Below are 52,672 nucleotides of genomic sequence, written 5' to 3' on the forward strand. Positions count from 1 at the left end.
TTTTCGTTCTTTGTTAAAAAACGATTCAATGTGGGCTATTTAAGCATTGAATTTGCCTCATTTTTCAGGTCATGTCTTAAAATGTTTAAATAAAATAATTAGATTGTAGACGGTGCAAATATATCATATAAAATACGGTAGGATCCACATAATGAAGTCAAGAATTTGAAATATATACCTGCCATTGGTAGCTCTTTTTATGGGAGCACCATTTTCATCGTATATTGGGTTAGCAAAACTTGAAAATGACGTATATGGCAAGTGTATTTTTGACTAAAAGAAAAATATATTGAAAATGGGGTCTTACTACTAGGGTTGGCAATCACAAAGAGAAAATAAGATATCAGAAAATGGATCTTTTACTGATAGGTTGTACAATCACAAAGACGAAAGGAGAAATTAGAAAATTAGAATTTTTCTATTAAGGTGGATAATTACATAGAAGAGAAAATAAATCAGAAAATTGTGATTTCACTGCTAGGGTGAAATGGTACGAGGGAACAATAACTCTCGAAATTACGTTTGTGACAGAACAGGGACATTTTGATCAGGTAAAAGTGACCCTGTACAACAGGGTTTTAGTTTGGTAAACTAGTTTGGAGACGACGGAGGTGGGTGGCTTAAAGGTGAGGCATACAGTTGTACAATTCTCAAGCTAAAATCACGTGAAAAACTGATACTCTGACAGAGTGTGATGGATGATACACTTGCATTTGGAAATTACTTACAAAATGCACACGTGGCATACATATGAGTCAAACTAAACTGTCCAAACTATGGGTCCCAATTTTAAATGTATCATGAACCTAAAAATTAAGCTTATTCTATCATCTGACTATTAGATTAATGGACATTTTTTAACCGCTAAAAATAAAAAATATCCAACGGTCCTATTTCAACAAGCAAGTGTCTATAAATCAGAGATTAGGATCATTAAAATCCTATGGTTTTGCTAAGATGCCTCAGCCACAGTGGATTCCACAATCCAGTCCGTTTAATTTTTAAAGTATGGCACGTGTACAATTACAGACTGCCGGTGTTTCAAGTCTCATGTTCTGTCAGAGTATAAACAACTCTTTATTAAATATTCACATCTACTCTGATTGAGTAGCTTACACCTAAATTAATCATTTTGCTGGGAAAATGACAAACGTCTCCTTCATGCCCTATCCTACCCCACGGGTGGGTAGTGCGTGGTGACCCTGCAACCACTGACGTCGGTGGTGACATCACGTGTCAGAATTTGATTTGGCCACATGATGCCAGGGTCGATTCCCAGGAGAGCGGATTGGTTGTTACTTACGCGAGTAACACCTTGATGAATGTGCTGTATATCCACGCCGTCCATCCCTTTCATTTGATCCCAGAGCTTAAGCAGATTCAATTCTCAGGTGGACCACACCGTTGGAAACTGTGGTGATTGACCATGAAAAACTTATTGTGAGTCATAAAGGTTTTTGATCAAGCTGATCTTTGTCTTTTTCCTTCATTTAGGTTTGTTTGACATTATCAACGGGTTTGATGGAAAATCAAAAGTACGGTGGGCCCAAGTTTTTTATTTTTATGATGAGCATTCAATCATCACTATTTCATGTGGTGTGGTCCACTTGAGATTTCGATCTGCTTTAAGTTTTGGAAAAATTACTCAAATGGTATGGAAAAACGGATGGACGGCATGGATATAGAAAATAGTCATCAAGGTGGGCCCATGGTCAGGGAACACCAACTAACGTGTTTCACATGTAACACCTTATCCGCTCCCGATTCCCAAGTTGCGTGGGTACTCGGCCTACCAACTGGATGCGACTGACACCCGAACCAGAGATGTGGGTGGGAACCTGACCATGGTCCCAGGTTGATGTATGCACTGTGTATCCACTTCAGTGGATCCGGGGACCCTGACTGTGGGACCTACCATGATGTATGTGACTACATTCACAGTGTCTATCCTTATTGAAAGATCATTAATAAAGCATGGTTTAAAAAATGAAGTAAATCCAAAGTCTCTCATATGGACCATAGTGAAGGAAACAGTGGTAATTGCCAATTAAAAAACTTATTGTGGACCACAAAAGCTTTTGATCAAGATATAGTTTTGTGGTCTCTTGACCTGGGTCTTTATCATGACCTTATTAACGGGTGGCAATTATAAACATTCTGGTAGAATCGGTAAAGTTTTTAATGGTGAGGATTTAATAACAACTACTTCCTATGGTGTGGTCCAGATAAGATTTGGGTCAGCTTCATTTTTTAAATAAGGCCTTGAAATGAGTTGTAAAACTGGTTGGACAGTGTAGGCACATACTTCGGTGGGAACCTTGACTGTGAGCCCCAAAGTCAGGGCTCCCACCACCCACCTTGGTGGATCCGGGGATCCACCCGAGCCGTGCTCTTATTTAAGGGCATCGTCAAGAACACCAAGAACACCAGGAAGAAACAACAATCACGTAGACCACCTAGAGGAAACAATGGTTATTGACCATTAGAAATTTTTTGTGTGCTACGAAAGTGTTGGATAGGCTGATATTTGTGTTTCCATCATCCCAGTTTAAATTGCGTGAATTGTTTATACCATGGCACACGAAGGCTTAATGGACCTTAGAATTATGTCTAAGTCCTAAAAGGGTGGTGAATAAAACCATTAAAAATATTTGTAAATTAAAAGCAATAAACACTTGGGCTTCAAGTCAAGTGGGTCTAAGTATATAGACTACAAATTATTCAACCAGTTGAACTACTAGTCTATAATAAGAGAGGTGAAATACCAATTGTGTGTGCTACAATTTAATTGTTTAGCATATATTTTAATCATGCATCCATATGAATTAATTACATTCAATCATAAGCAGGAATAGATATGCATCCACATAAGCAATCGCAATCATAATAATGTATAATGATTCGGCTACTTGCTTACTCCACTCCCGACAGATGCGCTCTCCTTGAATGTACCAGATTTCACTATTTCAAAGGTTTCCAATAGGCTTACCTCTAACCTTTACAATATTTTTAATAGGTTCACCACAAACATTCGGTCCTACATAAGAACCTACACATATGCACCTGTGTTGGTAGAACATGTACATAATGATATTAGTGGACCATGTTTCCACCCATGTCAATGCCTCCCACGGATACTTAGTTGGTTTTCTATCGGCTAACCAATAACCACTATGTCCTAATTCAATGACCTATGTATACTTCTATTGGAGGCTCCCACAAAGATTAACACATACGCACCCATGCTCGGTGGCAATATGGTCCTACACAAGGACTTACGCAAGTTTGGGTCACAAACTCTATACTCAATCATACACAACAAAAGATTATGTCAACTCTAAAAATGACAACCTTATTTGTCGGATTAAACATCGTTGATGCTCCTTGATATGTATCTTCACTTCTTCTATTTGCTTTTTTTGTGCTCCCCCGTTATTTGAAGTTGGTCTTCTTCCACTTCCTTAAATCTGCTACCTTGCATTTGATGATCTGATGAGACTACCAAGGTAATGGGAGAAAAGTTGAATCTCCTACAACTATAGGAATAGGATGGTTGATTTTCAAATGAAAATTCACCTAGATAAATACTCTAGAGGTTGATGGACATTAAGATTTACCTATGGGAATGATGTATACACTCTAGAGAAAGCTTCAAAACATGTTCTTTTTATAATAGAGTTTTGAAATATTTATTAGAGTGAAGAATTACTAAAAAGAAAGTATCAATCTCTTTAGTATAGAGCTTCGGAGGGTTTGAGATGCAATAGAGTATTTAAAACACCAAAATTCATTGTCTACACAAAGATCTAATTTCTAGTTTTATAGACAAAAGGCTCCAACGGATCTGTAACTTCTAGCTTCGATCGATTGAGCGAACCCTTCGATCAATTGAATTTAATTCGATTATCATGCAGAAAGCTCGCTGGATACCTTTGTGCACTTTTAATTGATCGAACTCGATATGTCAATTAATCAAGGTTTCTACAAAACAAGGTAGAAAGTTTGTTGGATGTTTTTGTGCTCCTTTGATCGATCGAGACCGATCAAAGGTTTACTTGATTGATCGAAAATCGATCGAACTTGTGCATTTGGTTTTCTTTCTTTTGCACATGATTTAGCCAGCATAAACTTGATGACTGAGGGTTTTCCTATATATAATAAGGAATCTAGGGTAGGTTTTTTTGGATCTAAAGGAGTCTAGGGCTAGGATTACCAAAGCACCTCAAGATTTATTTGTTGTCTTCGGTCTTGATTCTTCAAGTCTTCGAGTATTTGAGGCTTCGGTCTTCAATATCTTCCTATGGAAGCTCAACTAACTCAAAACACCCTAGCTCATGTTATTGACAAAACCAAGGCACTAGCATATATCGGGTTGGATGGCAAATAAATATAACAATGAACCTGACAAAGTTTTTAATGGTGGGCATTCAATGACCACCTTTTTCTGGTGGTGTTGTCCACCTAAGACTTGTATTGGCTTAATTTTTTTGGGGCTCATGCCATAAAATAAGCTGGGAAAGTAAATGGATAGCATGGATATACATTGCATACATGGAGGTGGACCCCAAGGTTAGGGTCCCACACACATATGCTCGTTGCGGGGTTGCTGCATCATAACAACTTTCAAAGATGCCTTGGATGGCCCATCTTTAATAGCACATAGCCCAATAAAATCCCACTATGTGAAGTCACCGTCACTGCAGTGCGTATCCCTGCCAATCCATGCTTTTTCTTTTGCTTCCCGAAAATGCCTCTACTTAAGAATTCAGTCTTAAACAACCATTATCATTAAAGATAAAATTCTCTCTTTTTTAACTTTACCCTTCCATCCATTTGCATCGGCTTATTTTTTAAAGTGTGTCACTTACACTGACTGAGCGCTGTATGGGAGAAACATGCATCTGATCCACTCTCTCCATTAGATGTACTGCCATATTTTCATAATAGATTCTAGAAATCAGTCCAATCCAATACTTAGGTGCACCATACCATAAAAAATGAAGGAACATGGTAAAATCACACCTGAAACCTTTAAATTCACCTTGTAAGGCCAACCTGAGTGTTGAAATGTCTAGAGTTTTTGGAGAATCCTTTCATTCTAATAAGCACATCAAATGAATAGATTGTTTGGATTGTATATACCATCAGCCTCCCCTCTACTTGTTCTTTGTAGTGGACTAGTGTAGTCCACCTGACTTTTGAATTTGCCTGATTTTTAGGCCTTGTCCAAACATAGGGGGACAGACCTGACGGACCAGGTGGATCTTATCACATGGTGCATCATATATTCATTCCTCTTTAGTTTTTTCTCAATAGGTTTGTTAGAATACATCCCAAGGTGTAAAAATAAAATACATTGCGACTCTAGCTGCTAGACATGGTCTCTTCAAGGGCCTAAACCATATATGTGATAAAGCTTCATTTCATATGGAAGATTTCTAAAAATTCTCAAATTGGAAATCTCAAACTTTTGCATGCAGGAGTTATGGTGATTGTTCATGACCAGCACAAAAGACTCAGGTTGTGAAAGAGCGAACTAATCAAGATTTTTTATTTATTGTTTATCTACCATTCAATGTGAAACACAACATATCAACGGTTCGGATTATTAGAAGATGACTTAAATTCAAAGGCTAAAGTGCTAATGTACAGGGCTGCAATATGATGTATTCTAGCATACCTCTTGCCAAGAACTACTGCACTTAAAACACCAAAGTTGTATGGGGTCCACCATGTTTTGTATGTAAAGTCTAGTATGCCCATCACGCGATCTCATCGATGCCGGGCCCTTGAGGCAAAATTCAGCCATCTCTAGGACTTAGGTGGGCTGCACCATAGGAAATAGTAAGGATGAGATGGTCCATCACAGGATCTCATCAATGCCGGGCCCTCGAGACAAAATTCAGCCATCTCTATAACTTATGTGTGCTGCACCATATATAGGAAATGGTAAGGATGAGATGCCAACAACAAGTTTGCTTGTTGGCCCAGCATGGTGTGTATCTTTCAATCAAACCTGATAATTATGTGTGACTCACTAAGGATGAGAAGAATATAGAAAAGTGAGGTCGATGAGAAACCCAAGGTCTTGTTGGATGAACTTAGGACTTGTTTGGATGCTTGTAATTGAAATACTAGGATCCAAATCACATGGTATATGGAATCAATGTTGGAATCCTCAACTGTGTTTGGATGTATATATGCAATTTGAATATAATTTTCTTTAGATGCTTGTAATTGAAATGCGTAAAGTAACTTAGTTTTAATACCCAAATTAGTATATATAATATATGACATAAGAATTATAATAAATCCATTAAAATATATACTTTGGCTTTTAAAAAAAAATTGAGCCTTGAGTGGACCACAAAAGTGGTCCAACTTTTGGAGGTCTACATATTTCTCCCATTCCCAAACTTTTGAGGATATTCATATTCACGTGATTTTGCTGCATTTCATTTCACATTGATTCCAATTACTATTGTTTACCGTCAACCAAATCATCCCATTTGCCCATGTGCATTCATTTACCATCCATCACAATGGTCTACCATAAACCAGATGACCCCTTAGCATTTTAGTAGGAATTTTACATTGTTCCAATTAGTGTGACCCAGATGAGTCTTTCATCAAGCGAATATTTTGTACATACGGTTCACATAAGGGTTTCCATAGAGAGCATGGATTTTGGATATATATCATGGCGGGTCCCATACAGATTAGGTGTTCTAGTCCATAGAGATTAGGTGTTGTGTTGTAGACAATTCGGTCTATTTAAAGGGAAGATTTCTGTGTTGTTGCAATTAAGTAATGTAGTAGTGTTCCATTCTCCTAACGGTGGATCCCTGGATCCACCAAGGTGGGCAGACCCTAACTATGGGGCCCACACTGTGATGTATATGACTATATCTAGGCCATCCATCCATATTGAAAGCTCATTTTAGGGCATGATCCAAGAAAATGAAGGAAATCCAAATCTACAGTTGTACACGAGCCAAGCTAGCTTGAAAAGCTCACTCGGCTTGGCTTGATCTAGCTTAGCTTAAACGACGACTCAAGATGAGCCAAACTTCATATGACCCAACTCATTTTGAAAACTAGTCGAGGTCGAGTATAATTGAACTATACCCAGATCGATTCGAACTCGGCTCAAAATGAAGCTCGAGCTTTGCTTGACTCGAATATATATTATATTATATTATAGTACATTATATTTAAAAATAATAAAACTTAAAACTTAAAATTCTATCATACTCATCCGTCCCCTTTTTACTCTTTTTCCCTTATCCAACCCACTGTGCCTAAGCTCCTCTCTCTCTCGTGCGCTCGAGCTCCACAGTCAATCTCTCTCTCTCTCTCTCTCTCTCTCTCTCTCTCTCTCTCTCTCTCTCTCTACCCGAGCTTGACTCAACAAGCTCTCTCCCTCTCAGCAACCACAACAAGGTAACTCTATCTAATATTATATTTATATATATATATATATATATATATATATATATATATATATATATAGGGAAAAGGTACTATGCGCTCAACCTCACGAGTCCGTCCCATGAGGTCGAGCTGTGTGGGCCCCACCGTGATGCGTTTCAAACATCTACCCCATCAATCAGATGCACCATTCCATCGTGGGCCTAGGTCTCAAAAATCAAGTCAATCCGTCACTTGTGTGGGCCACACCACATACAGAAGTGGAGAGGGGTCGTGCACCATTAAAACATTCATAACCATTCTTTGGGCCCACCGAGATGTGGTTTGCAAATCCAGCCCATCCATTATGTGTGTCCCACTTGGATGAGGGTTCAGACCAAGTTCAGACGCATGCAAATTTCAGGTGGGCCCCACCAAGTACTTTTATATGTTTTAACGGTGTCTTCACATGATTTTAGATGGTATGGCCCACCTGATTTCCGTATACGGCTGATTTTTGGGATATCCCATAATTTAAAGGGGACCCATCAAATTCACGGTGTTGATGGTCGACATGCATCACAATGGGGCCCACACAGCTCGACCTCACGGGAGCTTATCGTGAGGTCGAGCGCATAGTACCTTTTCCCATATATATGATTTGGGGGTTAGGTCGGGTGTGGGTGTTGGGTTAGGTTAAGTTGGGTGCGAGGTTGGGTCGGGTGAGGTTTGAGTGGGTGTTGGCCGCTGAGTTGGGTCGGGTTCAGTGTTGGGTCGAGCTAGGGTGGGTCCAATCGGGTGTTGGGTTGGGTTGGGTTGGGTTGGGTCGGGTGTGGGTGTTGCATCCAGTTGGGTGACTGGCAGATAGGTTGGGTCGGGTTGGGTGTTGGTTGAGGTAGGGGCAGGCTCGGCTCAACTCAAATCGAAGTAAGCTCGCCTCAAATTGATCCACTAGCTCACCTCGAAAGGTTTGGGAAACAAGCCAAACTCAAATGGTATGCTCACCTGGTTGATCTCAAGAAGAGCACACATGAGTCAAGCCAAAGCTTCTTCTTTTTTTTTTTCTTAACACGAGCACACACACCTCACACACTCATGCTAGTGGAATTTCACCACCTATGGGTACTCGAACCCTTGACCGAACTCCAAAGAGTCTACCACCCGAGCAAGAGTAAGGACCCACCTTGACTTGACTGGGCTCCATGCACAACCCTGTCCAAATCTCAGATGGACTATAGTATAGTAAATCATGGTAATTGACCATTAGAAACTTCTTGTGGGCCATGAAAGCTTTGGATCAAGATGATAATTGTGTGGTCTCTTCATCTAGGTCTTTATGACCTTATCATCAGGTTGGATGGCAAATAGAAGTGGAATTCATGAAGTTTTTAATGGTCGGGATTCAATCATGATTGTTTCCTATGGTGTGGTCCACCTAATTTGGGTCAGCTTCATTTTCTGGATGAAGCGACTTTAAAATTAGTTGTCAAAATGGTTGGACGGTGTGAATTTATGGCACATACATCACAGTGAACCCCACGGTCAAGGGTCCCACCCACCTTGGTAGATCCCAGATCCACCGAAGCCGCGTCCATCTCCTTACATCAGTGACTAATGCATGCTATCTAATCCGCTCATAGGTTGTGATGTAGCTTTTTTTTTTTCTTTTAAAAATACGGTAATCAGGCAATCCTAACTAATTATTTGATGGCCATCAATTTTATGAGTAAAGGTAAAATCATGATCGGTCCAAATTCTAAGGGTAAAATCAGATGATTACAGTCATATTCTCATTTTTTTATAATTTTTATTTATTTATTTATTTTTTTGCTTATCATCCATCTAAAATTTGGGTCCACCATTTGGTCCGTCTAATTGACATGCAACAATGCAATTTATAATGGTGAAATGTCAATTCTCATTTTCTAAAATTGTGATGAAAGTTGAGCAATAAAGTTAAAAAAATTTTAGAAATCAATCAGTGCTTACTTTAACGCAAAGGGTGTGTGGAGGAGGTATTTTAAAAGTAGTGCTTGAACAAGAATTAAAAATAAAAATAAAAAAATTGAGTTGATTGTTCTTGAAAATAGGATTTTTTATTTTTTATTTTTTGGTCCTTACCATATTTCCATTCGGAAAAATGCATACTAGGGCCTTTTGATGCTCATGCACAGCCAGATGAATGACATGCAGGCATTGAGTTTATACATATCAAAAACCAAAATTTATACTTATTTGGCTGTATAATTGTATGAATTTTTGGACAGTTATTGGATTGTTGAAATAAAAATTATCCAATAATATTATTCCTGCAAGTGTTCGGATCCTCTGCTTGTTACCAGCAAGGATTTCATGCTTCCTGCTATGTGATTGAGCCACATCATTATTAATGGCATAAAATGTAGCTATGCGACAATATCAGTGATGATGTGGACCAATCACATTACAACAAGCAAAAAAACCCCATGGCAAGCAGAGAATCCCGAACCTTCCAACAAACATATGTATATATGATAGGGCTAGTCTCCCCACATTTCTCTTGAGCATGTGACTTCCAAATTTTGGGTGGCCGGGTTTGATTTAATAGTGCCTGCTATATCAGGCATTATATCATACAGCTACTAGAGGATCCCATAACTCCCAAATGAAGAAATGGATGTATGCAAGACCAAGAGCGTGTTGTTAATTGCCCAAAAAAAAAAAAACACGAAAATGAAAAAAAACATGGACAATCCAATTGATCAATCTAACTGTTCATTAGGTCTACTGTACAGTTCTTCAGTTACCATATAATTCTATCTACTAAATCAGTAGTCTATAAAATGGACTGAAGATTATTTTATAAAGTCATCTTCAAAAAAATCTTTCATATGTGTTTTTGTTGTGGCCCACTATAGCTTGCTTATGGTTGTAAAAGATCACTTTTATTAGCAAATCCTGACCAACCCAACCATGGCTTGGGAACAGATGATTATAAAAAATAAAACAAACTTACAAATGAAATGAACCCAATGGTCCAATTTTCTAATAATAGTAGACTAAATACGTGATGAATCTAACAAGAAGTCCAGCTAGACTTCTTGGACTGTCCTAGTAGAAAATGGCTCAAGTACTAAAGTTTGCCATATTCTCCAAGGGAATGTTCGGATTACAAATTATATTAGCATTACAATATAAAATGTCATCACTAACTTTTTATAAAGTTTATATAAGCATATAATTTGACCCTAAATATAAATATAATAGAAAACAGGTAAAGAAATTTGTTATCATTACAATTTTATCAGTGCAGTGAAAATCTTCAATCCAAACACTTTATGTAAAACATTTTAGTAACAAAAAAGTGTTATTATTATGATTTTATTATGCTCATCTAAATATTAGAATTGTTTGTTAAATCATTATTTTTTAAAGACATATTATAATTTATAATTATTACATTTGTATAATAAAATTCATACGACGTAATTTACAATCCAAACACACCCATCTTAAAGCATGAATAAGTGGTAATTTAGGGTGATTGGTTGATTAGAAAAGATATCGAAAAATATTCTTTTAAAATCACGTGATCCTATTTCACATAACTCCTTAAATGTTACTGTTAGTTGAGAAAGTCATCTTCCTGTGCTGCATTTTGATTATAGGCCATCAAATGCAACAACTAATAATTTCAATTTACATGGATTTTATGATAATGGAATGCATATCAAATGTGATATCCCGGTAAACGGATCAGCTACTGTATGCATCTATTTTTCTGAATAATTTTATGGTATGAACTCAAAATCAAATTAGATCAAAAATCTCAAGTGGACTGCACAGTGTTGATTGAACTCTCAACACTAAAAACCTTTTAAGGTTATAAAAGTTTTGGACAAAGCTTATATTTACTTTTTTAGCCTCCATCCAAGCTAGCATGACTTAATTTATAGGTTGGAAGTCAAATAAACATTACATTACATTGGGCCTAAGAGGTTTTTAATGGTAGACGTCAATCACCGATGTTTTCCTATGGTGTGGTCCACCTGAGATTTTGATCTGCCTCGTTCATTTAATGAGTTATTGAAATTATATGTAAAAATGGATGAACTGTGTGGATAAAACGCTGAGATTATGGTGGGAGCCACGTAGCACCGACCACGGGCTAGTGGCAGCGTCACTAGCCAAGCCGCGTCCAATCTATCGTAGATATTTTAAGGCGTTCTTTTGGTTTTTTATTTTTATTTTTTTTACCGACTCTCTCATGCTCATCTGATGTCGACAGCAATGGCTGCCTACTGCACCTGCCTTCCTAAAATAAAATTCCAGAGAGAGACACAGGACCTGGTTACGAGCGAGGAGAGAGAAAAAGAGAGTGGTAAGATGCTGGGTCTTTTACTGTTTTTAACGGTTCTATCGGTTTAAAGACGAACTACCTCTGACATATGGATCTGTTGCGGCCGATAATTTCAAGAGAAAAGTAGAGAACAGATAAGAGGGTATTTTTCTTTTTCCGTTTTTTTTTTTTTTTTTTTTTTTTTCTAAATTTGGAGGAGCGTCGGAGATTCCAAAGAAAAATTGGGTTCTGAGAAATCTCTGACAGTAGTGAAGTCGATGGTTTTGTGGGGAGCAAGAAAGATTCTCTCTCTTTTTATTATTATTTGCTTGTGCTGCATCAAAATCAAGGTTTTTGGGTATTGTTTTCTGGGCTTTTAGATGATGGGTTTCTTTAGCTCTCAATCTGATGGAATGTTATTTGATGTTTGGAGAGAGGAAAAGGGTCTCTTTTTTTTAGTTCTCTGCATCAAAATCAGAGTTTTGTGTATTGGGTACGCATTGGAGATTAGCTTTGAGTGTTGAACTTGTGTGTTTTTGGATTTTGAAGAGATTGGAGAGGAGTATTTTTGGGGTTTTCACCCTCTGCTTCGAAGTCACTTGTTTTGGTTGCAGTATATGGGCTTGAAGGTTCACTTAAACATAGATTTTGAGCTCTGAATCTGATTGGTTTGATTTTGGAATAAAAGGTATTCTTTAAGTTATTTCATCTTTTGTTTTTTTTCGTATTCTACTTCAAGATCTGATTTTTTATTTTTTATTTTATTTTTTGGAGGTGTTAGATTCAAGATCTCAAAATGGTTGATTTGGGGTTTTGGAAAGATGATTTAAAATAAAATAAAATAAAATAAAAATCTTTTTCTCCATTCTGCTTCATAAAAATGAGTTCTGGGCTGATATTTCTGGGTTTTGATCTTTGATTGTTTATATATTGGTGCAAGAAAGATTTTTATTTATTTATTTTAATTACCTGATCACATATATGACTTTTATGTTGCTGTTTAGTAGTTTTGGTATTAATATGATATGGTTTTTTAATTTATTTCCAATATGGTTCTTGTGTGGCAGTTTCTGGGTTCTGAGCTTCCCATGTAGAAAGCGGTATTAGCTTCAAAATAGAAGAATTGGGTATCGTTCTTGAATTCAGATCTTCTCAAAATCAAGGGTTTTCAGCATTGACTACAGTGTATTAAATTTCTTAGTGCAAGAGAGAAGGTTTTACTGTTCTGCATCGTATTTCAATGGGATCGATGGAGAATCAGCAGAGTTTTCAGGAGGGGATTGAAGTGGCAACGATGGAGAAACAACAAAGCTTTATTGAGAGGAATAGGCCAGCAGTGATGTTGAAGCAGCAGAGCTTTATTGAGAGGAATGGAATGACAGCTTTGGAGACGCAGCAGAGCTTGCATGAGAGGAAAAAAATGGTAGGAATGGTGAAGCACCAGAGCTTTATTGAGAGGAGTAGGATGGCTCCAATGGAGAAGCATCCAAGCTTTATTGAGAGGAGTAGAACAGGGGCGATGGAGAAGCAAGTGAGCTTTAAAGAGAGGAATAAGATGGTAATGATGGAGAAACAGGTGAGCTTTAGTGATAGGAGTAAATCGGTAGAGATGGAGAAACAGCAAAGCTTTCTCAATAGGAATAAAGCAGTGGTGATGGAGAAGCAGCAGAGCTTTCGCGAGAAGAAGAAGAGCAGAGAATCAGCGGCGAAGCGTGGTGACTCGGAGCTCCATCTGGCTGCTAGAGCAGGGAATTTGATTCAAGTTAAAGCAATTCTTCAGGGATCTGATGATAACCGTCTGAAGGAACTGACCTCAATGCAAAACCAGGATGGAGAGACAGTGATGTATGTCGCAGCTGAAAATGGGCATGTGCCGGTTGTGAGTGAGCTCTTGAAGGTTTTGGATGCACAATCCGCCGCTCTCAAAGCCAAGAACGGTTATGATGCATTCCATATTGCTGCCAAGCAAGGCCATCTGGGTGAGGATTTTATCTTCTTTTTTCTTTTCTTTTTTTCCATATGGTTTTCTACCTAATCTACTGATCAATTTAGCTGCATTAGCCCATGGTCATTTCAAGAGTGGAGAAAATTAATTTGTGATTTTTGGAAATTCTACTCTTGGAAGAATTCCCAAAAGTTGCGAAACAGGGTTGTGTTGTATTGGAAAGAAAGAGCTCTCTGGTATCCACATGAGTATCATCTTATGATTTTTGAAATTTCTATTTTGAGTAGAAATACCCAAGATTTGCAAATATATTTTTCTTGCCGCCCAACTCTAATGTGGCCTTAGTTCATGGGTTTTGGAATGTTGCTATTTTGATGATCTGTTACGGTGAGTGATGAATTTCTAGCTTACTGTGAAGCTTCTTGATATACAACAACGCAAAGATATTGCCATTTTTGTTGTTTGTATTTTTAGCAACCATAGTCTTTTTTCCTCCCTTGTACTGATTGATTTATTATGGATTTCCTTCATCCTGCAAATCAATCATCTGTTACTATGGTTTGGAAATTTCATAGTACCTTATAAGGTTTCTTGATGTAGAATGATGTGTAAAAGTTTGCCATTCAAATTCAATTTAGAGTCCATTTCAATCGTCAAATCCATTTCATTTGAATTGATGTCCCAAATTTCAGGAATCTCATGCTCGCTTGATTGAAATTTTCCATTAGAGCACCACCATCTATCATTAGATGCCAACTCTGATATGGTGCATTTGCAAGAATCCATTGCTTGGCCACCATGATGAGCCCATGTGGCTGGCTGACTGGATGATCTGAATTTTTCATGTCATGGCCCCTTCGGTGGGCAGCTGTAGAAATACTGGTTGGTTATTCCTATTTGTCAGATTAATGGCTTAAAACAGGCAGTTAAAGAAAATGGCATTGGATCACGTTCAATGGGAAAAGGTTAGGCAGCTAGGATTGTCCTATCAGTTTGATTTTTTATTTTTATTTTCCAACCATCAATCGGCATTTTGTCCCACGAGATGGACAGTTTGGGTTCCCTGACTATCCATTTACATGGAACCCACAACATTCAAGCATGATGATGACAAAACCTCTTAGCGTTGTAAGGATGGATGACAAAACCATGATTTCTCATTTGGCTTGAAAAAAAAAATGACCATCTTTTGTGCCCCATGATTCATGAACTGACTTTTATTTATTTACTTGTTTACTTTTGTTGTGGTTATGTAGAGGTGTTGAAAGAGCTATTGCAATCTTTCCCGGACTTGGCCATGACTACGGATTCATCCAATTCCACAGCCTTACACACTGCTGCCACTCAAGGCCATGCCAATGTTGTTGATCTTCTGCTAGAGACAGATGCAAGCCTTGCGAAGATAGCCAAAAACAATGGCAAAACTGCCCTCCACTCTGCCGCAAGGATGGGGCATCTGGAAGTCGTAAGATCCCTTCTAAGCAAGGATCCCAGAATGGGGTTTAGGCCCGACAAGAAGGGTCAGACCGCATTGCACATGGCTGTGAAAGGGCAAAGCGTTGAGGTAGTGTTTGCATTAATTAAACCGGAACTTGAAGTTATTAGCGTGGAAGATAACAAGGGGAACACGGCATTGCATATCACAACGAGGAAGGGTCGTACTCAGGTGGGTGGTTTTGATTATTGTTTCTCCTTATGTTATAATAAGTTCCTGATAAATTATTTGATCTGCATGGTATAACAGTGCTTCCCTTTCACTTGTATCTTGTCTTTATGTTGTTGTTGAAGAAGGTGGTATCTGTCCATGTGCCTTGGACATGGGCACATGGTATCTAACATGCAAACCGTGGCAGATCTGACACACTCGCATATGTGTAAGCGCATGTAGGAATACCAAAAGATATGTATTGTTGCAAACTCAATACTAGTGTACAAAAAGATATATAGGAAAATGAATTTAGTTAAATAGAAGAACTTTGCTAAGCCCACATGCATATACAAGTCAGTTAGTGCTCACACCACCACAAATGGCAACATGGCAGACAGGTGCAACATCCAAGCCATCCATTAGAAGGGTGCTGCTATGAAGATTCCCTATCCCAAGAATCAGACCAGTCAACTAGTCAGGTGGGCCAGTTGTGAAAAAATTGGCCGAAGTTTTCTAACCCTTCCATTTGTTTCTAATATCATGGCACACCTATTGTGTGGGCCACCTTTATCTTTCAGCAGTAGCATCCACATGGTGAAGTCCACTTGACGGCTGGCTTGGTTATTTCACCTTTGTGCCATGCTGGCATATCTTTTGACGTGTGCATTAGCTGACTTGTACACGTTTGTGGGCTTAGCATAGCTCTGAATAAAAATGCATTCAATATATAAAAGGAACACACAAAAACAAGAAAAAAGAGCATCAGTTTGCATGATAAGTTTATTTGTACAACAAAATTACTATTATTTGCATGAATGCTGTTCCCATAAATCCTGAGGTTGAAGCTGCAACTAAGGGTTGTGACAGTGCTCATGGTCCAATCAAGCCACATGCCCAACCCCAACCTGTATTTGCAATACAATTTTGTATGAATGGGTGTTTAAGGTTCCTATAATGCAGCAATTGATTCATCTGCAGCTCCACTCCACCTTATGCTTAAGTGTGATAATACCACATCTTTCGAGCTACACCAATAAAGCCTTCTAGAGCTTGGCCATCCATCCATGGGTCTTAAGAAATCGTTTGATCCGTCATTTACTGAGAGCCCATCTATGATAACTGTTATATTGAAAGATAGCTTGAGATAATGATGTTAAAGAGCTATAATTGTATTAAGCAGGTGAGATCATCATCTGGTTATTTGGGTTCGGACCATATGAAAATTAAAATAGCAAAAGTGGAAAAAATTACATAAATCAACATGTAAAGAAAACTACCCGACAATAAGGGGAAATGACAGTTATACGACAGTTATACGCTTGCAGCTAGTGATGAACTACATCTAACATGGTCTTTTCTGTCTTTTTATGCTCACGATTGTCAGATACTGCAAGCTTTGCTATCAGTTGAAGGGATTGATGTGAATGCAATAAATAAGGCAGGAGAGACTGCACTCGACATTGCTGAAAAATCTACAAATGAGGAGCTTGCTCCAATTCTAAGAGATGCCGGGGCAGTGACTGCAAAGGAGCATGAAAAGCCTCCAAATTCTGCAAGGCAACTGAAGCAGACAGTCAGTGACATAAAGCACGAAGTCCAATCCCAACTCCAGCAAACCCGCCAGACGCGGGTGCGGGTCCAGAAGATTGCAAAACGGCTGAAGAAGCTGCACATAGGGGGTCTCAACAACGCTATCAATTCAGCAACAGTCGTCGCCGTACTCATCGCCACTGTTGCTTTTGCAGCAATCTTCCAGGTACCTGGGCAGTACATTGAGGAGACTGGTGATCCGGGCATGCTTGGGCAGGCCCACATAGCCAAAAATGCAGCTTTCATCATCTTCTTAATATTCGACTCTGTGGCCCTCTTCATCTCCCTGGCTGTTGTCGTCGTGCAGACGTCTGTGGTTGTGATTGAGAAGAAGGCAAAGGAACAACTGATGTTCGTGATCAACAAGCTCATGTGGATGGCCTGCCTTTTCATATCAGTGGCTTTCATCTCACTCACGTATGTCGTTGTGGGCCAACAAGCTCAGTGGCTGGCAACAACTGCCACAGTGATTGGCGCTGTGATCATGCTGACCACCCTTGGCTCCATGTGCTACTTTGTCATCCTGCATAGGATTGAAGAGTCGAAGTTGAGGAATATAAAGAGGGCACCCGATAGCCGGTCGCGCTCTTGGTCTGTGTCCGTGGTCTCAGATCCAGAGCATGAATACAAGAGGATGTATGCGCTTTAGGGCCTCCGATCACATTCTCTTATCCCTGGAGCTCGTCATCAGTACACCTCTTTATAAGAATAGATTCTGGTGATGAGAATGCCTTATTTTAGTTTATTATGAAAACTGATATGCTCAACAGAGAACAATCCCTACATTCCAACATCTGATTGCACGGATAGTCTACTTGGGTTGCTGCTTCCGCTTCAAATTCGGGTGATATCTAGATGCTTGTGGTCTTAAAATAGTTTGTTTTCTACTTCTGGTTTGTGCTCTTCCTTTCGCTTCTCAGCACTGAGGTCTGACTTCTAACCCAACTGGCGGTGTTTAAGAAACAAAGAAGAGTAGATGAAACAGGTAATCGGGATTTGCATTTCAAGCCGGACGTACCGAATATTCTCCTACCATCCCACTACATGTTATGGCTCTGGAGGCTATCTTGTTTCTCTCCTCCTAGATGTCCTGTGATAATACATTGTAGAAAACCCACATCAGGATTCGCAATCAACGGATGATGGGCAAAAGGCTCTGAAATGAGTTCTGTATATTATAATTTCATGGGAGAGTGTATGTACAACCCAGTTGCATGTGCACGATTCAAAAAATAAGATATAATGCTGTATTAGCTTCCATGGGTCTGTGCCATTGCAGTTCTTTATTATTATTATTATTATTTTCTCACTCTTTTGCATTGATTGCAAATACCCATTATCTGAGTAGTTGAGATTTTGATTAACCAACGAAAAAAGAATGCCTTTTTCTTTTCTTTTCTTTTCTTTTCTGTATTTTTACGGCAATGACTTCTATAAACAGCTTGGTAGTAGAACCAAACTGCGAGTGGTTCCCTTGACATTGGGCCAGCTGATTGCCATATGCAAGCTTTATGTCTTGCAGTCCGATCCTCGTGCATGGAGATCTCACACTGCAATCTAATTTCATGGCGACCTTAGTTGCGGATGTCCCCTTGATGTTCTTGTAAGTCACGTCGCTGATTTTTATGCTGGAAGCCTGGAAGCCTGCAGGTATAAGGTATGTCATCAGATCACAAATAACTTGAATGTTTGAAACAGATAGTAGGAAATGAAACAAAGATTGAAGTGATTTGAGAAGGAAATGTAAGTGGGTAAATTTCATCAAAAGCTTGGAGTGTTTGATATGAATTTGCTACCCGATCATAGGTAGGAAAATTGCTTTTTTCAAATGCATGCAGCTCTCCAAACCTTCGAAACTGGTCCCCTACTATAATGGACGGAATGTGCAACGAAAAAATACAATGGTTGGACGATTCTAGCTGTCAAATCAGTGGTCATCAAATGGACAGTCGAGCAAAGAATGTTCACTGGTCCATGTTTGATCAGAAGACTTGAACATTTATAATCATCAGATCATTGTCATTTTCTGGCCATTGCTGTTTATTCCCGTGGGTGAACATGCCAATATGGCACACTTATCCATGATCCAAGTTAGATCTTGTGGCCTGTAATTACAACAGGAGCCAGCGCAACAAAAAAACCGTGGGGCCCATGTGATGCGTGTGTGGCTCCACTCTTTCCATCGATCGCACCATATCATTTTAAGATGTTATCCCAAAATAAGGCCCAGCCAGAATTCAAGTGGGCCACATCACGGGGAGTAGTGGGGATGGGGGTGCCTACCATCAAAACCTTCTTGAGGCCCACCAACATTTTGGATCAGGCAGATCTATGATTTTCCTGTTCTTCTTGGTGGTATTCACTTTATGAACAGATTGGATGGCATATAAACATCATGGTGGACCCCAGGAATGTTTCGATGGTGGGTGTCACCATCCTCACTGTTCCCTGTGGGTGTGGCTCACTTAAGTTTTGTATCTGCCTGATTTTTGGGCTCACGAATTAAAATCAGCATTAGCTGGCGTAAACGATGGATGGAGAGGATGCCATACAACCATCACCATGGGCTCCACACAGTTTTTTGATGCACAGGATCCCAGAAATTTGCATCCTATAATCCATGCCACTTCACTCCTAGGTCAGCTATAGCAAACGAAATAACAGACAGCCAGCAAAATCGATTTAACTGTACATTTGTTTCATGAGATGGCCGACCCAAGTGAAAGGAACCAATTTTTTTAGGTCAGAGGATCTGAACAACGTGCCCCACCTGTTGAATAGCTCTGATCTTGGCTGGGCTTTGTGCATATGGACTTAGCAAACTTCTACATTGCATTAGACTATTTTAATTTCCTTTTGCAGTTACTTATCTTACCTGATTCGGGCAATCATTGTTGCTGTTAGGGCAGTAATTTTGATCAATGATAATCGGGTTTTGGACATTGATCATCACAACATGCTGAAAAATGACCCCACGCACGAACCCTTTACTAGGCCTTGCTCAGGTTTTGATCGTCAGCCCATTTTGAGTCCTATTGATAACCACTGTCTTCACTGTCACATTCTGCACACCCCCCTCTTCGAACCCCTTAGCAAGACTCCCAATGCTGTTGGATGCATGCATGCACACACACCCACACACTGAGTTAGTTTGTATGTAATCTTGTACACATGCTACGATTACCCAATGTCAGGTACTAGCACATACACGAATGCATGCTGTTAATGCCAAGGGTGCACATACGCATGAAGATTGCTCACTAGAAAAATATCCTAAAACTGCTTAGCATTTGTTGGTGTCACTCACCTGATTCCATGTCCAGGCCCACACACAATGTTTTGAATCTATAGGTTCCGTGTGCCGGGACCAATTGAAATACAGTCATCTCCTGTCTTTATACCCGTCCTCAGTATGTTTACACCCGTCGATTGTTGCACATGTATGACATCTGTGTTGGGGCTCTCATCAGGGGCGATGATCCTCACACCCCGCACTGTTACATTCTCACACGTGTGGATCTCAATGTGGAAGAGCTTGCTATTGATTGATGTTAGACCGCCAATCACACTGTCTTTTGAATCGAAGAATGCTAGCGACTGCAAGTTCAACAGAGATTATGAGGACACCCTGATCAAGCATGTAGCGAGCCGATAGAATCGGTGCACATGCTGTCTGCCACCATCAAGAGGCAGTTGGTGGGAATCTAGAGAGCATTTGGAAATGCGAATTCTCAAGTGCCTATTTTGTAATTTGTTTTCAGATTCATGTATGACATTTTGTATGGATGGTGGGAGATAGCTGCGCACTGGACTCTCGGTGCGCCTGCTGTGTGCAGGTAATCTTTTCTCTAATCTTGATTTCTTAAACAATATATAAATTTAAGGGTGTTTGTATAAACTAGTACCTGATTCTTATAGAATTTACATTCCAGTACTTTTAAAAAAGCTTTTCAGTAAGCCACCTTAGTAATTTAGACACTGTTATCATTTGCACATCTTCCATAGATTTCTCTAACATCAGATCAGATTAGATTAATCATTTTAGAATCCAAGCCTTTACAAATTGGATGGATCTTGTTTGTCAGTTCACCTCACAACTTGGATCGAGCATCTGGGGGCAAGCGAGATCTAGGACGCTCATCAAGATGGCCCGGCAACTAATACGTTTCGGCCCCATTTCAAGCTTAGAGCAAACAAGAGCGAGATGCTTATGTGGCTCGCGCAAGAGTGGACCAGTCGTCACAAAGATCATCTTTTTTCAAAGGTAAGTTTTTAGACTATGATCCATCTTTGAGTGGGCCAATGATTTGGACAGTTTTGATTCCTACAAGATATGGCATATATGTGGATGGAAAATTCCACTCAATTTGGATGTGAACAACCAAGCATTGGATAGGTCAGTTTCGTTTACTGAGTGCCATGTGGGCGTAGCTTTCATGAGATCTACCCCATCCATCAGGTAAGGTGCCTCATTATCATCGTAATTTCAAAAACCATGATGATCCAAAACTCAGGTGGGCCACATAGCAGGAAACAATTGGAATTGGCATGGCCACTGTTAGTTTTTTGTAGGGTGTTTATATGCCATCCAATCCATTTATCTAATGTGCATCATTGGGATATACCAGTGATGAGTCAAAATTCACATTGTTCCAAAACTCAATTAGATCATACCTATGAATTTTGTAGTTTTATGTATAATTTTATATTGGTGGCCCACCTAAGTGTTGGAACAGCCTTAGTTTTGGGATCAAAGCCACAAAGGAATGTCTACCATCAGGTAGGGATGGATATCTTGTAAGTTGTATGGTTTCCCTCACATTAGAGAAAGTGGCCCTGTTAGTCGCCTAGACAAGATGGGCTTTAGGCAAGCGTTTTCCTTTCCACAAACTCCTCAAGAGTATAGAAGTATTTGATACTCTGGAGGAACATGATGGTTGATACAATTCCACTCAAGAATTGGACCCGCTGCATGCAACGATTTTAAATTGAACCATCTATGGGTCCCAGTTAACATATGCTATGACCCAAAATCATACTGACTTGGATAGCCAACCATCATATGGACATCTATTGGACGGCTAAAATTAAATAATAATAATAATAATAATAATAATAATAATAATAACAACAACACGTGCCTTGACCTAAAAAGAGCTTTTTCCTACTGTACACCTCACTTTCAAGTAGAGCTGGGCAAAATTGATCCGATCCGGTTGATCCGACCCGATCCAAACTGAACCGACGGCCTGGATCGGTGAGGATCGGGTTATTCATTTCAGATCCGAATGGTTTTCGGATCTGGCTCGGATCGTGGTCAACCCGAACAGATCCGATCCGAAACCCGATTCGAAAAGACCCCACCCGATCAGATCCGACCCAATCCGGAGCCTGGGGAGGATTTTAATAGAGGATATCCAATCATTATTGTTTTCCTATGGTGTGGTCCACCTGAGATTTTTATCCCTCTAATATTTTTTTCATCAAACCTTAAAATGATCCGTAAAAATGGATGAACGGCATGGATGAAAGACATACATCATGGTGGGGCTCACATATCACGAACACAAAGAGTAGCCCATCCATTTTCGTCAGCACCAGTACCACTAACATTATTTTATGGCACAGATGCGTATTCAATATGCTTTAATGTCATTGAGTAAACTCAGTAAGGCCTACCATGAATGTGTGTGGGTTATCCACGTTGTACATCCGTTTTTCCAGTTAATTTTAGTGGTTGAGCTGAAAATTGAAGAATGGACAAAGCTCAAGTGGACCACACCACAGGAAATAGTGGAAATAATGACTTCCACCGTTGAAACCTTGGTAGGCCCCACGGTGATGTTTATTTGTCATCCAACCTGTTCATAAGATCACAAAGGCATGGATGAAAGGATAACACAAATAAAAGATTGACCCAGAACTACCGTGGCCCCTAAGAAATTTTCAACGGTATAATTTCAATTCACACTGTTTCTAGTGGTGTGGCCCACTTGACATTTAGATATATTTTGTTTTTGGTCTACATTACTCAAATTATCTTTTAAAATGGATGGACGGAGTGGATAAAATAATTAAATCATGGTGGACCCCACAGAGGCTGGTGTCGGTAAGCAGTCCGCGTCCAGACTCCCAGTACAACCACTAGCCACCAGCTGTGCCGTAGGCCAGCTGGCTTTGGCATGCGAAGACGAGCGGACGCTCCTCGAGCTCCGAGTTGTACGAACGGTTCAAAGGAGATCAAGTTATATGGGCCTACAGTGATGTATTTATTACATCTATAGTGTTCATATATTTTTAGAGATCATATATTAGCATTAGTCAAAAACTAAATAATATCCAAAGATTATCTGGACCACACCATAAATAGCAGCAAAGAATGATTTTCACTGTTAAATCATTCTTGTGGTCCACATGATAGTTAGATCTGTCTTATTTTTCGTCACAGGCCTTAAGACAAGCTTGCCAAATGGATGAACGGTTTGGATATAACACCTACCCCATCATCAAATGTATAAACCTCGTTAAGGTGAATACACAATTCACCCGGTCGAATTCACCAAGGCGTGCTTGCGTGAAAAGCAAGCAAACAGTTTAACTTTAAAAGTTAAATAAAACCCTATGCACGGAGATTAGAAGTTCTTACCATGTAGGTCCCACCTTGATGTATATATTTCATCTAAGCCGTTTATCCATTTTGAAATATTATTTTAGCCATTGAGCACAAAAATGAGATATATTAAAGGTTAACTTAGACTACACTATATAAAATAATTTGACTTAATTTATATTATTCGAATCGTACCTAATCTGATCCGGTCGGTTTCCTGACCGAGGCGGACTCGGTTCGGGTAAAGTGAACCAGGCATCGGGTCTGTCCGAATCAGGTGACCAAAATCCGGTCTTGGAACGGGTCGAGTTCGGATCTGACCATTGAAAATTCGGATATGATCGGATTATACCTAATCCGATCCGATCAGGACCGATGCCCAGCTCTACTTTCAAGCCACCTACCTAGTGTTCGTCCAAACTTATCTTACCAAACTAATCCCCTACCGTACAGACTCACTTTTACCTTACCAAAATGCCCCCGCCATTCCTTTCGGAACCAGATTGGCTGGTGTGCGAAGACGAGCGCCGAGCTCCAGGTTGTACGAACGGTTCAAAAGAGATCAAAGTTACATGGGCCCCACAGTTATGTATTTATTATATCCACAATGTTCATCCATATTTCATGATCATTTTAGAGCATTATCCAAAAAAAATAAATTCATATCCAAAGATCAAGTGGACCACACCACAAATAGCAGCGGGATATTGATTTTCACCGTTAAAAATTTCGTAGGGCCCACCATAACGTGTATTTTCCATCCAATCTATTCATAAGGTCACAAAGACCTGGATGAAGAGGAAAAACAAATTTCATATTGATACAAAACTTTTGTGACCCCTAAAAGGGTTTAAATGGTAGACGCTCAATCCCCCACTGCTTTTTACAGTGTGGTCCACTTGATAGTTAGATCTGTCTTATTTTTCGTCTCAAGCCTTAATACGAGCTAGACAAATGGATGGACGGTTTGGATATAACACATACCTCATGATAAGACCTGTTAGATCTTGTTGACACCGATACACCAGCTATATGGCAGGTGTGCGGTACACCAGTCGCTAGCCAATCCGCTTCCATTAGTTTCACAGCCACGGCACTACCGCCGAACCGGCGGCACTGCTGCCCGTTCTGCGGTAGTGCCCTCGTGTTGATGATTTAAGATGAATATGGTACATCCATCTTGGATTTGCAACATCCACTGCACATCTCATGACGGCCATACATTTAAAAAATTTTAATGATGTAGTGGTTGGTGTTACACCATAATAAATGTGTTATATTCACATCTTATACGTATTTTATTGATGTAGTGGTTGGTGTTACACCATAATAAATGTGTTATATTCACATCTTATACATATTTTATGGGATCGCTTGTTCTATGCAAAGCATTTCTTCAAGGCCAGCGGCTACCAGAATCGTTACGGTATACTGATCAGATATCCTAGAGGAATTGAGGGAGAGATGTTGACTCTCTAGTCTACTGATCAGATGTTCTACATGAGAGTTTTTAAATGGTATTTAATAGGAAGTTGAAAGAAAAAAAAAGCTTTCTCACGGAGAGTTATTGGTCATTTGCATGTTGCCAATGTAATGTGTGAAGGAGAAATCCTTTCTCAGGTTTGGGGAGATTTGTAAAATCTCACGACAAGGAATGATTTTTTCATCCGTTGGGTCTTGATTTTAAGGGGATGTTGAATACCAAGGGCTCTCTAATAAGCTTTCTCACGGATAAGATCAGGGAATCACTTGTGTGATGCACCTCACCCTCACAAAGTAGTGGGATAAAACATTTTCAATGATTAAAACCAACGATCAATGGTTAAAAACATTAAAATCATTTTGAGTAATAGGCTTAGTTAATGCAATTGACCGCGAAGTGAAGGAAATTCACCGCGAAGTGAATGGAATTGACCGCGAAGTGAAAGAAATTTACCGCGAAGTGAAGGAAATTCACCGCAGAGTGAAGGACATTCACCGCGAAGTGAGCGAAATGAATGGAATTGATCGCGAACTAAAGGAAATTTACAGCGAAGTGAAGGAAATTTATCGTGAAGTGAATAGAATTGACTGCGAAGTGAAGGAAATTGACCGCGAAGTGAAAGAAATTCACCGCGAAGTGAATGGAGTGAATGGAATTGACCACGAATTGAAGAAAATTGACCATGAACTGAAAGAAATTCACCGCGAAGTGAGTGAAATGAGTGTAATGAATGGAATTGATCGCGAAGTAAAGGAAATTGACTGCGAAGTAAGTGAATGAATGGAATTGACCACGAAGTGAAGTGAATAAAATTCACCGCAAAGTGAGTGAAATGAATCGAATTGACCGCGAAGTGAAAGAAATGCATCGCGAAGTGAATGAAGTAAATGGAATTGACCGCAACGTGAAAGAAATTCACCACGAAGTGAATGAAATGAATGGAATTGACTGCGAAGTGAAGGAAATTCACCGCGAAGTGAATGGAATTGACCGCGAAGTAAAGGAAATTGACCGCGAAGTAAATGGAATTGACCTCGAAGTGAAAGAAATTCACCACGAAGTGAATGAAGTGAATGAAATTGACCGCGAAGTAAAAGAAATTCACCACGAAGTGAGTGAAGTGAATGGAATTGATCGCAGAGTGAAGGAAGTTGACCGCGAAGTGAAGGAAATTCACCGCGAAGTGAGTGAAATGAATGGAATTAACTGCGAAGTGAAGGAAATTTACCGCGAAGTGAAAGAATTTCACCGCGAAGTCAATGAAGTGAATGGAATTGACCGTGAAGTGAAGGAAATTGATCGCGAAGTGAATGGAATTTACCACGAAATGATGGAAATTCACCGCGAAGTGAAGGAAATTAACCGCAAAGTGATTGGAATTGACCGCGAAGTAAATGAAATTCACCACAAAACGAGAGAAATTGACCACAAAGTGAAGGAAATTGATCACAAAATGAATGGAATTGACCGTGAAGTGAATGAAATTCACCACAAAATGAGAGAAATTGATCGCAAAGTGAAGGAAATTGATCACGAAGTGAAGGAAATTCACCACGAAATACATGAAATTAACCAATACACAAACAAATCACCATGCATAATGAAATCACTATTAACAAGACATCATTTACTACAAATTTACAACAAAATATACAAGACATCATTTACAACAAATTACATCATTTCACCCTGAATGTTTTGCAAGACATCATTTACAACAAATTACAACCTTTCACAAAAGTTCAACATTCCTCTCATGCCTAAAACAAATATATCATCTTTTGTGGACACTCAGGCAATCATAGGTTATTGAATTCCTAAAGATGAGAGTAAATTTCTACAAGTCTGTCGCTGACAAAATTCGATCACTACACAAAATGTCAATATATTTCATGACAAATATGCCGCAATCATATCCGTTCGTCTGATTTGGTATAGAAGTATTTTCTCTGACGGTCCAAGCCTTCCCTTCCAACGCAGACATATCTCCTGTGGCATGGAATATTATAGGTAAACCGTTCTTCATCAGCTCAATATGTTCCCTATAACGACTAACTGCCCTCGAATATTAACTGTCGAGAATAACGATCTCTCGATCTTGAGGGTGGATGACCATAAGGTACCAATGACTGTTGGCGTGGTTCACTAGTACGTATGCATGTCCATGTTTGACAAGATAAGATATCATTAGAGAAATGATATAAATGAGTACACATCCATAAATGATAAGTTGCAACGACTTCATTACCTGTTCTCATTGCCACATGGCCTTGACTCCTTCTCGATATTTAGCAATGCCAGTCACACCGATTTTGTCGATTTGTAACGCTTCACGCTCCAAGTCACTGCCTATATCACGATACATTCTCAATGCTGACATATTCAACCCGAGACATGGCTATTATATACAAAATAAAATATTAGAACATATCTTATATAAACACAAAACAGAGTAACCATAATCTAATTTATACACTTACCAAAAAAAAACATGGGGCAGAACTTGCAATCCTGGGTATATAATGTTGGAAGTAAATCATGCCTTCTCTCCAAGAATCCAACATAAGTGTTAATAGCCTAATTAAGAAAATTTAATGATTTAGCTCACGGCTAATATAAGAGTTAAATACACATCCATGTATGTATGTGAATTACTTACCTCGCTATCAACCCATGCATCTTTCTCCCATATGATCTTGAACCAAATAAATGTCGTCGTATCTTTGTTTGCATTAACCCAACTCTCTAATTCATACAGTTCCTCCTCCGATATAACCCTGAATGAATCCATTTAATCTACTATCATTCTTTTCCAAACCACTCTTCACGTTATCAAACCACCATGTCAATGAATATCTGTATGGTTCGGGACCGTAGCATTAAATCCATTATGCGAGGGCTTGTCATTTACAAAGATGAATTGGAAATTATATCAACAATAACGTTCAATATTTAATTAAGCATACTGTGAAAGTTGACTTGTTGTGGTGAAAAATCATAAAGTATAGTGTCAATTTCTCGAGTCGGCGGTCATTTTTGGTGAATTCTAAGTGAAAGTGCCTGACTTATAAATGAATTTCTACAAGTTTGCTGCCTATTTCACTTATTTATCAGTCAATTTTATGAAGTTGTTGGTCAATTTCCGCAACTTCTCGGTTAAAAAGAAGTCAATTTCAAGCAGTTATCGGTCATTTTGACAAATTCAAAGTCAAGGTGGCCGACTCATAGGTGAAATTCAACAAGTTTACGGCCAATTTCACTCAGTTATCAATCAGTTTTCTAAGTTATATGTTGCATTTTAACTCGAGAACGTCGTGAAATTGACCACAAAGTGAGTGAAATTAACCGCGAACTAACTGAAATTGACCGCGAAATCAGTTCAATTGACCGTGAACTAACTGAAATTGACTACGAACTAAGTTAAATTGACCGTGAACTGATTGAAATTGACCTTGGACTGACTGAAATTCACCGCCCACTATGTAACCGCGAACTAATAGTGTTTGACCGCAGACTATGTGAAATTGACCGATACTACTTCAAATTAACATCTTAAACTGAGTTAAATTGACCGCAAACATCATGAAATTGACAGCGAACATCATGAAATTGACTGCAAACTTAGTGAAATGGATCACTTCCACTTACATTTCTGGCGTTGGATGTCGAGGGCAAATTTACTCTTGTACATGAAGGTGATGCCGTATATTCACTTCTGAGCTTGAAGTTAGTCGATGCGCTCACTTGACTTGTCATGAAGTTTGATGTCTGAGCCGGCTTGGGTACTGGAGTGTTACTTAGAGGAACCTATGAAGGTGATGCCAAATATTCATATTTCAAGCCATGTTCCTCACCCAAACTTTCAATAGCTGGGGCGACATGTTCAAAACCACTGTAAGCCACCGGATCTTCGAGTATTGGCTCATTAATGCGCTACATATCTCAATGAATAAAGGGATGTAGTGATCCGGATGCTCCGACTGTGCTGCCAAGAACATTTTAACATCTTCGTCATCTTCAATTACAGTCTGAGGGATTAATTCGTTTGAGCAATGGTACAATGCTTTCAAGCTAATATCATAATCCTTAGGCGTACTCTTCACAATCGTATACATTTTAGATAGAAACTCATTATATGTAGTCCCGACGCCCACGACAGTAGTTTTCAAGTTTCCACCCTTGTACGTGTATCTATTGTTTTCGCTTACTAACTCTCCACCACATCAGCATAGGATGATTATCGAAGCCATTTTCTGAAAACAAACACAATGATATAACCCGTTTAGTATTCACATGTATGAGGTGGATTTGAGCAAGTAGTAGGAAATCCACCATTGTACTAGGCCAAATATGACCGACTTATCGGTCAAATTTTCGAAGTTCCCAATTACAGGTATGTATTCCACTCAGTTCACGATGATTTTCACTCCGCGTTCATTTTCTCTCACTTCTAGGTCAGGTTCACTCACTTCACAATGAATTTCACTCACTTATTAGTCCTGAAGTGATTGAAATTGACCACGACGTGAGGGAAATTGAGCGCAAACCGATTGAAAATGACCGCGAAGTGAGTAAAATTGACCACAAAGTGAGTGAAATTGACCGCGAGGTGATTGAAAATGATTGTGAAGTGATTGAACTTGAGCGCAAACTGATTGAAAATGACCGCGAAGTGAGTGAACTTGAGCGCAAACTGATTGAAATTGACTGTGAAGTAAGTGAAATTGACCGCGAAGTGAGTGAAATTGACCACAAATTGAGTGAAATGACCGATGAGTCGGTTATATTTGAGTGAAAATGACGAATAAATGTGTGAAATTTACCGATAAGTGGATGAAATTGATCGATAAATTCATTACATTTACCGCGAAACGTCATCAAATTGACCGTTCACTTCTTAAAGTTGACAGCTTCTTAAAGTTCATTGGATAACCGCGTGAAATTGACTTAAAAGTGCATGAAATTGACCGCATGAAATTGATAGTGAACTTCTAGGTAAATTCTTCAGATTTTAAACATTTTTACCTCCCACAACTACCGTAGTAGTGAAATCCGTGTTCGAGAAAAAGAATAAGAGTGCGTTGATGTGAAACACGTTCTTCGAAGAAAAGCATTCAAGATTTCACGTTTATCAATACATCCACGTCCTCTCATAATGCAGGTAGCCTTGAGTACGATGGAACATGGATGATGTAATGTAATAGTAGGATGGAGATTCTATGGAGATTTAATGAAGAAAATCGGTGAAAAGAAGGAATAGGGATGATAGAGATGAGTTCGGACATGTATTTGGGTGTAAGGGAGAGAATGGAGTGAAATTGATAAAGCATTGGCATTTCCGACTTGTGAAAAGCCGTCCTGTAGCAGGGGAGTATTCTTGGAAGTTAAGTATAGGAGGGATTAAGAAGGTGGCATGCTCATAAGTGAGTCGTAAGGCAGGAAAGACCTCACCTAAAAACATTCTCACTTGGGTGGCCCAACTATCATACTTGTGGACATCTGTTGGACAGCTAAAAATAAAGAAATAAAAAATCCAATGGCCTTATCTCAAGTATGAAAATGATAATTATCTAAATTAATGAGGCAGCTTAACAAAAAGCTTTTGAAAAATAATAGAATGGAAATTACGTAATAATAATAATAATGCCGTATTTTATAAAAATCTCTAAATTTGAAAAGAGTTCTCGAGTCCAAGTTTCCACCCCAAGTTACACTTGACACCGTGAATAAATTCTAACCTATTAATTGCATGCACATCCAACCGTTGCAATTAGTTGGCCCCACCATGTGGATACATAATGCAAAAATCAGCCCCATCTACTCATCAAGTGGGCCACACGCTAAAAACCAATATCTAGCCGTTGATAAATAGAAAAATACAATTGATGTCCACTCAAATGAATGGATGTGGCTGAATTTTGCACAAGGTCATCCGCATGATGGTTCCAACCGGTGGGACCCTTAAACACTAATTTATTTAGATTAATGATCACTTACAACTGGTTAGTGGTTAACTTAACGTGCAATCGTTTCATGCAGCAGCATGTCATATGTGCAAGACATCTGAGCCGTACAAAAGGCAAGACCCACTGTTCGTTCCACCTGGTGCAGAAATCAGGTCAGTCGGCTCATCAGGCTCGGATGTATTGTTTTCCTTTCAGAGCAGCTTATCTGATGGGTGGACCGGCCTGATTTCAGCGCTCAATGATATTCTTGGTGGGACCCACCTTTTGAACAGCTCCTTATCGTGTGATCTAATGAAAGCTGAGCATTTGGCATGCTACTCCTTGATCTGGACGGTTCATCAGGTGGACCCCACTATAGATTGGCCTTGAGGGAAAATTTCACTGATTGGCTGATCTTTAATCCTCCTATAAATAAACAGTGGAAAAGAAAATTGGCAGTGATCTGTACTGACCAGCAAAGTTCCACCAATTGATGGATGGAAGTATCGTCCACATGGTTGCCAGATAACCGTCCATCCACAGTGGGACCCACCTGATAATTGCCCGGATATGGATTGTTGTGAGCCACTATCTTCGATTTGGGTACACCAATCGTAAAAAAATACATCAGGTCTGACCGAGTCGTAAAACCACGGACACTTTTTCCCAAAATTCAAGCCGACGGTCAGGATTCAAGATTAATGATAAGAGGACAGCCACATCTATACCGCTGCATCTTCACGCCCACATGCTCGATCCTTGACCGTCCATTTTCCCTCCAATGATCGATACCCCCCGTACATTGGAGAACAACACCCAGTTATTTGATGGGCCTGTCCTGGAAGTCTGTGGGGGCCACCAATATCCCATCCAAACGGAACGTTATATCACTATTTTTACATGGGCCCTGGAAGGCGACCGGGCCCAGTCGATATCTCTTACGTGGAACCACGATCGTTACTGGCACGGATGACCCACACGCTGCGGCCCATGCTTCATTGAACGAACGGCTCAGATCGGTCTTTCCATCTCCCTTGGCCCCGTAGTCAGCCACATTGAGATCACCGTTCACCGAGACGAAGGAAATGAAGAGGAGGGAAAAGAGAGAACATTGACCGTTAAAGGGTGTGGATGGTTGATGAGAGAGGATCACAGCCATTTGGTCCTTTATCATGGCATGCTGTTTGGGTGGCCAAAACACGAAGCAAGCCGCGCGGGAATTGAGTAGAGATTCAAAGTAGGGGCATTAACGTGAGAAAAGCAAGAGTTCCCAATCTTCAGTTGGAAGGATTACGCGCGCCTTTTCGAAAAGCTGGTCAAATTGAATACTTGGGCTTTTTAAATTCTGGCAAGTGGGGCCCACGGATCCGTTATCTAGACCATTGGTCTGTTGTGTCCCACTGTGGATGGAACGCATTCTAAATAATATTCAGGATTGTAAGCTCCTGGCCACATATCTTAGGCCATTTTCAATTGAACGTGGAACGTTATTGTACTTTTTTTTGTAGCCGTTCATTTGTAGACCACAATCAAACAGATCATGATCGTGAAATCAATGAGGGATCTGGACTAATGATCTAGATTACCAGACCGTGGGACCCAGTGGCAGTAACTCAAAGCTTGAGCATGTGGTGCAAAGCTTCGGGTGAGGATCCCATAATCGCTTGTGGGATTACATGGCTTTTGCGTCGTATGGACTCCACGTGCTACCCACGTTTTTTCATTTCACGCAAAATAAAGAAGAGGTCATTTGTACGGACGATTTCAAAAATATAGAATTACCCCTGCTTTGATTAACTTTTTACTCATTTTTTGCAAAAAAAAATAGAGGCAAGTTCGTTCTAAAGTCCAACTTCGTGACCTAAGGTTTTGAGACGTCGCCCAAATCACTCTGGGTAAAAGGCAGCGTCTAAAGCTACAATTATTTCTCTGTTTTTTTTTTTTTTTTTTCTGGAGTTGAAAACGAGGTAGAGAAATACTTTATACTCTGGCGGAGTGCGGTGGATGATACGCAGGCAATTGGAAATTACTGAGAAATTGCATACGTGGAATGCAATCAATTGAAACTAATTCGCTCAGGTCATGGTTACCCGTCTGCATGTGTAATGAACAAAAAAATTACTCTTATTTTATTATTTAAATATTAGCTTTCTGGACATTATTGGACGGTTAAAAATGAAAAATATCCCTTGGTCTTATTATAAAATTTAAAAAAAGGTGCAGTGCAGCTTCGCCCCAAATCGCGTCCCTCTCCAATCTCCACCGTAGGTTAGGGGCCGTTTCAAAATTACAGCTCCCTGTTTGTGATCTGGGCAAAAAGCAATAGCTACCAAACACACCCTTTAGCGTACACCTCAGGTGATCGCAATCACCTTGTGTGCCCCCACCACGATGGGCACCATGTGAAACTGCACGCATTGCACGATCTCCACCGTATAATTGCGAGTGGAGCTGAGGAACGGGAGCGGATTAGCTGTTACCCGGGTAAAAGCTTAGTGGGTGTTGCCCTTATCATGTGGGGCTCACCTTAATGTATTTGTTTCATATTATACTGTACATCTGTTTTTTAAGCTCATTTAAGGACGGTGTCCCAAAATTTAAGCAGATCCAAATCTCTGGTGGACCACACCACTGGAAAAAGTGGTAAATGACCGTTAAAAGCTTTCTTTAGGCCATAAAAGTTATGGTCCGGATCAAGCTAACTCTTTGTATTTTCTTTCACCCAGTTCTGGTTCACCTTATCAATAGGGTGGATGTCAAATAAACATTATATATCTACTTATGGTGGGCTTTGGAAAGTTTTTAGCGGTGAACATTCAATCATCCTTATTTCTTGAGGTAATTTTTTATTATAAACTTAGTATACCATCTACCTTTTTTATTCGATCAGAACAAAATTTACCTTATCAAAATAAATCTCTACCTGTATGGACCAACCATAAAGACAAAAATACCCTTACTTCTTTACCCTAAAAATCAGGGGTATTTTTATCCAAAACATTTTTTTCGTACCCTAAAAATTTACTTTGATAACGTAAGTTTCCGGTGAGTCAATGTAAAAACACATATACCCATCAGGTATATGTTTTTACACAATGAGTCAATGTAAAAACAAGGTAGCATAACGGGCGTCGAAAAAAAAAAAGAAAAAGCATATAACAGAAGAGTCTACGGTGCTAATTTTTTCTATTTCTTGTGATGTGGTACACTTGAGATTTAGATATGCTTAATTTTTTGAGATTATGTCCTAAAATGATCTGTAAAAATGGATGAATGTAGTCGATATACAACATATGATCAAGGTGGGCCCTGTAGTAAGGGTCCGCGCGCTTGATGGACGCCAAACGGGTCCGGCCCATGAGAAAATCAGAATAAATGAGTGTGACTAGCAGCTGATGTGAGGCACTCCTATTAGAGATTCATTCCTGTCATGACACATGTCATGCGGCAAATGTCCCTATGATTACACAATTCATCCGTGCCGTTCATCTTGCTGGCCTAACGTGGATTTACCAAACAGTTCTATTCTATGATCCTAACCATTAACTGACCAAATATGCCATGTGGTTGTGGATATCATTATTTTTTTTAAACCAATCATTTCCAAAGCCGTTGATTGAATGGTCAGAGATCGTCAAATGGAATGGTCTATTTGAAAAGGGGTCCTGATTTTGATAGCGTCATGTAGGTGGGACCTATGACAAGCTTATGAATGTACGTTGGACATGGGCTTCAAAAAGATACTCGATATTATTTGTTTTAAAGGAGTTATGATCATGGCCCCATTCATGGTTTTCCCCGTGAATGAACGGTTTGGATCATCTTTACAAGTAGTCAAAGTCTATTTCTACTGGTTTATTTAACCTACTATTGTATTGTTAGGGTTAGAGAATGATAGTCTTTTATAACTGGACATTGCTGGTTATTGGCTCCTCAAAGTGACGACATGGCATGCATGTAACTAACTCCCTATCGACAATGGGGCCCACCTTGGGATGAGTAAACTCCGTTGGGCCCACCGAGAATTTATGTGATTTATCCACGCTGTCCATCCGTTTTTATAGATCTTTTTAGGGGTTGGGTCCAAAATTTAAGCACATCCAAAGTTCGAGTGGACCATACCACAGAAACCGTGGGAATAATGATTTCCACAGTTGAAAACGTGCCAGGGCCCATAGTGATGTTTATTTGTCATCCAACCTGTTAATAAGATCACACAGACATGGATGAAGGAAAAACATAAATATCAGCTTGATCAAAAACTTATGTGGCCCCCAAGAATTTTTTAACGGTAGATGTTAAATTCACATGATTATTTCCTGTGGTGTGGTTCACTTGAGATTTGGATATAATTCATTTTTGGGCTCAAGCCCTAAAATTATCTGGTAAAATTGATGGACGGAATAGATAAAATACATAAATCATGATGGACCCCACAGAATTTACTCAGTACGTAAACTGCTTCCACCCCCAAATTCAAGTTAAGATCCCATTCTCTAATAAATGTCCAATTGTGTTGGATTTGGACTGTTGATTATTTCAACTGTCTAATATTACATGCTAACCAATCAGGAGCTCAGGATTGAAAGTGTGATCATAATGATTTTTGTCTTATGTCCCACCTGTAATGAGGCAAAGGTGTGGATTTAAGATACATGTATGCTATATGTACATGATTTTCTGATTGATCTTCACAGTATGTACGTTTATCTTTCAACTACGTTTCCTTAACTTTGTGGCCCTTAAATCTTTACTAGCCTTTTGGATAGAGTAAATGACATTTTGGCACAATTGGTTCACTTTCAAATGCATAAACTAATGTGATTATGGGTGCAATTTGAGTTGGGTACCCAACCCAACTTTAGGTTGAGTTAGGGTCTTGAGTAACCTAATCTTCCATACAACTACTATTGTTAGTCGTGGGCCCCATGTGGCGAAGCTCACAGGAGTGCCCATACGTGTAATGAGTTTAAAATTGGCTTACATGTTTTGGGTTTCAAATACTGTATCTAAGAAACTAAGTAGCATACAATATGCTTGTCTTAATATTGATTTAGAATGAGATGGCATGCAAAACAATTTCTCTTCCTTTCTCTCTCTCTCAAATTTTCCTCTTGTATAGGATTTGACCACCCTTTACATGTCACATCCCGTAATTTGGATACATGGTGTGTACCTTCAGACTTCAGTTATGATTCATGACTTATACACTGAGTATACATATATTGATCCATTATATGATTACTTGGAGGCATAGTTTAATATATTTTAAGTTCTCACCATCATTTAATATTCAAACATCCATACAGTTCATATGATCTCATACTTCTCCATTATCACAACCATCATATTCTCAAATCTCATCACTAATTCTGAAATTCAACTAAGTCCACCCATTTGAAACTTTATTCATTCTTAAATAACCAACATCATCATGCAAAACGTCTATTAACAACTATCTAAAACAATGTCTAATTATGAGTAGGTAATATAATGAAATTCTAAAATTCATGATCATCAATTATTGTTAAGCAATCCATTCAATTAATTTATCATAGCGAGTTCATATTCAGATAAATATGGCCATTGATCACGTGGATCATTCACCTACTTGGCCTCACTCTCCGGCATCTAGTTTGTATTTCCTATCTCGATCACCTCTATACAGTTGTCATTTTACAACGTTAGATGGCCAGTGTAGTGAGTGAACCCATCATGGTTTGTACACAATACAAATCAGATAGTACAACCATCATTTCATCATATGTATGCAAATATGAGTACGAATGTGCAGAAATGTCATGAAATGCATGTCAAGTGGAATAATTGTCCGCTTACTTGGGTTGAATATCCATCAACCCGCATTTGCACTTGACATGTTTTTACCATAAGTAAGCATGAGCAAGGCCTGTATCTACTCCTTGAGTAGGCTTCCACTAATTATGGGCATCGGATAATGAATCTACTAAGAAATCATCCAGGGAGATCCCCTAGAAACTTATGCACAATGTGTGCATGCAACTCATTTAAAACGGGCCTCTAGGAATCAACACACAAGCACTATGGATGCATCTAATACATGCTCAATACACAATGCATCGACATAGGCAATTGTCATATACATCTCTCCGTATGATAGGAAATAATGAATTTATGATTGTAATGATTTACATGTTCACATATTCAATTCATAATAATAATTGTTCAAGGCATAAAATCATACGTAAAAAATCAACTTAGTATAGTAACACATCAAATATAGCAGTCATAGCAATCATAACATCCATCTTAATTATAGAGATATAAGACACGTTAGGATTCACTCACCTATACTTAATAAAGATAAATTCATCGAACAGTCGTACAGGTCTGAGTCTAGTATCCCTAATACATAATTTAAACCACATATTATAACTTATTAATCACATCATGATGATATAGTAAAGTCTATTAATGCATGTAATACATACTCAATACACAATGCATCAACATACGCAATTATCATATACATCTCTCTATATGATAAGAAATAATGAATTTATGATTGTAATGATTTACATGTTCACATATTTAATTCACGATAATAATTGTTTGAGGCATAAAATCATACATAAAAAATCAACTTAATATGGTAACACATCAAATATAATAGTCATAGCAATCATAACATCCATCTTAATCATAGAGATATAAGACACATTGGGATTCACTCACCTATACTTAATAAAGATAAATTCGTCGAACGGTCGTACAAATCTGAGTCTAGTATCCCTAATACATAATTTACACCACATATTATAACTTATTAATCACATCATGATGATGTAATAAAGTCTATTAAATTAGCATAAGTTCATTTTTTGATTAATCGAGCTAAATTAAAGACCCTCAATCAATCCCTTCAATCGATTGATCATAAATTAATGAAATTCGAATTTAATAAATTAAATTTCTAGACATGTTTTGCAATTTCGATCGACTAAAACTCATTGTCAATCGATCGAGGTAAATCAACGTTAATTCAATATACTCGTTGGACTATTTTCACTACCTTCGGTCAATGCTTTCGATTGATCGAGACCGCTAGCTCGAGGAATCCCTTAATCGATCGATACCAGTTATCAATCAATTGAGCCAATTTTTGAATTTTAATTTTTGGTTATTGGATCAATATCACCTCATTTGATCGATCAAAGTCAAGTGAGTTTTGTTATATAATTCGATTTTTGAAATTTTTAGTGTTTTTCTATTTCCTTAACTTTCACATATTTATCATATTCATTAAGTTAGGTCTAAGCCATTCACTGATTTTCCATCACCAAGTTTGAAAAAATCAAAAGATTGCTTGGATATGAACTTTCTGAAATATACAATCGTCCTATGACAAGATTTATCATTAATGAAATCCGAAGATCGTTGTGAACAATTTAACAATTATATTAGTCTAGAATTTAGAGCCGTGATATGTTTTAGCCTTAAGAAACTTATGATTCAAACTAATCTGGACTAACAATGTTAGATGGTCCAAAGCTATCTCTACAACAAATGATACTGCGCAATGTATTTTTCTTTCTTCAAACATTTCCATAGATCAAAGTAATGGAAGTAAGGCTGATCCACCCCATTCATGACGTAGATTTATGAATTTTTAATAACAAATACTAAAAACATTAAAAAGAAATATGATTAGAAACTTACCAACGGAAGCTTTTCTTCATAAGCCCCCCCTCTCTCTCTTGCTCTTTACCTTACAGCTTTCGCCCTCTGACCTTACCCTCCACCAAGAGTACATCTACCAATGTGCTAAGTGTTTTGTTTTTTTATAAATTATAAATTATTTATTTTGAGTTTTACATGGCTTAAAATTTCAGAGATGTTATATTACATTACTATTAATGTGGGTCGGCCAACCTTCATTTGTCATTGAGTGGGTCTCCATCATTGCTGAAGTTGCTAAAGTTGTGAATTATTTTACTGTTCTCTCATAAATCGTTGGGAGTTTGCTTATATCATCAATGCAAAGGATAACATGATTCGTCGTCTAAATCAAGTTTGCTTATCTAAAGTTGGTGTTAACATGATCGAATACTAGAATATACACCATATAAATCATGGCCTCCATGGAAAATAGAAGCCATGGTTGGGAATACTCAATTATAGACTCTATGCTATTAAGGGTTAGTGATTAGACTATTCAGCCATGCATGTAAATAGTGTTCATGATTGATACGTTGAGTAGTTTAATAGCTTTAAAAGTCTCTTTAAACATTAGTAATTTTATATTTATTTCTTTATAAGTAATGAGTTAGACTTTATTTTACTTGTGCTATTTTAATATTACAAATGTAATTTTTGAAAATGTTATTTTATGGTTAAATGCTTGATTTTGTTTGTTAACTAATTGCAAATGTTAAACCAACCCATTGGTACGTAACTTGACTAAATTCAAATTATGTAGGGGTTGATATCTTGATTTTGGGTTAGGCTTGGGCTGGGTCCCAACCCAACCATAGTTAAAAAACTTGAAAACTCAACTCGACTTGATGTCTAGAGGGGTCAGGTCAACTCGAATGGCCGACTGGTTCAACTCAATAACTTAATAATTTGATTTTATTATTAAAAAATGCATAAAAATTAAAATATTTAAACACAACACAAACTGTGTAATGTAGTGTGGTGGTAGACTAGCTCAAAATCAGATTGGTTGAATAATTCTAACCTTTGATTAGTGGATGCTTCTTCCTAATGGATCAATTGGAGGTTGATAAAGATCGATGTAATGGTTTCAGGCCTTCTCTATTACAACTTTTCCAAGAAAAAATTCTAGGAATTTAAAATTATGAGTGAGAGAAAGGATTAAGACCCTTATTTATGGGCCATTGGGATAAGTAGGTGTCTGGACTTAGCTTTGAGCTGGGCTTGGACCTACCAGCTTAGATGTAAGCTTGGCTTGAACCTTGCATGGCTGACCAATTTTTGGGCTGGACTTAGGCTCATGTCGTTTTAGTGTGACTTGGTCAGCCCAGTCTGATCAACCTCTCTTTATAAGTACATATGTTATATCTTATAAATATGTTATCCTAATCCCCTTCTGATTAAGCAATTCATTTATCTTAAATATAGAATATTAGTTTTATTTATTTAAAATATATTTCTTTATGCATATATGGCAAACTAGATCAATGGTTAAATTAGGAACAATCACACAACAAATATAATTTTATCATTTTTTGGGCCAGCTCAGGTCAAGATTGGCCCCAGCATATGTCTTCTGACTTTGGCTAGAGCTGCAGTGCTAACTAATATTGCTAGGCTCCGGCTACTGTCAGACCTTGTAGTGTGGCTCAGCCCAATGCCATCCACCCATCCATTGAGGAAGCCGGTTGTGAACATACCATGGCTCATAAATCAGGCTTAATTAGTAGAAACAAAATCACCAACAATCTCTGCTCAATGTATATGTGCACCCCACCCATGATTTTAAGGCTTCCACCAGTCTGATCCAACTGGTCTGAGTCAACATGGACTCAGTGCAACCTGATCTAATTTGATATGGGTTGTGTCAGGCCAACGCCATCCATGCTCAACTCGGACCAAACGACTCAATTTTCAAGGCCTACCTGATCACTGGACCACCTTGGATGTCACTGAGCCCTGCTTGTTACATGTTCAAAATTCCAGATCCAGGCCTATTTTTATATCCGTCCGTTGATGGCGATCTTCATCACAACATTAAAATCTCTGGCCCACCGATCAGGCCGGTAGATCATCAGTAGGGCTATATCTATATTGATCAATGGTCTATCCAATGCACGCGTATGTGTGGCCCACCTAACTGATATGAGCATTTTCTGAGCTATGTTCAACCCATGGTAGGTCCCACCACCGGATTTAAAGATTCCAACCCGAGCGTGGACACCAATGCGAGGCTTGTGGCCCCATCATTACAATGTTTCAACTCAGAATTTATAAACCCCAATGGCAATACTGTCATATGAGAACTGATCACATACAGCCGGAAGTAGGCTAACTTGTCGTCCACCCATATCCTTTCCGGTAACATGGTAGTTTTTTTGTAACATCTGGACCTTCCAAATGCTAGCCCTCATACTGAAGATGACCTGGCATCACTTGGTTCCTATGACCAGGTTGGATGTGGGCCACACCTTTGGAATCCATCTACATCCATCAGTAAGATTCATCATATAGATGTGCCCCACCTGACGAAAGGATCAGTCTGATTTTTGTGCCAGATGATCGTCATGGCGGAGCTTATCGTCTGGATGGTAGGGATTTCCTAAACAAGTGTCTTGTTGGCAGAAAATTGTGGCTGTACGATGATTTAGCGTACTTGGGTAGCATGTGATCAGCTACGTCCAATAACCCTACTCATTCTACTTACTTGTGTAGGTTCAAGCCGCTCACACCCAAATTAGAGAAAATGACCACTGTAGACAAAACCTTTTACCCAGCGGTTTTTATGAAGGAATACAAACTTAAGTGACCAAGTTAGACTAGCACGTGCGGACAGCGACTTTGAAGACGAAACTACCCCTCCTTTTCGCTGCGAAGACGAGCGCTGACGCTCCTCCAACTGAGAGTTCTACGAACGGCTTAAAAGAGATCAAAGTTACATGGCCCACAGCTATGTATTTATTATATCCACAACGTTCATCCATATTTCGAGATCATTTCGGAGCATTATCAACAAAAATAAAATCATATCCAAAGATCAACTGGGCACACCACACAGAGCAGCGGAAAATTGATTTTCATCGTTGAAACTTTTGTAGGGCCCACCATAACATTTATTTTCCATCCAATCTATTCATAAGGTCACAAAGACCTGGATGAAGAGGAAAAACAAATTTCATAATGATCCAAAACTTGTGTGGCCCCTAAAAGGGTTTCAATGGTAGACGTTCAAGCAGAATGGTAATGGTGTATGGACAGGGATACGGATATAGCTACGGTTATAATCCGTAGCCATAACAGCAGCTCGGCGATCAATTGTAAATCCCGTGATTTCACCGCAAGTCGCTGTCCCTATCGGCGATTAATTCCAGAATCTGCGATTCCACCCCCGATCTATGGCTACGGATTATAACCGTAGCTATAACCGTATCCCTGTGCACTTTCTTTTTTCTTTTCTTTTCTTTTCTTTTCTTTTTTTCTTTTTTTTTTTTTACATGGAAAATTTTATTCTACCTATATTTTTTTCTAACATATATTTATATAAATATGTAAATATAAGCATATAAAAAAAAATTTCTCTTTTTTTTTTTTCATTTCTTTCTTTATTCATATAAAAAAATATTTTCTAAACTAAATTTAGTTACTTGACGTACCATATATAATTTTAGGGTTGAAAGTTGGGCGGGCTCAACCTGACCAACCTGTGACCGACCCGACATTGGGTTGGGCTTGGTTAGGATGTATCGGGTTTGGTCTTGGGGTTGGGCCATACAAACAGCAACTCGATAAAAGTTGAGTTGGGCTTGGGTTGAGGCCTCGGGAATTGTCAGGAAATGCATGGAAATGACCGTGAAATGAAGAAAAATGATCGTGAAATGCATGGAAATGACCATGAAATGTATGAAAATGACCATGAAATGACCGTGAAATGCATGGAAATGATCGTGAAATGAAATGGAATCGTCGGGATTGACCGTGAAATGCATGGAAATGACCGTGAAGTGAAAGGAAATGACCGTGAAATGAAACGGAATCGCCAGGATTGACCGTGAAATGCATGGAAATGACCGTGAAATGAAACGGAATCGCCGGGATTGCCCGTGAAATGCATGGAAATGACCGTGAAGTGAAGGGAATTGACCGTGAAATGCATGGAGATGACCATGAAATGAAATGGAATCACTGGGATTGACCGTGAAATGCATGGAAATGACCGTGAAATGCATGGAAATGACCGTGAAATGAAACGGAATCGCCGGGATTGACCGTGAAATGCATGGAAATGACCGTGAAGTGAAGCGAATTGATCGTGAGCGAGGGAAGCTAGAAATTGAGCGAGGCAACGTACAAATTAAACGAGACAACCTAGGAAATGAGCGAGGAAACCCGGTCGACCCCGCAAATGGTATTCACACCCCAAACATTTGAGATCGTTTTTTGTTTCTCTAATAATTGAAACAAGGAGAAACAAGTTTTAAAATAAAGGCAAAAACCAACTTTGGTGTATGTGAAATCTTTTCGTATTTCAATTTTTGACTCAAGGTTAAGGGCTATTGATAAACATAAACTAGAAATTGAGCGGGCCAAACCGGAAAATGAGCGAGACAAACTAGAATTTGAGCGGGCCAAACTGGAAATTTGAGCGGGCCAAATTGGAAATTGAGCGGGATAAACTGGAAATTGAGTGGGCCAAACTGAAAATTGAGCGGGACAAACTAGAAATTGAACGGGCCAAACTGGAAAATGAGCGAGACAAACTGAAAATTGAGCGGGCCAAACTGGAAATTGAGCAGGATAAACTGGAAATTGAGCAGGACAAACAGGAAATTGAGCGGGCAAACATGGAAATGAGCGGGACAAACTAGAATTTCAATGGGCCAAATTGAAATTGAGCTGGCAAACATGGAAATGAGTGGGACGAACTAGAATTTCAGCGGGCCAAACTGGAAATTGAGCGGACAAACATGGAAATGAGCGGGAAAAACTAAAATTTCAGCGGGCCAAGCTGGAAATTGAGCGGGCAAACATGGAAATGAGCGGAAAAAACTAGAATTTCAGCAGGCCAAACTGGAAATTGAGCGGGCAAACATGGAAATGAGCAGGACAAACTGAAAATTGAGCTGGACAAACTAGAAATTGAGTGGGCCAAACTGGAAATTGAGTGGGACAAACTAGAAAATGAGCGGGCCATCCACCTCTAGAGCCATGAACAGACTTGAACAAGGAGAGAAGGGCTAGCTTTGCCAACTTCAACTACTCTTGGGTGTAGTTAATAAACTCTAAAAGATTGAAAATCCATTGTCCTTACACAAATGTGCAAGTCCTGAAACATGGCAAATATCAGACTGGTCATAGCATTTTTTTAGGTACGTTAGAATTGTGCTTTGACATAATGAATACCCTAGGAAATAAGCCACTTTCAAAATACTCACCATTATAGCTTCTCCAATTTTACCAATTATAAAGGTAAATCTTTAGAATTTTAAGAAACAAAACTATGTGAGATTACTTCAGGATCATTTGAATTGGGGGCATCTAGATGCATCGGATATTTCAATTACCAGGCATTGCAATGCCTGGATGGCGTAACTGCTGGCAATTGAACATAAAACAATGAAAAGCTGAAAAGCTACAAACATAACATAAAACAATGACTCTTCGATATAAACCCATAAAACTTGTAGTAGAAGACAGAACATTGTGGGGATGTTCTATGTACAATGAAGCCAAAATGTGAACTATTTAGACCACCTAAGGTGGATCCCACATTTATAGGGCTAGGGTATATCCAAGATTCTTCATCAGTTATAGGGGATGCGCCTAATATAAGTTTCCAACAACCCAGGGTATATCTACCAGATTACTCAATTTTTATGAAAATGTTCCTCAAACGAACATCCTAGCTTATCCTCTTGAGGCTGCATGCCTCTAGAATGCCAAGAATATCACTTGATTGCTGAGAAACCAGTTCTGAATGGTCTCTCAATTTGGTACTGGATGTCTTGGAGGGACCAAACATCCAGCCTTTTCTGATTCAAATCCTTTGGATGAAAAAGCAGAATAATATTGGGATACTCCATTATGAACCAACCCTATTGGTTCATCGATAAATCTGTGACCACTTCTTTGTTAATTATGTAGTGAATTGGTTGTAGCATCACCCGTGGAGGATTATGTTATATACATTGACGATCTCCCATGTCCTAATAAGACTCCTCAGCTCATTTGCCAGTGTTGTTTCCGCCCTTTTCTTAGGATTATACATCATATGTTATAGGAAGAATTTCAATCCTTCTATGAATAAATTTCATCCTTATTGGGAGTATTTGAAATTTTATTAGGGTGAGAAGTTAGGGTTCTCTATCTTTGAATTGGTTGTGTGAATAATAGTAGAATACCTTGTTTGCTTTTAGTGCTTGTATGTAACGGTTATGGGTTATCTACAAATGTGATGTGAAGAGTTGATACAAATTACTTGTCTTCCTTTTTTAGCAACTAGCCAAGGAAAACATACCTAAATAAGACTTTAATTTCACTACTAAACTATGGTGGTGTCCCAAAAGAATACTTTATGGATCTTCTGAGGAATGCTTTGAATGATGCTCAATTTCCAGTTTGTCCCACTCAATTTCCCAATTTCCAATTAGGCCCACTCAATTTCCAGTTTGGCCCGCTCAATTTCTAGTTTGTCCTGCTCAATTTCCAGTTTGTCCCACTCAATTTCCAGTTTGTCCTGCTCAATTTCCAGTTTGTCCCGCTCAATTTCCAGTTTAGCCCGCTCAATTTCTACTTTCCGAAATTGCTCCATGCTACAAGTTCTCCAAATGCAAATAACTGAAAAATCATGAAAATATGTCCCTCATAATGTTGTTCTGTTTTCTCTACCACCCCACCGAATCCGTTTTCCATGCAACACGAGACCTCAACCCAAGCCCAACCCAAGTTTTATCGGGTTGGTGTTTGTATGGCCCAACCGCAAGACCAACTCCCATAACATCCTGTCCAAGCCCAACCTAATGTCAGGTCGATCACATTTTGGTCGGGTTGAACCCGCCCAACCTTCAACCATAAAATCATATATGATATGTCAAGTAACAAATTTGGGTTTGAGAAATTTAGGACTGTGGACCCCACCTTTTATCCAGCTGTGTTTTATGAAAGAAGACAAACTTTGTTTTGCAACTTAGACCTCCACGTGTGGATTACGAATTTCAGGACGAAAATACCCCTTCTTTCATGGAAACGGATTGGGTACTCCCCCTGCCACCAGCCAATGGTGGATGGTCGATGGTCTGTGGGCCCCACCATGATGTATTCTTTTCATCCATGCTGTCCATATATTTTTCCACATCATTTTATGATATGAGACCAAAAATAAGGTATATCCAAATCTCAAGTGTACCACATTACAGGAAAAAGTGTTGAATGAGTGTCGAGCATTAAAAACTTTTTGGGGGCCCACTGTGATGTCTGTGAGAAATCCTCCCCATCTAAGTTCATTCATAGGGTCACAAAAACCTGGGTGAAGAAGAAAAACAAATTTCATAATGATCCAAAACTTCGATAACCCCTAAAAGGGTTTCAATGGTAGACGTTCAATTCCCCAATGCCTTTTACAGTGTGGTCTACTTGATAGTTAGATCTATCTTATTTTTTGTCCCAAGCCTTAATATGAGGTCGCCAAATATATGGACGGTTTGGATATAACACAGACCTCATGATGGGACCCACAAAAGGCGGTGGGGATTACAATAGCAAAAAAAAAAAAAAAAAAAAACTGGGAACTGTAGCTAGGGTTTTCTATAGCTACGGATTACAACCGTAGCTATAGACGTAGCTCCGCGATCAATCGCAGGTCCCGCGATTCCTCCGCAAGTCGCTGTCCCAATCGGCAATCAATCGTGGATCCCGCGATTCCACCCCCGATCTATGGCTACAGATTATAATCGTAGCTATAACCATATCCGTATCCTTTATTTCGTTCTCTCTCTTTCTTTTTTTTTACATGGAGAATTTTATTCTACCTACATTTTTCTCTAATGCATATTTATATAAATATGTATATATAAGCATATAAAAAAAATTTATCTCTTTTTTTCATTTCTTTCTTTATTCATATAACAAGAATATCTTCTAAACCAAAATTAGTTACTTGACGTACCATATATGATTTCAGGGCTAGAAGTTGGGCGGCCTCAACCCGACCAACCTGTGGCCGACCCAACATTGGGTTGGGCTTGGGCAGGATGTATCGAGTTTGGTCTTGGGGTTGGGCCATACAAACACCAACCTGATAAAACTTGGGTTGAGCTCGGATTGAGGTCTTAGGTTGCCTGACCCAACACGAACCCGATTAATATATAAGTTTCTTATGAATTAATTATAATTGAGTGCAGATCATCTATGTTGAAGGCAAAGGAAATTCCAATGCCTCCCCTCAAGCTAACAAGATATGCTGGATTTTTCTCTCCCAAATAAATTGCTTGATACAAAATACGACTTGTAATGGAGTAGTCCTATACTTTAGTTAGTTTGTTTAGAAAAAAATGCATGAAAATGATGGTGAAGTGAAGGGAATTGACTGTGAAATGAAACGGAATCACTGGAATTGACCGTGAAAGGCATGGAAATGACCGTGAAGTGAAGGGAAATGACTGTGAAGTGCATGGAAATGACTGTGAATCAACACGGAATTACCGGGATTGACCATGAAATGCATGGAAATGACCGTGAATCAACGCAGAATCGCCGGGATTGACCGTGAAATGCGTGGAAATGACTGTGAAGTGGAGCGAATTGACCATGAAATACATGGAAATGACTGTGAAGTGGAGCGAATTGACCGTGAAATGCGTGGAAATCACCATGAAGTGAAGGGAATTGACTATGAAATGCATGAAAATGATCGTGAATCAACACGGAATCGCTGGGAATGACCGTGAAATGCATGGAAATGACCGTGAAGTGAAGCGAATTGACCGAAAATTGAGCGGGCCAAACTGGAAATTAAGCGGGACAAACTAGAAAATGAGCGGGCCAAACTGAAAATTGAGCGGGACAAACTGGAAATTGAGCAGGCTAAACAAGAAAATGAGCTGGCCAAACTGAAAATTGAGTGGGACAAACTGGAAATTGAGCGGGCCAAACTAGGAAATGAGAAGGCCAAACTGAAAATTGAGCGGGCCAAACTAGAAATTAAGCGGGCCAAACTGGAAATTAAGCGGGTCAAACTGGCCTAACTGAAAATTGAGCGGGACAAACTGGAAAATGAGCTGGATAAACTGGAAATTGAGCAGGAAAAACATGAAATCAGCAGGGCAAACTAGAAAATCATTATGCCCACTATTTCCTGTGGTATGATCCACTTGATATTTTGATATGCTTCAATTTGGGGCTCAACCCCTTAATTAGATAGAAAAACAGATCGACGGTGTTGTATACTACATGAAACGGATTGACTACTCCCCCTGCCACCAGCTAATGGCTGGTGCTCGGTGCTCTGTGGGCCCTATCATGATGTATGTGTTTCAACCATGCTGTCCGTCTTTTTTTATATATCGTTTTATGATATTATACAAAAAAATGAGGTATATCCTTATCTCAATTGGACCACATTATAGGAAACAATGTTTAATGAACATCGACCATTAAAAACCTTTTGGTGGCCATAAACGTATTGGATCAAGCTGATCTTTGTTTTTAGCCTTCATCTGGGTCTTTATGACGTAATAAACAGATTGGATTTCATATAAACAGTACAGTCGGCCTTAGGAGGATTTAAATGATGGATATCCAATCACTATTGTTTTCCTGTATTGTGGTACATCTAAGATTTATATCCCTCTTATTTTTAGGATGAAGCCCTGAAATGACAATAGGGAAGGATGAAGATTTCCTATTAGGCAGTTTCAGCAACATAGCCATTGGAATGTTGTCTATCTAATGAAGGACTTGGTCCCATGGCTGGCTAGTGGTAGACTCAGGACATGATTTAAGGTCCAATTTGAGGCCCACATATCCAATCAAATTCCATTGATTGGACTTGGTACCACATATCCAGAACTGGTAGCCTTATTGTTGGGTTTATGCAAAAAACCATAGAGTATGGGAGGGTTTCATACAGCCGTACACATATCCAAGCCCATGCGGTTGTCCTTAGAAGAAGTAGCTGAGTGGGTTTTTGGAGTCATTAAGTTGGGACCTCTTATTAAATTTTCTTTCCTTCATGATGATGGATTAAGTCGAGTTCGACTCGAGTCGAGGTGGGCCAAGCTCGGCTTGACTCGTCCATGCTGAGTCAAGTCGAGTTCGAGTCGAGTCGAGTTGCAATACACCATGGTCGAACTCGGCTTGAACTCCACTTTACTCGCCTCGAGTTGGCCTTTCAATCCGAGCTGTCTTAGGTTTGATGTAAATTTTGTAGGAGCTGTATATTGTTGTGAATGATGTCTTTACTTCACGGTCATTACCATGCATTTCACGGTTAATTCTGGCGATTTCGTTTCATTTCACGGTAATTTCTATGCATTGTTCAGGTCTGTTCATGGCTCTGGAGGTGGATAGCCCGCTTATTTTCCAGTTTGTCCCGCTCAATTTCCTGTTTGGCCCACTCAATTTTCAGTTTGTCCTACTCAAATTCTAGTTAGGCCCGCTCAATTTCCAGTTTGGCCCGCTGAAATTCTAGTTTGGCCCACTCAATTTTCAGTTTGTCCTGCTCATTTCCATGTTTGCCCGCTCAATTTTCAGTTTGTCTCGCTCAATTTTCAGTTTATCCCGCTCAATTTCCAGTTTATCCCGCTCATTTTCCAGTTTGTCCCACTCATTTTCCAGTTAGGCCAGTTTGACCCGCTCAATTTCCAGTTTGGCCCGCTCATTTTCCAGTTTGGCCTGCTCAATTCCAATTTGTCCCGCTCAATTCCCAGTTTGGCCCGCTCAAATTCCAGTTTGGCCCGCTCAATTTCCTGTTTGGCCCGCTCATTTTCCAGTTTGTCCCGCTCATTTCCATGTTGGCCCGCTCAATTTCCAGTTTATCCCGCTCAATTTCTAGTTTATCCCGCTCAATTTTCAATTTGGCCTGCTTAATTTCCAGTTTGTCCCGCTCAATTTTCAGTTTGTCCCGCTCAATTTTTAGTTTGGCCCGCTCAATTTCTAGTCTGTCCCACCCAACTTTCGGCCATAAAATCCTATATCATACGTCAAGTAACTAATTTTGGTTTAGAAGATATTCTTGTTATATGGTTAAAGAAAGAAATGGAGAAAAAAGATATAAAATTTTGTTTATATGCTTATATATACATATTGATTATAACTATGTGTTGGTGGAATAAAATGAAAAAGGATGAAAACTAAATGTAAGGAAACCATTAAATTCCTCTTATGTAAACTGAATTAATGCTCCAAACAGTGTTCCCACAAACAAATTTTTCGAAAGGACATTCATCCAAACATGCTATGAAATAAATTTTCAGACTAAAAATTTGTTTTCGCTTGGCCTGGGCCTGGCTCATTGACAGTCCTACATGTGACCAGCAGGCAACAAATGAATGTGCGTATTTGAATGCAAAGACCTTTTGGTAATGAATTTGTCTTTTAAAAAAAATATTCAATTTGTCTGGAGGCTGAATTACTCTCATTAAACCAATGTTTTCTAATTCATGTTTACTTAATGTCATTATTACATTGTAGGGTGCCATGAAGAGACAGGAAGGCTCCAAAGATATTTTCAGGCCACAACAACAAAAAAAGGCTAAGATCTTCTAGAGTATGAGATTTCAGCAAAGATGATATGACTTCAGCAAGCAAGAAATGTGCCACTTGTGTAGAGAAATAGAATAATCATTCAATCACATATATCTTGTTTGTGGAATGCCTAGGGATATGGAACTTCTTCAAACGCTTTTTAATTTGTTGGGTTCTCCAAAAAAGTGGCCTTGGTCGTAGGTGGGAGGATGAAATTGTTGTTTAATCAAGTAGGGAGAATTTTGAGGATGCTTTCATTTGACATAATCTAGTAGATCTGGAAGGAAAGGAATAAGAAATTCTTTGAAAACAGCGTATCATTAGAAGTGAGTGAGAGACATGATCAAGAATTTTTTATCAATTGGTTGAATTTAGTGAAAATGGGTTTTGTGTCACTTTGGCATCTGTATGGAAAGAGCTTGAACAGCGACAACATGGACAAAAAAATTTAGTTGATGTTATGAGAAGTGACTATGGAGAAACAATATGGTGTTTCAGACCGGTGAGACTCCAACAAGGCAGGTGAGTCTCATTTATATATAAACACTTCAATAAAAGTGGAACTCATTGTTACAATACTTAAAACATATAAGATTGAGTTTATTTAACTTTCTGTAATCCAGTCAGATTGAACGGGATCCCACAACATTAATAAAGATGATTTCAGAGCCCAAATGAGAGTGAAATGGTAAATTAGTCATTGTAGAGAGATTTATGATCAGTCATTTCTGAAAGTTTGCATTTTAAAATGGCTTGCTAGTCTACCAGGAGATAGATACATGTACAACCAACTCTCAGATTGCCCGCTGATTTGCATGACCATTCCTTCAAAACTAAGAACTGCCTTTGAAAACTACCAAACCTCACCAAGATTATATGACCACGATGCAACTAGTAGTTTAGATAAACCAGATGCAACTGATAACTATTATAGTTTCATTCCTACAACCTACATCACACAATGTTCCTCATATCGAAGCTCCATTCCAAATAAAATCTTTGAAACAATCAGTGTAATGATAAAAAGAATAAACAAAATTTATAATAGAAGCAAAGGAAATAAGCACTACCAAATGATAGAGCAAAGGTTAGTGCATTATCAAACTGATTCAGTCTATGAGATGCTTCTCCTCCTCATATATACTAGCTTGAACAAAGAAAACAAGCCCACAAACATGAATGAATTTGTCTCATGACTTGAACTCATTTAACCTAGAGAGCATCCAAGAACCAAGGCCCAGAAGTACATATCAAGTTCAATATTGTGCTAAAAGTGAAATCGATCAATTTCTGGACAAAACTAATAGGAACAAAAAAAAATGGGAGATTTAATATTGTTGCTGCATTTTCTTAATGATCTATATGCAGCTAGCACATCCGTAGCTGGCTCAGATCAATAGCCTAGCTCACCAAACCATGGACTGCTTTTGCATCTTTTTACTGACCAACTATTTTCTTAACTGATGGTTTGCAAACAGACGATTAAGAAAAAGCTGAAACAAAAATCAAAATTTGATAGAAAAAAGATAAAGATTGGACCTATTTACAATAGTCACTTGCCCATCAGTTGGGTCAGCTTAGCATCAAATTCCTTCTTCAGTTCCACCTCTTCTTCCAAATACCTTCACTTCAGCTCAGTCTTCTCATCTTCATGCAATCATATCAGCTTCTCTCTCTCTCTCTCTCTCTCTCTGCTTCAAACTCTTTTATCTGATTTGACTGGCTATCAATGAATTGAGCAATCTCCTCAAGCCTACTTTAAGGACTGTTTGGATTTGTGGATTTTTTATTTTTTATTTTTGAAGAAAATGGAGTTTTTTGGGAAACTCCATATCTTGAAAACAATAAGAAATGAAAAATTGTTTCCCATGATTGTCTTTCAGCAAGATTTTCTTGAAAAAATTTCATCGTTTACAAATCTATATTCATGGAAAATTTGTTGCCAGTCTAGGCAAGGAAACTAAAAGGGGGCATTTTTCAGGAAAGAAGCTGATACGAATGGATTGGCATGTTTCATCGTTTACAAATCTATATTCATGGAAAATTTCATCGTTTACAAATCTATGACAATAGTTTTGCAATTTCAAATACCAACTTCTAGATTGAGCAACTTGGATTGCATAAATGATTGAGTGAACACATAGCATGTAAAATAGGAACTATAGGCATTAGTGAGCAGAAATGAGCAAGAATGAATCAGGCATTTCATCGAACACATGGACTACAATGCATTTCATAAAACATATCATTTGAAAATCATTTCAAATAAACAGCACAACAAGTTCTTGA

At 38.9% G+C, this 52,672-nt stretch overlaps 1 protein-coding gene and 1 pseudogene across 2 annotated transcripts; one reads left to right on the forward strand and one right to left on the reverse strand.

Annotated features, from left to right (window-relative positions):
- Window positions 1-11,657: 11,657 nt before the first annotated feature.
- LOC131240262 (ankyrin repeat-containing protein At5g02620-like) lies at window positions 11,658-18,177 on the forward strand. Of its 2 annotated transcripts, XM_058238386.1 has the most exons (5): window positions 11,658-11,891; window positions 12,278-12,416; window positions 12,796-13,707; window positions 14,930-15,339; window positions 16,706-18,177. In XM_058238386.1, the coding sequence occupies exons 3-5, from the start codon at window positions 12,969-12,971 to the stop codon at window positions 17,558-17,560; spliced, it is 2,004 nt and encodes a 667-aa protein (XP_058094369.1). In that variant the 5' UTR covers window positions 11,658-11,891; window positions 12,278-12,416; window positions 12,796-12,968; the 3' UTR covers window positions 17,561-18,177. The 2 variants fall into 2 exon arrangements, with proteins under 2 accessions (XP_058094369.1, XP_058094368.1); XM_058238385.1 differs by lacking the exon at window positions 12,278-12,416.
- A 94-nt stretch (window positions 18,178-18,271) lies between these two features.
- Window positions 18,272-32,108, reverse strand: LOC131238975 (polygalacturonase-like; annotated as a pseudogene).
- Window positions 32,109-52,672: the final 20,564 nt, after the last annotated feature.

The sequence above is a fragment of the Magnolia sinica genome, chromosome 3 (assembly GCF_029962835.1).
Source record: "Magnolia sinica isolate HGM2019 chromosome 3, MsV1, whole genome shotgun sequence".
In the NCBI taxonomy this organism is placed as follows: domain Eukaryota; kingdom Viridiplantae; phylum Streptophyta; class Magnoliopsida; order Magnoliales; family Magnoliaceae; genus Magnolia; species Magnolia sinica.

Coding starts and splice junctions, on each gene's coding strand:
- LOC131240262 (XM_058238386.1), top strand. CDS start 12,969: ATGGGATCGATGGAGAATCAGCAGAGTTTTCAGGAGGGGATTGAAGTG. Junction 13,708..14,929: donor TGCCAAGCAAGGCCATCTGG/GTGAGGATTTTA, acceptor GTGGTTATGTAG/AGGTGTTGAAAGAGCTATTG. Junction 15,340..16,705: donor CGAGGAAGGGTCGTACTCAG/GTGGGTGGTTTT, acceptor CACGATTGTCAG/ATACTGCAAGCTTTGCTATC.